This window comes from Aplidium turbinatum, chromosome 6 (assembly GCF_918807975.1).
Source record: "Aplidium turbinatum chromosome 6, kaAplTurb1.1, whole genome shotgun sequence".
In the NCBI taxonomy this organism is placed as follows: Eukaryota; Metazoa; Chordata; class Ascidiacea; order Aplousobranchia; family Polyclinidae; genus Aplidium; species Aplidium turbinatum.
This window is the reverse complement of record NC_137477.1, coordinates 8,741,296-8,813,384: the sequence shown is the minus strand read 5'-3', so window position 1 is coordinate 8,813,384 and position 72,089 is coordinate 8,741,296. Positions and strand designations below refer to the sequence as shown.

Here is a 72,089-nt window from a genome sequence, read left to right as displayed (position 1 = left end):
GCTTATTGCCAAGTTTTTGTGAGTGGCTACTTTTTTTTCTAACAAGTTCATTTTGCTAGCTAAAGATGTTACAAATAAGAAAAGATGTAACTACAAACCTCATCGCACTTGAGCTCATCAGCAGCTTTTGGAAGCATTGTGAGCATCTGTCAAAAGTGCCAATCTGCTTTCTTTTGCAATCATATTAGTTAGTTTAGTAATTGCTGTTGCTTGATCTAAAGATCAATTTCAATTATCATGTAATGCAGTTTGTCGTCACTGTTTGCATAAAAGATTATTGCATTTGGAATACTGTTATTGTATCATTGCATTGTTACGTGAATTGTCTAGTCTCCATACAAAGAGAGAGATTCTGGCTTATGTTCAGCTCTATGATAGAAATAAGCTGAAACAAGAAAAAGATGAACTACCGAATAACTTACTTTCCATCATCACGAAAGTTTCATTATTGGAGTTTAAATTTTTTTTTTGGTCAAAGTGGAAAACGCTTAGAACTGTTCACTTACTCTAAACCAGTGGTCACGAAATGCATGAGATTGAGAGCGAACCTGTTCTTGTGGTACTAAGCTCTAAAGTCCAAACGATGGACCATCTTCTCGTGTACACGTTTCTCACCATACACAACGCCTCCCAGTGTGATTTTGAAAAACGTGTCCAATTTGCAAACTATCAATACGGTAGTCGGTAACCCTAAAACGACTAAGACAGAAGCAGAAGACAAAGCTTCATGTAGTAAACCTAGCAATTGGTGGTTATTCATGTGATCAGAGCAGACTTTTGTAGTCGTCATTTTTCTCTGAAATCGTTTTGTATATTTGCGTATAAATGGCATGAGGAGTTAAATCATGCTATCATTACTTAGCGTATGTTTCAACTGGGAGTATAAAATATAAAGTTGTTTTAGCAGCTACGGTACATATATCAATATTCTTGTGTTAGATGTTTTGTTTTGCCGATTTTTAATTTTGTATTAACATGAGATTATAGTTTCTATAATTCCATTATTTAACTAACATTAACAGTCAGTTTTGTTTCGACTTTTAGTTTTAATATAATGACTTCATCATATATATAATGACTTCATTATAATGACAAAAAAATCATAACTTTTTTAAAAATCGGATTTTTTTGATTTAAATAAAATTTTGTTTAAGTTTTTTTTTTACATAAACAGAATTTTATTTCTATTTAAGATAGAGGGGGTGTCAGTTTAGTAACAAATTTACTTTTTAACCCATAAACTATGGGCTATCTTTTTCAACTGTGTTATTTAGAAAGTTTTCTGAATGGTTGATTGTGTTTTTGGTTGCTTGATCAGCTGCAGATTTTCGGAATGGCCCGTTTCGGTGAGTCTGATTCGGAGAGTCCAATTCGGAGAGTTCCCTATTCGGAGACAGCCTTTTTCGGAGAGTTCCCTATTCGGAGATTTTTTGAAATTTTTTTGGAAATTATTAGGTACCGTAGCCTAATTATTATTGCCGCTTTTACATCGTTTTAACGTCGCTAAACGTTCAAATCGTGCAGAAAAAAATAGAAATAAAATGTTTGAACAATTAAATGAAAATTTGTCGGTACCGTAGCCTAATTATCATTGCCGCTGTTACATCGTTTTAACGTCGCTAAACGTTGAAATCGTGCAGAAAAAAATAGAAATAAAATGTTTGAACAATTAAATGAAAATTCGTCGGTACCGTAGCCTAATTATCATTGCCGCTGTTACATCGTTTTAACGTCGCTAAACGTTGAAATCGTGCAGAAAAAAATAGAAATAAAATGTTTGAACAATTAAATGAAAATTCGTCGGTACCGTAGCCTAATTATCATTGCCGCTGTTACATCGTTTTAACGTCGCTAAACGTTCAAATCGTGCAGAAAAAAAATAGAAATAAAATGTTTGAACAATTAAATGAAAATTCGTCGGTACCGTAGCCTAATTATCATTGCCGCTGTTACATCGTTTTAACGTCGCTAAACGTTGAAATCGTGCAGAAAAAAATAGTCGAAGCTTTAGATGAGTGGGGTTTAGACCTAACCATTGAGATCTTAAGACTGAAAAGCGAATTAAATTTATTTTTGAACTATTAATGTTTGCTCAGATAAAATTGACATGTATCCTGCGTCGCCTTCTGCATGCAAACGTAGAATATATTAGAATCCTCACCTATTACAAAATTCTAAATTCAACGACGCCTTCTGTTTATTTACAGTAGAGAATTTTGTATTTTATTCCACAATATCGTTTCTTTTATAGTTGAAATTCTCGAAGCTTAAGATGAGTGGGGTTTAGACCTAACCACTGAGATCTTAAATCATATTTATGACACCGGAAAGACCCTAGTGATATGGTACGTTCCATATTCATAACTTTACCAAAGAAAACCGGAGCAACAGAATGCTCACTTCATATTTTAAATATCTTTGCTATGTTGACGTGTATTGTTTTTGATATAATGGTCACAAATAAAAACAATTCAACTGAACTGACATGACGAATTTTTATTTAATTTTTTTAACATTTTATTTCTATTTTTTTCTGCACGATTTGAACGTTTAGCGACGTTAAAGCGATGTAAAAGCGGCAATGATAATTAGGCTACGGTTCCCGATAATTTTCAAAAAAAATTTCAAAATATCGCCGAATGGGAAACTCTCCGAAAAAGGCTGTCTCCGAATAGGGAACTCTCCAAATCGGCTCTCCGAATCGGACTCACCGAATAGTAGCAGACCCGCAGATTTTACTGCCAAGACAACCAAATAGCATTTCAAGCATGCATATTAGGCAAAGAAACAGATTTGCAGAGGTAGAAGAACAGTAAAATATTGATTCATCTTTCATTTCAACAAATGCTTAAACTCTCAATGATTTTTGTTGTTTGATTTAAATCAAGCAACCCTGCTAGAAACATGTTAGATTGGAAAGACGTTTGTAGTTACATCTCTTCTTTTTTCTAAAGAATGATATGTTTTGTCTGGGAGACAGCAATAACGACAGTACGTAACTTATTATTGTCAACCGTAGCAGTGATCTTGAAACGAACTTCATAAATATCAATGGACAATTACCATTCTTTTTCTACCAGTGACAATTTATTTTGGTAAATTTTGCCGCTTTGATAAATTGGATACCCCACTGTAGCAATCGTTGGTGGTAAGGATGGACCAGTCCGGATTAACGAGGTGTGACTGTCGATATCTTTTAATTTTTTTCACCATGATGTTAGTGTGGGGGACAGTTTGTCATACATGAACTTTTCGCCACTGAGCACATTTATTATCTAGCCTTGAATTCAACGAGTTTGACTTTAGCAATTGTAGTTGTAGGGGTCTGCTACTATTCAGTGAGTCCGATTCGATGAGTTCCTAACCTTTAACCCTAAAACGGCAATGATAATTAGGCTACGGTACCCAATAATTTAAAAAAAAAATTGAAAAAATTCCCCATTAAGGGATCGGACTCACCGAAACGGGCCATTCCGGAGTTGTAGAACAGCTGAAGCCACATTTTTTGGAAATTAAGTTATCAAAATTTGTTGTATGATTGTCAATGCCAGTCCCTGCGCAAAATTTGGCTTGAAAAAACGGCTTAATTTCGCTGTTACACACGCTGGTGTTGGCATAGAAATAAAAGATTAAACCAACGTTGAAAGAATGTATTTTCGAACCAGTCTTATTTTGAACTAAAGTAGTTCTTCAACTCAGCTCTTCAATTAGCTCTGGTAAGAAATTCCTTCACTAATGCCTTTCAAGGGCGAACTGTTTTGTGTGAAACCTTCAATTGCGAAAAAGTTCGAATTACAGCATTGTTTTTTGTAATAAACACACATTTTAGAAATATTTGGTTGTTGTTTCTGCTTTTAGCATGGTGCCAACTGCCACGAAATTGTAATATTTGGTCATAAATTCCATTTTACCTATTTTTCGTAGCCTAACCTTGTGTAGCATCATTGTTTTGTACCTTGCCAAGCAGATCAAAGTGTGTTTAGTTACGTTGTTTCTGATTATGTTGCAAAGGTTTAAATAAAGAACATTATTTTATTCTGACGTATTTGTCGGTGTGTACAGTATGATATTGTTTTTGTTCATAAAAACGTATTTGTTAGTTTTCATTTAATTCATAGCATACGTAAATTTAACAAACGTAAAATTAACAAACTTATACGTAAATTTAATTATTTACTAACATTTTGAGCAAAGAATGCTGTTTCATTTCAGTTGATATATATTGTTTTGTTTAAATTTATACGAAGTTTTTTGAGTGCTACCTACAATCTTGCTTAATTGCGTATCACTAACCTTAATATTCCATATAGACATTTGGTTAGCGTAGACATGGGTGACACTTCTACATTATTGCCTGTAAATCAGCATGAGTATGAAATTGAAAATCCAGACGTGGAAGGCAATGTCACTGTGACTACAAAAAAGGATTCCAACCCTCCTAGTAGTACTGGGACATTTGGTGCTGTCTTTATTGTTGTAAACGCAGCCATGGGTGCTGGTCTTCTAAATATGGCTGACGGATTTAAGATGGCTGGCGGAATCCTTCCAGGAAGTGTGGTTGAAATGGTATGAATAAATTTATTGTTCATTGCTACAAGTATTTTGTATTTTAAAATATGACCTTTTTTCATCAAATTCGACGTAAAATCAAACAAGTGTTTTGTTTCAAAGCTTTTGCAATTCGCTACACCATTACTTAAAAGTGAACTGATATGACTTTTGATTCATGTTTTCATTTGTATAAGTTCTTTTTTCAGTCTTCATATTTATTCTATTGATTAAGATTTTTCATGTTTACTCTGGCAATATCACAAAGTTTCCTTGCTAATGCTTACAATACATTCTCAACGTCAGCATGTGGTTATGACGGTAGTGAACGCTGAAACACTTCTTGTTGTTGCTGTTCATGCATCTAACATGTCATTGCTTCCAGTTCTTCTTAGTTTTCATAATTGGAAGTTTAATGATGCTCGGATACTGCGCTCAAGTGTATGGCAGCACCACATACCAAGAAGTGATTGAGACCGTGTGTGGGAAACCGGTGGGCGTGGTAACTGAATGTTGCATTATACTATACATGTTCGGAACCAGCATAGCCATGATTATTATTGTTGGGGATCAGTTCGACAAAGGTAAGATAATTTATTTCGTTTATTTGTTATCAATATTTATACCATTATCAGAGGAATGGAAGCAGCAGCATAGCACTTATCGTGATGCACAAAAGCAAAATTCTCAAGCATTTTCGGGTCTACATCTACAGCTTGTCAAGCATCTAAAAACGTTTGTTACTTCTCTCGTATTTCAGTAGAAAAGTCAGTTTTTGATGCTGCACGAAGACTTGATAGGATATTCTTAACCTATTCACTCACTCCCATGTACTTGTTACTCAGTTTATCCATATCAGCCTGTTTAGATTAGTTTTGGGTGTAATATTTATCATGTCATTTGTTTAATCGTTTTAAGTAAATTTCGTCCTTGATCATTTAATCCCGGCTGAGAAGCCTGGGACTTACAATTAACCGAAGACGTTTGTTAATATTTTATTTATTTAATGGCAGCGTTATGCTTTCTGAATCTTTTTGCTCCTGTAAGAAGTAGACTGGTGTACCGGTGCTATGTAACTACATTGTTTGCGCATCCGTAAAGTACAGTATCATATATAATGTTAGGCTTGATATTCTTGATGTGGCTTAGCAATAAGCACCCTTGCAGCGACAGTTTTTACATATTGATCAAAATCTATGAATTTAGATGCATTATCGGAATACGGATTATTACTAACTACGGGATGTCTATTGTCCTGAACTGTTTGCGACTGAACAAGATTCTGTTTGGCATTGGCATACTGACTTGGACAGGACTGCGATCAGATTGTGTTTTTAATTTGCTAATGTGTTTGTTTGTTACAGTTATCGAAGCCATCGCCGGACCGGATTTTTCCACTCATTGGTATTTCAATCGCAAATTCACCATGTGCTTGTTTTCCATTGCTGTTATTTTTCCACTTTGCATACCTAAGCATATCGGCTTTCTACGTCACGCCAGGTGAGAATTGCTTCAGTGGATCTTGTGCATTTTGCAACAACATTTATTTTGCACTTAAAACGATAATTGCATGGATCGTCTGTTTCTGTTTATTTTTTGTTTAAAAAGCAACTGGAGCTTTCTAAGATACTCGACAACACTTCAAACTTTCTTTGCTGGATTACTTGTGTTAACTGTTCCATTTGGCGCATGATCTTTGGACCGAAGTAACATGCTGGGCACATTGTGTAATCAATGGAACTGAATATCTAATATCCATGCATGTAAAACATTACAGAGTGAATAAGTTTAAAAATAAATCATAATTCTGTTTGATTAAGTTTGCACCTGATAACTGAGTCGGCAGAAAAGATAGTGCCTCACTTATTCTATCAGCTTTTTTATTAATATATTTTGTTATTAATAGCTTGGACTTTGCTGCACGGCATTGAACAGTTTTGTGCAACTGCCTCATCTTAAGCTAAAAGTTTCGCTTTTAGCAGCATGATTGTTGCTTACTTCACAATGTGGATATTTACGACCTGTTTTAGCCTGGTGCTGCGAGTTCGCTGTGGTGATAGCACAGTTCCCTAGTCATGTGCTATGACGAATGGTGTTGAAGTCAGTGAGTCGTTCTTCAATGCGGCTCTTTTGTTTGGCTTCAGGGCTCTCACAAATGAAAATCAGAAAATCCCTAAAGCTATGTCAAAAAATCCCTAGATTGCATGAAAAATCCCTAAACAAAAATAGCGCGTTATATTGGATTTCAAATGAAATGTAGCCCACTGCATTTCCTTTTGTTCAATCGTTTCAACACTATTTTCAATTTGGCATGCATATGATGCACACAAATGACAAATGTATCATATGATAGCTACATTTCACTGTCACAACACCAGGATAGTCTTTCTTTAACAAAGCAACTACATTGTATGTTACTGACGAGCCCAGCCTCATGGGCGAAACACGGTGTCTATCGCTGTCAATTCTTGCTACAAATCGGCTGCCGAGAAACAAAGCAACTACACTGTTGCTGCCAAACATTACTTAGTCGGCTGCATACCGAGTGGTGAGAGCCGTGGAACGACATTCGAAAGAGCGCCGGTTCGACACGCTCAAGACCATGCGGCTGTGTCTTTGGCAAGACATTTGAAGGCATGCCTGAAGATGGACACGAATATTGGCTTCCTTGCCTTCCCGTCCACTTAATCTACGGTATATCGTCAACCACCAGGTGTAAGCCTGGATACGACAAACAAATTACTTAGTAGTGTCAGATGAGTATCCGACAATGTTGCACATTGGTATGCCTTTGTCATTCAGTGACTGCTTGATTGCACATTGGTATGCCTTTTGCTGTGCTGTTATTAACTTCAACAAGGTCAAGGAACTGGGTTTAACACATATATAACACACATTGTCCGCCCCGTTAGCTCAGTGGTTATGCGCAAGGCTCAAGATCACCTGGTGCCTGTTCGACTTTCAGGGTGTGCGCTTGAGCAACGCATTTCGGGACTGCTTTCCATTCAGCGGCACCTAGTGAATGGAATAATTCCCCGGCAACAACACTTCAACAATCGGAAAACTTCACTCTGCCAATCTCTGTAACCGACCCTGCGTCAAGAGCCTCTACAAGTAGGTCTTCCAGTATGCGAAACTACCAGGAATAGCCAACCATGGCTTTGTCAGTCCGAGGATAAAGATTCAAAACCAACATACCTTCGACATCACAAAAGACTACAACGATGCCCAGTTGTTTTGTGGATGAAACATCCGTAGTTTCATCCGGCAGGATGCTGAATTTTGTCTTTATTAATGTACATATCAGTTTCTTAGCGAAAAATAAACCAGTTCCTTGCCTCACAATATTGGTGCACTTTGTGGCATTAAGGTTCACTGGCGATAAGGCAACTTAATGAACGCCTGGTATAGTGGTGCTGCTGGTCAACCCTGGGCCACTGCCCACTGGTCTAAAAGCAAACCTTACCGTATCTGGTGTAGTGGCGAAAAAGGAAACAAACAGGCCACTGACCACAAGGAAACAAGTGACGATGACGTGATTTCAAAAATCAACTTCATATCACATGAAATGAAACAAACCAGAATTTACTGATTAGCAAATTATACAATACAATTTGCAAGAAATTGCAAAAAATCCCCAAAAAATCCCTAGATCATCAAAATCCCTAGATGTGTCCCTGAAAGAGGCTAAAAGTTCCAAGTTGGAACTAAATCCCTAAAAGTGAGAACACTGTTTGGTTTGAGGCTGCTGTCTGTCGCGTTTCTGCGTTATTGCTGTGAAATTTCGTTGAATCAGTTGATCAATAGATTAGGTGACGTAGTTTTTGCCTTTCGGCACGGCTGTTGACTTTGGATTCTGTATCTTAATATGCTGCATCTTATTTCTGGAGTGAAAATCAATGACACTACGCGCTTCAGCAAGTTTAAAGTAGATCTTTTTTACAGTGTGGTTGGCGTGGTGGCGACTATAATTGTGATGATTACAGTCGTTGTGAAGTTTGCTACGAGCACTTATACGCCTGGTCCAATCCGTAACTCTCCCAGAAATGCTTCAGAGCTCTTAGGAGCCATTCCAACAATATTTTTTGCTTATCAGGTTAGTGTTGATAGTTGTCCCGAACAAGTTAACCGTTTAAAATTGTATTTTTGTCAAAGAAGTGTACACGTGAAAGACGCTGAAAGTGCATAATATTGCATATATATCTTGCTTTCGCAGCTGGATTCACTTTTTCCATGTACTGATAGTATACTCTTTAGGAAATGCCATCTTATTATATTCGATGGCCATTGAAAGACATCAATGTGTTTATGGATATGTAATTTCAAGGTTTCCGATTTGTCATGCTTAGCAAAATGATATTTTACATGTACAGTGGTTATGACGAGGAAAAGAGTTTTTAAAAAGAATATATGCGTCATAAATACTAATTAATTATTGAAACAGTAAAGTTTCGATTTCTAAGATGCCGAAATTGTGGTTTACCGACAAGTCCGACATGTATTCTTTTTTAGTTGTAATATACTTTTTAAGTAGATGGATCATGTATGTAGTAGCTGCTTGTCGTTTCCCTTCGGGCTGTTGAAATGTTGTTTGAGCATAAAAATTAGCTACCAAATTAAACCAACATCATGACATGCATTTTTTGAAGTGCTGCTGTGAAGACATGTCTGACATTGAATTATGTTTTTGCAGTCGATAATGTTTGTTTTCACAAAGTTTTTACCAAATGTGTATCCTTTATATAGGCTCTACTTACGCGCGTTTTTATGCCGAGCCAGTGCAGTGCATTTTCACAATTTACGTTTTGAAGGTCAACAGTTCTTTGTATCTTTGTCTACATTGTTGATCTATGTTTGAATGAAGTTACATTTGTAGCCTCTGCATTTTCTCAAGCATACTGTGGGTGGCCTCCAACAATCAACTCTTTTTAACACATGTTTTGATAGATTTGCAGAAGCGACATGTACCTAACCTCGATGGATGAACTATGAGATTTTAGTTAATCCTATAATATAACATGTCCGGTACAACTGTTATTGTCAATTGAAAACAAACTTTAAACCAGTGTTATCTTATTCACATAGTACTGATACATTTTTAAGCTCAAAAATGTATCAGTATATTTTCGGCAGTTTTGGTGAAATACAAATTGTATTAATTTACCAAATTTAAAATTTTATTAAAGCCGGAATCAAGTGACCTTAATTTTGTCTTCCACTCTTTCAGTGCCACGTCAGTTCTGTCCCCGTTTACGCATCATTGCGCAAGAAAACTGCTACAAGTTGGGTCATTGTCGTTTGCGCTTCTGTATTCATATGCGCACTTTCTTACACGCTTACAGGTATGAAATTTGTATATATATATGGTCAATTTGCAAAAAGTTTCAACCTATTTTACGCATTGCATTAAATTAGCCTTGATTTAGGTAGTATTTTTCTTTTCTCAAGCTTTTGCAGTTTGAAGGTTTATTGCGTCGAATTTGTGATAAATTATAAGATTTACTGAAAGAAATGAACGTCAGGTAGTGAAAAGTTGAACGAATAAAACACTAGTGAGCAGGGAATTGTCATTTTACCTCCAGTGTTTATAGGGTTAAACTTTTAGTGAGAAAACCCCATGTCATTGCTGTATGTTTAAACTTCCATGAGCTTATGATATCTCACAAAAAATAGTTTTAATAATTTGCAACGAATTCCTCTTCAGTCTCCACTGATTCTGATGATATTCATTTATTTTTTCAATTTACACATTTTATAGCTTTTTGGCTGAGGTTTTTAAAGCTATCAACATTTGCCATTCATGCCCTTTTAAAAATGTAAAGCTAGCATTTATGAGATGCACATTAAAGATAAGTTGTTAATTCACCATCCGCATTATGTTTACAAACCACATTGAGACTATTTTGTTGATATTTTAAAGGTATCTGTGGATATTTAACCTTTGGAGACGACGTGAAAAGCGATATATTGCAGTCATACGATGCGAAGGACATGTGGGTCATAGTGGCCCGAATTGCCATTGTCATAGCCATGCTCACGTCTTATCCTATTGTTCATTTTTGTGGCAGGTATCATTATATTTTTTCGTTTGCATGGCGTGGAAGTTTTGTTTCGATTAAGTAGTCATGTAATCTTTTGAGTACACATCAATCATTTTGTCTTGTACGTTTCGTGCAACAGGCTGGCTTGCATCTTCAGAAAAAAATCTTTAGCGCAAAATTTGCGTTCTTTAAATTCAGATTTGTTTTTACACTGTTCAATTTATTGAAACCGTGCAAAAAACTCAGTGATTTTGTATGAACAAAGGGTAATCCTAATTCTTCTCTGAAATTCATCATCAAATTTTTGATGGACAGGTCGAGAACGTTTGTGTGTCTCAATGGAATTTTTGTTTTTTTGTCCTTTTCTAAGCTGTATTTAACTGCCCACTGCTTAAATCGCTACTTTTTCAGTACGGTTTGATTGAACCACCACGGCATGCAAACAATGTTTGCGGCTTGGTTGACTAGTTTTATGTTTATGCAAACCGGTGCTACTGGTACTGGTATGGTGAACGTATTGTTCCACTGTGTACAAAGCCTGATCTACAAAACACCATTGTTTTAATACACGGCTCACTTTTGAGAACTTACGTTGTGTAGAAACAATATTTTCATCTTTTCGCAGGGCTGCACTTTTTACGCTGTTAATCAAAGTCAAACTATTTTCTCCGTCGCCAACAACTAAAAAGGAAAAGATCCGCCGGTACCTAGCAACCGGAATATGGTTTTTCACGTCGCTTGTTTTAGCTTTGTTCATACCAAACATAGGAGAGGCAATTGCAGTGGTTGGAGGTTTTGCTGGATGCTTTATTGTTCTTTTCCCTGGTAAGTGACGTGAAAAACCTGAATGTTTTTCTGGCAAATTTTCCCAGACAGCAACGTCTGCAATGTTGAATCAATGTAAAAAAACGACTGATTTACTGATGATTTGACAACCGTAAAAGTGAATGTAATGCTTGAGCATAATGCGCAGCCAGAGCGTAGTAGATGGAACATCAACAAACCGGTGTACACAATTGACGAGGAACGTAGAAGCAACTTAACCCTTTTGAAATGGTTTCAACTTGAAAAAAACGCTATAAGGTGTCGAAATTAAAAGTTGGTTTTAAAATCATTATTGAATTCTCTTCAACCTACGACCATAGGTTGTTTAACTTTTGTATTTTTTTGAATGTAATGATCTCAAAGTTTCGCACCTTTCTGCCACTGCATATTTTAACGACTTAATACCCAGTCATTGCTTTTGGTGTTTTCCAGGTCTCTGTTTGCTCTTGATGGTTTATAACATGCAACTAGACAACCGCTTTTTGGCTTACTTGCTCATGGCGATCGGCTTTCTTTACACTGTGCTGGGAAGTTTTTTGTTCGGAGAAATAACAACTGAAGCCATCATGAACGACATCAACAGTGCACAAGACTGAGATGTTATTCGTACTGCACTACAGTACGTAACATGTACGTAACTTGACGAAGTTGCCAAGGTTTCTCTTCCAATGTCTTCAGTATTCAATCGTTTTTTTGCAGTCGCAGTGTTTCCACGTTGTATTCTGTTTGTGTCGTGTACCGCCCAGACAGAAAAATCTGTCATTTTTACATTGATTTCAACGTCTGCAGACGTTGAATCAATGTAAAAATGACAGATTTTGCTCTCTGGGGCGATTTGATTTCTGAACAAGACTGGCAGAGTCGACGATTTCAGGCAGATGCACGCTTCTATGCCAAAGGTCAATATCTTGAAATCATCACAGCCGGCATTACTTCCCCAGGCGTTGAATTAATGTAGAAAAGGACTGATTTGCGGTCTGTGTCTCGTTTGAGATTGTGGTTGCATTATTTCACTGACATGAAGGAATACCTCGTGTCTCATCGTTATTTTTTAGCTCGTTGTTTTTTGCGGTGACTTACAATTCTGAATGCTAATCAATTCTTCATATCAAGATATTTACATGGAAGAGTTTCTTGTAGGTCCTAAGATTTTCAAGCACCTGATCCTCTTCGTGCATTTTGCTTTTTTCGAAGAAAGGATGCCAGTTCTTCGAAAGATGTGTTGCTTTGATTATCCAATTCCCAAACATTTTCATTTATTCATTATTTCAAAGTCGCAAGACGTTGAACGAACAAATCGTTTACAGATGTTAAATCAAAGTAAAAAAAATTTTTTGCCAGGGCTGTGAAGTGCAAATAGACATGTAATTTTATAGTTTTATTGTACCATATGGATATAATCTTCCCAGACAGCAAAATCCGTCATTTTTACATTAATTCAACTTCTGGAGACGTTGAATCAATTTAAATATGAGGGGTATTGCGGTCTAGATTGATAGGTAAAGGATTGCATCACGCGATATGTGAAAACACGTACGTATGGGTCTATGCAATGTACATAAAACAAAATACTGTAATTTGCAACCTTGTCTACAGTACTTATGTAAACTATACCAGTATAAAATCTATTTTTAGCCAATATACAGCAGTTTGTCATTTGTTGGTCATTTTTCCATCCATGCTATGCGTATATTATATATGAATAAACGTAAAGAGTGTAGTCGTTGTCTACACTGTGAACACGACCCAGCTAGCAAAATTGATGCTTTTTACATTGATTCAAGGTAAAAAAAAATGCAAAAAAACAAAACAATTTTGGTAGCTGAGTAAAGCTGTATGTAACCTAGCCTGCATGTATCGCTTTGGTTTGTTGATGTTTTTTATATATGAATTCAGTGTTATAGGAAATTGTTTACATCTGAAAATGCGATTAATCAATCAAACTAACATCAATAATCTTCTTCAAAATACTCTTCTAAGCCTTCCAGTTACATAAACATTGGACTGCAACATGATCTGATCTGGGAAATGTGGATAGATGCTGCGTTTGCAATATTTTATTTTGAACTTGAAGTCGATCTCTTGACGAACTTGCAACGTAGTTTCCCAGACCACAAAATCCATCATTTCTACATTGATTTAACGTCGGCAGACATTGAATCATTGTAAAAATGACGGATTTTGTTGTCTTGGTCGATGCTAATTCATCGTTACTGAATGATGAATCAGCAATGAAACAAGAGCATTATGTGAACGTTAAGAGGCGCATTAGAATGGGATGTAATTTACCTTTTTATTTCTTGTGTGATGACAACTTCTATTATATAACTTCATATCGTATCGGATGGCATGGAGAAACGCCATCAGACAGATGTAGACATTCGTTGGCGTTTAACCCTCGCAATACGGGTAACAAGAGACGTTAAATCGTATGGATAGATAGACCGTTTGCATTCCTCCTTAATTTTTCCATTGCTTTTGCATATTTTTCAGGACCTTAATGTCTTTTCAGGTATTACCGATTTATTGCTTTTGCATATTTTTCAGGCCTTCTGATGATCCTCCTTTTAGGGTGAAACAGGCTGCCAAGGGTTTAGAGAGTGATAACTATATTTGATAATTTCAACAAACTACAGAACCCGTAGTGTACCTAGTGCAATTCCTTTTGCGAGTTTCTTTGCTTTGTACTTTTTGTTCAAAATAATCAAACATGTTTGCTATTCTACTATTAAACTATGAAGCAATTTGTCAGTTTTGTGGCTTTTGCTTTACAGCCATATAAATTGGCTAATGCAGTAGGCTAGTTTAAAAAGCGTATTTTAATGTTGAGGCAACATTGTAGCCTACTACGCCTAACCGACGATAGGATAATGACAACGATACGAAATCGACGATACGGTATTCTGCTTTGATTGCACAATAGTGTAACCTCGTTAATTTATCGTCGCTTTGTATCAAATTGCTCCCGGTTGCAACAGTCGCTTTGACATTGTTTCAGACGTTGAAACAATGTAAAAAGAGGTCCTTTGTGAACTGGGCTGATTGTCCCCCGTTGCCATTGCAATGTTCGCAAATTATAAGCTGGAAAGCCATGATTCCTCAAACTTGATCTTATTGTATTGGCTGGGATTTACTGCTTCACTGACTTTTACAATCACGTGATGGTCAATCGCGTGATGCTACGATCACATGACGTTGTGAGTACTCTTTTGTGTGTCGCATTTTTTACAACAAATTAACCATCTTTAAACTAGTTATTATATTGTTATTAAAGAAGAAATAAAACAGCGGATCATTGGCACATCGCCTTTCACATTTGTGTTTCAATTCGGTTCAGTTAAATAGTTTGTTCCCGAATCCTAAGATTTTCTTTTTGTGATGATGGGAAGTTGATAGATCAATGCAACTTCATTTCGCTTTGAGGAGCTTGGCCTGGTAGTAACACTGTTCCATTAATTATGTTTGTTGAGCTTCTGCGTTATTTTAAGATGAATATAGCGCTGGATGCTGGGTACGAAATGCGTTTTTTTTCTAGCATAAGAGTCAAAATACCGGTGTAACGGTCCAGGAGTTACTGTGGTCCAAAAGTTACCGTGCTGCTGCAGCCGTGCAGCGTAGCAGTCTAGAAGTGACGTCAGACCACAAATGACCAAAGCTGCCAGGCGCTTCTGAAAGCGATATAAAAACAAAAATTTTACAACTAAGTTTAATAGAGTAGTTGCTCTCAAGCTAATGTATACCTTTTCATTTAAGATTACTCAATGCTTAAAATTGTCAATGTAACTTTTTGACCAGTAGGAATTTCTATTATTTTCATAAAAAAAAAATTATATTTGGCAACCCTGGTAACTCTTGGACTGCGGTCACTCCTGGATCGTTACACCGGTATCTAAAAGTTTATTAGTGCGGCCTGCCATAGCTCCAGGGCCGTTGACAGGATTTCTCGGGCCCGGTACCAATTTATTTTTGGGCTTCTTTCATCGACAATGTTATGAATATAAAGGTTGCTGTTAAAATGAGGACACACGCCGTTCAAAGTAGAAAATTAAGAGGAATAGATCAAACCCGGTATGCCAAAAGTTTTGTTTTTGTTTTTCATATCTTTATCCTGCATTGCGGGAAAGCGGACTTGATCGCTATGCATCGGTGTACGCTTTCCGACCTACACCTGACCCACGCTGCAGCCGACTGCAATGTCTGTTTCCGGTTGTCTACTCTACTTATAACTTAAATTTGGTACGGTACTACCCATTACTCGAAATCGATCACTGGGTAGAGGCAATTATCGTAAATTTTCTAAGGCATGGTTGTTTAACAAATCTTGCCCAATCTTAAAATTTCCCGAACCGCAAAACTTGCTATCTCTATCTAGCAGTTGCTTTTTTGAACTTTTATTTGTCACATGGCGCTAGAGTATTACTTCCCGATTCCATTGATGTTTCACTGGTCAATCTAGGCTCACCAGAAGAGAATTTACAGCAAAGTTTGTGCAGATGGTCAGAAAGTTTTCTATTTGATTTGAGAAAGGTTTTTGGGCCTGGGTCAAACATTTGATCATTGCTGCAATCTGAAAAGCTGGTTCGTCTAATTTTTAGTCCAGAAATAGGGATAGCAATCTTCTTACCTGTGCCATTGCAGTTGTTGAGTTTAAACAAACATTAGCTTGTTTATTTTGAAATTCGTGTTTCGGGTTAAATTTCACTAAATATTCGTGGTTAGGGAAACCACTATACTAGACTAAACTAAATTTTTGGCTGAAGTGGGCCTGGGGCCCGGTACTTCACCATCTGACGGCTAAAGTGGCTGTTTTAACCTTTGATGGCAATTTCTTTAGATCTGATTATATTAAGATCTTGATAATGTTTGAAGTCGCGGGGAATATTTTAAATCAGGGCCCTTTAAATATTCTGGGTCTAGAAGTAAGTTACCACCTAAACCTCCCTGTCAACGCCCCTGCATAGCTCTCGTTAGTGTCAAAGTGGTCCGCAGTCAAAATACTTTGACGATCTCTGGTCTTGTGGCATTGTCATGAACAAACAACGATACAAACCTTTAATGGTTTGTGTACTGGTAGGCCTCCAGCGAAATGCACGTCTAATTGCCAACAAACGTCTAATATGAGTCCAACTTGCAGAAAGGTCAACGCATTTGATAGCAACAACGAATATGCGAAATCATTTTTGGCTTTATAAATGTCAATGATTTATATGGTCAATGGATCCCGTGTCCTCACAGTGCAGTAACGACGATAGTACAGCACAAGAGAAATTTGATTTTGTTTTAATTCAGTGTCAAAAATGCAATGGTTTCTTTCGCCTTTTCTGCGGATAAATTCAATTCAATTTATTTTTCTTTGTCGGAAAATAACAGCAATGATAAAGTTACAAATAGTGAACGGGAACAAAACCAACAAAAGGAAAAGGTGGCAAAACTACAAAAGTTTAAAACGTGCATGCGATGCAAATTTAAAGGTTACGTACACGAAAGTAAATTAAGCACGGCCACCAAACCTAACAGTTTAAAGTAGATGAATTAGTTGGAAGAACCAGTTGGCTCCACATACCTAAAGCAACTGGAGGTGTGCCAGTTGATGAAACCATGCGGGGACGACTGAACCTTACAACCAATATAAAAAAGAAAAATCAACAACACGAGCATTCAAGAATAAACAATGAACATACGGCATATTATTACATATTAAACATATTACATATTATTTACATATTAAACATATTACATATACAAAATACTATGTACAGTGCATCGTTTTAAGTAAAATGGAGTGTTCGCAGCAACGACAGTGGTGTGATATTGAATATAGGAATTGATAACTGATGGGTACAGGAATTCAGATTAATTAACTTATTATTTGAGCATGATATTACACTGATGATCATGAATGATGAAAAATGTAGTGAAGATGATAATTATGAAAATGGTCTAGATAAAATTAAAAACATTTAAGCAAATAGTTGAACGAGGAGAATATAAACAACTTCCTTCACTTTAATGCAGCAATCTGTCTGTCTAACAAAATTTGGTGTAAAACAGACACAAGCAATAGCAGGGGCCGTCATAAAGTGCTTTTTTGTGGAAACTATACTTTGTATCAAGCTAAACGGTAGGCCTACGTGTATTGTAATCTGCAGGCCGCTGTACAAATGAGCTTTATTAAACCAATCAGAAGGCAAGATTTAAATCAGCTGATTGCGGTCATTTAAGCGAACGTTTCGTCGTCGGCAGCGTGGCCTAGCCGTTTAAAGGTTTGGAAAGCAGTCATTTCGACGACGTTGGTTCGATTCCATATCCAACATGTTCCAATGGGGCCTCGCCGACACCATCTTGTGCATGTCGCTCAAATTTTCAGACTGCATACCACATTCTCTACCAATGTTCTGTATGCCTACCCAAGAATGGGCATTGGGCATGCAGACCTAACAACGCTCGATGAACACACAATCCATTGGCTGCTGCGCCTGGATATAACAATGTGACCTGCAGCGACCTCAAACGCAAGAAGAACCGTTGAAAGACATTTCCAAGAAAAACCGAGAAGGTAGCCTACTATTACTTTGTTATAAACTCTAACAGAATAGCATAGATTTACAGGTTTTGCTGATTCAAAAACGTTATTCCAAACGATGATCATCAAGGCAGATGCAGCTTAAGCTATGAAATGTCGAGCTTTTGTAGCAGTATTGTCACATTTTTTATTTCAAATAGCTCATAAATGCTTTAGGCTACAAACTAAATATAGATATGGGTGACTAGGGTGAGCCCATAACAGAGGTGGGCCAAACTGGGGTTTTGTAAGCGATAAATTTACCTTACCTGATTTAAGCCATTGAATATCGAGCTTTTGTAGCAGTAGCCTACTTATATCATTTTTTTCATTTCAAAAAGCCAAAAGATTTAAATAAATTGAAATGAGTGGAATCCTAACAATCATACCCCGATAGGGGGGGGGGGGGGGCACAAAGGCGGAATACGGCCCTGCTACCCTAGACCAGGGCCTCTGAGAGAAATTTTCACTAGGGGTACGAAGAGTCATTCTGGGCCCCCCTCTCACTCCGGGCCCCCTTTGTCTTGTGCAAAACGTATGATGTTTGCTTAGGCGTATTGCACACCATACAACATTTTACTGCAGACATTTGTGCGCAATAGTAGTATCAAGCTGCAATAAAACTATTCTTTAATTTTAATAGGCTATGCACAATAATACTGAATATGAAAGAGAATAAATATGTCATTTCTCTCATATGATATAGGCCTACCCCGTAGCCGGTCGTTTGGTCGACAGGACATTTGGTCGACAAGACATTTGGTCGACAGGACATTTGGGTTAGGGTTAGGCTAGGGTTAAGGTTAGTTAACTAACCCTAAAATGAATCGTTCTGTCGACCTAACGTCATGTCGACAAATCGTCTTGTCGACCAAATATCTGTCGACCAAATGACGGGTACCGGCCTGCCCTGCTGTCAGATAAGATAAGACTGAGCATCATAAAATACAAGTTTATAACAACAGAGAATGGCATTGGCCTTAATTAAATTTTATCCCATGCATCGGAATAATGACATAATGTAAGGTTTAAGTCGCCCCGATAGCTCAGTTGGTTAGCGCGTGACGTCGTGAACAAAGAAGCTTCAAGATCAAGCGGTGCTGGTTCGACTCTCGGGGTGTGCGCTTGAGCAACGCGTTCTAAGGACTGCTCTCCATTCAGTGGCACCTAATGGATGGAATAATTCCCAGGTAACAAGACTTCAACAATCGGAAGTTTCACTCTGCCAATCTCCGTAACCGGCCCTGCTTCAAGAGCCTCTACAAGTATGCAAAACAACCAGGAATAGCCTATCAAGGCTTTGTCAGTCCGAGGATAAAGATTCAAAACCAAGTTTGCCCCCTTTTTCAAATAGTTTTTAAAAAACACAAAAAAGCCCAAAAACACCCGGGCATTAAAAAAACTAGTGGTTTAGGATTTAAAAAAAAAATCCCAGACCCTGCTTGTGCTACACTATGCCCGTCTCCCCCAGGACAGGAGAATAACCAACTTTTGTGATTTAATTTAGGGTGCTTTTAACAGAACATGTTTGCACGTAAGGCATTAAGTCACCACTTTAGACACCTAATTTCTTTCCGGGCCCTTTTGCTACATTGCGGGCCCCCCAAGGACTAACGAATAACAACATTTATGCTTGAATTTAGTCGTTTAGGATGGTTTTACCCAAACATTTTTGCGCGTAAACTATAAAATCACAATTTTGGGCCCCCCAACAACCACAGGCCTGGGCCCTCAAGGGTACGCTGTACCCTCTGTACCCCCCTCTCGTAGGCCCTGCCCTAGCCCTTTGAGGACCATTAATTTTCCCCAAAAAAATATTTATGTAGAATTTGTTTGTTTACTCTTCAAATGTCATATAAACAACACCTACACAAAAAAAAATTAAAAAAGGATGTCTGTCCTAAAATTAAGCATAGATATCCAATGCTACGTTAGGGTATCAGCAATGGCAAATTTTTATAGTTAACTGGGGGGTAATCGGCCTAATTTCATGGGACATATATGTCCCAGCGGTCCTCAAAGGGCTAGACCACTGTTTGCACCACACAATCAAAACAGCGCTACAAAAACAACATTTGGCACTTAACAAAATGCTTCTCTAGATCCGCTACTACTATTTGAGCGTTTGTACAACCGGTTTGAACAAAATCACTTCCAGAAATATAATGGAAATAAGCATAACCTTACAGAAGAAAATTAAAAATGGCATAAAATTATGCCTACACAAGGAAAATGCCAAAACAACGAAGAGAAAAGTAATTCATTGAGCAAATTGAACACATGAAGTCAACTTTTTGGCGACCCTGCACAAAAGTTACCGCGGACCGGCGCTGAACAAGTCAAACAATAAATTACCCTGTTGCTTACTAAATGCGTAAAAGGATAAAGTAAACGATGACGTTTTTTTAACACCCACTAATTTCGCTCCAGCCTGCACTACACAATACACATAGAGAAAAAAAGCAGAGAAATTTCAACTGCGTTGAATATTTAAAAAGAAATGCAAATGAAGAGTGGAATTTTAAAAGTGCCCAAGTCCAAAATTCCCTAACGAAGTTTCCAAATTTGAGCCAGGACTTAATTACTTTTAAAATGAAAAGTTTTGTTGACATAAAATCTATGATATTCAAAAGTGGACTTTGGCACTTTTTCGTGCGGAAATTTCGCACAACGTAGCCACTGTAGAATTTTGACGCGAATTCTACGTTAAAGAGTATCTTTCTCACTGGCGCCAAACAGTGGATTGGATTATTATATGCGTCGCTCAGTTAATACGGTTATGCTCCTACAACAGACAGAAAAACAAGCCAAGTAGATTGAATCTGAACGCGGTCTTGAGTTCTGTTAGTTTATTGTGGCAGATAGGTTGCAAGATTACAAGTCAGAAGATCACAAGGTCACAAGATCACAAGTTGCAAGTCGAAGGTTCAGTCACATAAGTTGCAGGTCGCAAGGTCGGCCACAAGGTTGCAGGTCGCAAGGTCGGCCACAAGGTTGCAGGTCGCAAGGTCGTTTAACAAACTTAGTGGGCAGATATAGGCTACTTCAATTCTAGATAGAGCTGGTGATTATAGTTCAGACTCACCGAGACAGCAATCAGGGCTTGAAGTGATAATCCGTACAAACAATAATCCAATAATAATAGTCGTAACAGTCATACAGCAATTGATTCTACTAGTGCATCTTATTCAAATAGAATACAAAATTTACAATTAGTAAATGGTCAAGAAATATTAACATAAAGTTTCTCAATTTATGCTTAAGAGTTAAGATTTAAACATCTCGTTTTACCAAATGCAGCTAATACAAAACTCAGAGAGCATTGCTCGTCTATGCTTTCACAAGTAAACAGACTTCGCTTTGCTAAGCTTTTATGCTGATTGCAGCAAAACGCAGAGGATGTGCGTTATATAAAGACAACGATAAGAAAAAATAGCTTCAGTAATATGCCTTGGTTGAAGCAAGCAAGCGGATAACAATTGTTTGCTAACGTTCATACAACATCTTTCAAGATGCGGCGAAAGCTTCGAAGAAATGTTGTGCTACATCAAGTATTTACATTCACATACAGACACACAATATTTAGACGTTGAATTACCGTTGGCCGTGCTATGCCAACGTTTAAATGGATGATGAAAAACAACGATTAATTTTCAGCCCACAAGATGACATAAGTTGTTTTTTAGGGCAATGGAAGTTAAAAATAGCATTTTAAAACAACACACTACAGATACTCTGGTGCCGTTTCATGAGTCAATCGTTGCAAGCCCAGTCTCTTGTCTAGAAACTGACAGCAATTATTTAACTTGTTTTTCGGGAAGAATAAGGAATTGCTAAAAATGTAACTTGTTTTTGTACAATTCGATAGATCACCAACTCCGTGGAAAGAGATATATGGATTTAAGTAAACACAGGCTTTATGTCTGTAAAAGTAACGTAATAATTCTATCAATACGAAGACGCGATTGACGTTTCAGAGGTTATCTTAAAACAACAAGACTTGCGTGTTTAGTTGATATACATAGACTGCTTCATACAGTGGCTGCTATTTGACATGTTATTCAAGTCGATTATAAAATTAACACACTCCCGGCCCGAAGAAGGGCATATATAGGCCTTCTTCTCATGAAAAGTAAATTTTATCAATCCATTAGTAAAAATGCTGAACTTCGGATTGCTTGGCATTAGGCTACAGTATACAATATACATATTACAATAAGCACATACAGTTAGTTACAATAATAGTTAAAATACATCAGGAAAAAGTTCTGAAACTCCGCAGTTCATCTATCGTCCTTTGCATCTCATCATCTTGATCTAGACGGCGTTCTCGTCCTCACCTTCAAACGGAACAATGACGCAAAGTTTGGTGATTGGACGTTTGAGTGTTCCTGTCGAAGTTTTGACCATGACCACTCTCACATTTCCGAATTTATCGGGAAATGTCTCTGTAATCCTACCGAGCGGCCATTTTTGTCGCGGTGTTAAATTGTCACTGAGCAATACAATGTCTCCCGTTTTAATGTTGGCATTCCTGGAACGCCATTTTGGTCGAGAAATTATCGATCGGGGGTATTCCTGTACCCATCTTCTCCAGAAACAGTCGGCGAGATACTGCACAGCCCGATATCGGTCACTGCGCAAGCAGTCCTTTTCGGTTGAATATAGCGGAGGCAAACTGGGGTTGGTATTTAATTTTAACAAGTGATTAGGTGTCAGGGGTAGATCTTCATCTGCGCCGAGTTTAACTTCAGTTAGTGGCCTGGAGTTTACAATGTCCTCAACTTCAAGCAAGAGAGTGTGAAGAGTGTCATCATCTAATGGGCGCTTTGGTAAAATATTTAGAAGTACTTGTCGGACGGTCCTTATCATTCTTTCCCATCCACCCCCCATATGGCTTGCTAGGGGTGGGTTAAATTCCCATTCGACTCCTTCCTGTCGAAGATAATCGTGAATTTGTTTTTTGTTCCAATTTTGAAGTTCTCTTTTCAGCGTTCTGTGGCAACCGACGAAGTTACTTCCGTTGTCGGAAAAGATCTTGGTAATTGGTCCACGGCGAGCAATGAATCGTCGCAAAGCGTTCATGAATGAGTTGGTAGTTAAATCTGGCGCCAACTCTAGATGTATGGCTCTAGTAGTTAAGCAAGTAAACAGGCAGCCATATCTTTTCACGTCACTTCTCCTTTGGCGGACGATTATTGGTCCAAAGTAGTCAACGCCAGTACTGTTGCGAAATGGAGGCTCTGAAATTTGAAGTCGTGCTTCTGGAAGTTCAGCCATAAATTGCACTCCTGGCTTTGCGGTTCTACGTCGACAGCGTAAACACCTGTTCAGTATTTTTCGAACAGCAACTTTTCCATTCAGAATCCAATATTTATGAGCCAGCAGGTTGATTGTGTGAGATGCACCAAAGTGCTTCGCCTTTTCAGCGTGGAAATAGTCGATGATCAAATCCGTTAGGTGTCGACCCGGAGCAAGAATGGCTGGATGTTTCGATTCGTAAGGTAAGTTTGCCTTGTCAAGTCTACCTCCGACTCGAAGAGTGTTACCGTCCAGGATTGGGTTTAACTTCTCCATCGGCGCGAGTTGAGTCTTTGTTTGTTTTGGTCGTTGTCCTTTTGGCAGTGACAAGAACCATGCCGGAAAGGCTTGGCGTTGTTCGTAACGCACTAACTCATTTTCAGCAAACTGGAGTTCAGACACTTGGATCGGATTTTGGGTGAGGTTTGAAGTGATTTCGTCGCCACGTATTCGAGCAAGCAGGTAAGCCTTGACTCGTAGTAACCATGCTGTAGCAAGCTTTAGGTGATGCAGTGACGAAAAGTGGGAGATGAGTACATCAGTTCCTGTTGAAGATTTGTTATTTGTACCAATAGTGAACGAAGTTACCTTCTGGCGCCGTTCAGGTTGAAACTTGGTGTAGATATCGTCGTGTTGTGGTGGCTTAACGGATTGTTGAGGCCATTCGGTTGGCGGCTTCTTTAAAAAGTCTGGCCCATTTAGCCAATGACCAGATTGTAGTAGAGCTTCAGCCGTCATACCTCGAGATGCCTGATCTGCTGGGTTGAGGGCCGTTGGTACATGATGCCAGTCGTACACTTTGGTATGACCTAGAATTTTCTGTAGGCGATTGCGAGTGAAGGTTGGAAAACGTTTCGTATCAGCGTACAAGCTTTGCAGGACAATCATGGAATCTGTCCAAAAAATGCATGGACAATCATTTAGCTCGAGCTCTTGTTTAACGGTCCGAGCCAGGTTGACGGTGTCCAAAGCAGCTTCTAATTCTAGGCGTGGGATCGTGTGTCTTCCAGCGCCGGGTAGAAGGGATTTTCCTGTAACAAGACTGCAAAGAACGGTTGAATCAGGTAATATTGAACGTAGATAACACACGGAACCCCTAGCTAATGTTGAAGCGTCGGAGAAGAAGTGGAGTTGAACTTCCGGGGTCGCAGTGGTGGACTTCAGCTTGTAGCAGCGAGGTACACGAATCTCCTTTAGACGTTCTAAAGTGTTTTCTTATGATCTCCACCTTTTTAGAGTATTTGGTTCAGCAGGGTCGTCCCACCCTACCTTTGCTAGACAAAGTTCACTGTATATGAGTCTAGCTTCAAGAACTACTGGGGCTACTAATCCCAATGGATCAAACAATGCATTTGTAACTGATAGCACTTGCCTTTTAGTCAACGGTTTTGTAGACGGCTCTACGTTGAATCGAAATTCGTCGGTTTGTACGTCCCATTCCATGCCCAGGACGCGTTGCTTTGGCCCTTCTCCAGGCAGCTGGTTCTTTATCGATTTGGACTTTTCTTCATCAGGGATAGAATTCATTACCTTATCGCTGGTGGATAGCCATTTTGTTAGCTTGAACCCAGACATGCCAAGGATTGCTCGTAAGTCTTTTACTAGCTTACATGCACTTTCATCGTTTTCAGCTGTTAGCAGTGCATCGTCGACGTAGAATGACGTCAATAAGGTTTGAGCAACGTGAGGATCAAACAACTTTCCATGCTCTCGAGCGGTTTCACGCAAGCAGAATGTTGCTACAGAAGGAGAGCATTTTGCTCCAAACAAGTGTACCTTTGTTCTGTACACGGTGGGTTCACGCGATAGATCGCCACCCTTCCACCAATAAAAACGCAATGCATCGCGATCACATGGTGAAACGTTTACTTGATGAAACATTGCTTCAATGTCAGAGACTATTGCAATTCGGCCCTTGCGAAATCGCATTAATACACCGACCAGAGAATTGTTTAGGTCGGGACCAGACATGAGGTAATCGTTTAAGCATCGGTTGTGAGAGATAGCAGCGCAGTCAAACACGACACGTACCTTGTCTGGCTTTTTGGGGTTGATAACTGGGTGATGCGGTATATACCATATTCGGTTAGTGCTGTTGATGTCGTCTTCTGGTACTTCTTCGGTGTAGCCCTTCTCCAGATTTGTCTCCATTTGATCAATGTATTTTTCTAAAAGAGAATTGTCTGCAAGCAGACGTTTCTTTAAGCTTTTCAGGCGCTTTTGCGCCATCTCGCGGCTGTCAGGAAGCTTAGCACAGTCATTGCGCCATAAAAGTGGCAGCTGATAGTGACCATCAGAGCGGGTTAACCGTCTGCACATCATGTCGTAGGCAATTGGGTCCTCACGAGAAAATTTAAAACCAAATTCTTGTAGTTCTCTATGAGATTGCAAGAATTTCATAAGGCTTTCCATGTCGAATAAGTCTGTGTCGACTGAAGGTGAAATTGTTTCTCCTTCGTCGGTTATGATTAAGTCCTGGATGTTTTCGGTGTCTACGGGCCACTTAGCGCCTCTAACAAGAAGGCTTGTGCTATTTTCCTTTGGACAAGGGGCATCTTTGAAGTGTGAGCCACGGAGAAGCCAACCTAGTGGAGTGCGGATGGCATCTGGACTTTCGTTCGGACGTGGCGAAAATCTGCTTTCCAGACATCGATGGGTAACTGCATAGTTATTGCCAATCAATAACATTACTGAGCAATTTTCGACTGCAGGCAAATCAATACCTTGCAGATATTGATATGCTTGCAGCGTTTTCGGCTTTGGGCTCAGTTGCGGATCAACAGGGATTTTGTTGACTACTACGACTTCTTGTAGCTCGAAGTCTTGTTCTTCATCTAAAGATGACACTATAAAGGAGACGATGGGGGCTTCCAGACGTTGAGGACTTTCAGACGATAGCGTCTGGAGAGCAAAACTACGCTCACACTCTGGTTTGGTATCCAGAAGTTTTATTAATTCTTCTTCGCAGAACGTACGGTCAGAACCAGAGTCTAGCAGCGCATAGGTTTCGACAGTTTTTTCACCACAAGTTACCTTGACGGGAACGATGTCCAGGTATGAGTTTTGGCTAGCTAGCTCTTCCGGTTCTGAGCGCACGGCGAAGTTAGGCGCTTTTACAAATGTGTTGTCATGGCGACTGCGAGGAGTACGGTGCCATTGGTCGTTCATAACTTTAGAATTCCAATGGTGGTCATTGCGACGGAAGGTATCGTCTTTTGTCCGTATTGCAGGTCCTGACGTACCTTGTTCTGAAAGATTAGGTGAATGTAGGAGAGTGTTGTGTTGTCTGCTCCCGCAACGGTCTATTTGGCACGAAAATCTTGAAGTACACGCTGAACTTACATGGTTTGGGCTTAGGCATTGTTTACATAAGCCTTTTTCTTCGACAAGGCGTACTCGTTGTCGATAAGATAGAGCACGGAATTTTTTACATCGAAACACACTATGAAAGGCATCTAAGCAGCATGCACATTTCCAATCCTCCTGCCGTTTGTTAGGCTTAGTTAAAGGAGGTTTTGGGTTTTGTACGAAGTTAGTGCTAAATGAAGATACCTTATTTTTTCCAGATTGTGGTACACTGGACTTGTGTGGATTACTCGATAGTAGCTTTCGACCGTAGACGGAGTTTGCATTCATAGTATTCTCTTCTATAAATGCTACGAAGTCAAGAAATCCAGCTGGTTTCTTGCCTTCATTGTTTTCTATTATCACACATGATTTCTTTATCCAATCTAATTGCATGGTGTGTGGCAATTTTTCCACCAACATCGTGATAAAATTGACGCTGTCTAAGCTGACGGCAGACACCTTGCCATCAGGCGTGCGAAATAAGGAAGCACTGCAGCGATTTAAAAGCACAGACAATTTTGTGAGACGTTCTGGGTCGTACCGCGTGAATTTCGGTACGTTAGTAAGAAGTTCTTCACAGGCCTGGGCTATAATATGTGGCTCACCATACCTGTGACGAAGTTCTTCTATTGCTAACTGGTAGTTATTTCTGCGGTCAGGACAGTCTGCAAAGTGCTGGATTTGTTCCTGAACACCCCTGCCGCAATGTTGCAAAAGAAATGACAGCTTCTTTTCTGAGGGAAGCCAACTGCCAACATGAGTTTCAAACCGGTGTTGAAAGGCACGAAAGTCCATGGGGTCTCCTTCGAACTTTCTTATGTCAGGCTTGGGAAGTAGTCGCTCACTGACTTCGGCCTGAAATTCATATGGGTTAATACGTCGAGATTGAAAAACATCGATGTCGGGGTTTGAGTACCTCATATCCCGGCTACTGTAGCTTGGATGTCCGAAGTGGGGTTCGTCATTAATTTCGAAGTTATTTGGGCGTGACGGGCTTGTGGAAAAGGCAACTTTGGCTCTTTCATGAGTTACATTATCATTATAGCTTCGTTCATTTTGTTGAGGTAAAATTAAAGTTTGATCATTCGATCGCAAATTATCATGATTTTGTGAAACATTAATTATTTGTTCAGGGTTTGAGTCGTGGGGCGGAATTGACAGGTGACGAACGCTTCTTACAGAACCTTCCTGAGAATTTGCTTCCCACACATCTGCTTCGACCCTAGCTGCTTCTAAAAGGCGAAGGTCTTCAGCTGCGGCTCGGTCGGCTTTCAATTTCGCCTCTTGTTCTGCTTTCTCCAGCTTTAGTTGCCTCTCACGTTGTTCTTGTTGCAGTTTTAATTGCCTTTCACGCTCTTCTTGTTCCCGTTTCAATTGCCTCTCGCGCTCTTCTTGTTCCCGTTTCAATTGCCTCTCGCGCTCTTCTTGTTCCCGTTTCAATTGCCTCTCGCGCTCTGCTTCGAGACGACGCTGCTCATTATGCTGCACCGCTAGTCGTGCAAGTTCTAATTTAGCTTGCAACGCCTTTTGCTTAGAGCTTCTATTGGAGCTTGTTGTCGTCGTTCTGCGGCTTCCAGTTCTGGAGCCCGATTTCGAATGGTGGGAAACATTGAAAAGATGCAAAGAGTGAGCCTGGCTACCCTCATGCTCGTCCTGTTCTTGTAGCCAGCTGTCGACTTGGGCCATGAACTCGCCTTTACCTCGAATGTAATCATCTTTTGTAAGAGTGGAAGATTCGAGCAAAGGCGTGTCATCGGGCATGTCAGTGCAGAGATCCATCAGGGCGCTAAATAACCTGTCTAGGTCACGAAGCCGGGCACGCACTGTTGTTGCACAATGAGGACTTTTCATTAAATTGTTGATTTCTAAATAGAAATCGCTTAATTGCTTGGCCGCATCAGAAAGATTTTCAGCGGCCATTTTGCTGTAGAGTTTTCCGCTTCTTAGCATACAACGCGTTTGAAGGCAGAAAAGATAAAAAACCAAGCGAGAATTTTGCTGGTTAAGTTTGTTAAACCGTGTAGAATTTTGACGCGAATTCTACGTTAAAGAGTATCTTTCTCACTGGCGCCAAACAGTGGATTGGATTATTATATGCGTCGCTCAGTTAATACGGTTATGCTCCTACAACAGACAGAAAAACAAGCCAAGTAGATTGAATCTGAACGCGGTCTTGAGTTCTGTTAGTTTATTGTGGCAGATAGGTTGCAAGATTACAAGTCAGAAGATCACAAGGTCACAAGATCACAAGTTGCAAGTCGAAGGTTCAGTCACATAAGTTGCAGGTCGCAAGGTCGGCCACAAGGTTGCAGGTCGCAAGGTCGGCCACAAGGTTGCAGGTCGCAAGGTCGTTTAACAAACTTAGTGGGCAGATATAGGCTACTTCAATTCTAGATAGAGCTGGTGATTATAGTTCAGACTCACCGAGACAGCAATCAGGGCTTGAAGTGATAATCCGTACAAACAATAATCCAATAATAATAGTCGTAACAGTCATACAGCAATTGATTCTACTAGTGCATCTTATTCAAATAGAATACAAAATTTACAATTAGTAAATGGTCAAGAAATATTAACATAAAGTTTCTCAATTTATGCTTAAGAGTTAAGATTTAAACATCTCGTTTTACCAAATGCAGCTAATACAAAACTCAGAGAGCATTGCTCGTCTATGCTTTCACAAGTAAACAGACTTCGCTTTGCTAAGCTTTTATGCTGATTGCAGCAAAACGCAGAGGATGTGCGTTATATAAAGACAACGATAAGAAAAAATAGCTTCAGTAATATGCCTTGGTTGAAGCAAGCAAGCGGATAACAATTGTTTGCTAACGTTCATACAACATCTTTCAAGATGCGGCGAAAGCTTCGAAGAAATGTTGTGCTACATCAAGTATTTACATTCACATACAGACACACAATATTTAGACGTTGAATTACCGTTGGCCGTGCTATGCCAACGTTTAAATGGATGATGAAAAACAACGATTAATTTTCAGCCCACAAGATGACATAAGTTGTTTTTTAGGGCAATGGAAGTTAAAAATAGCATTTTAAAACAACACACTACAGATACTCTGGTGCCGTTTCATGAGTCAATCGTTGCAAGCCCAGTCTCTTGTCTAGAAACTGACAGCAATTATTTAACTTGTTTTTCGGGAAGAATAAGGAATTGCTAAAAATGTAACTTGTTTTTGTACAATTCGATAGATCACCAACTCCGTGGAAAGAGATATATGGATTTAAGTAAACACAGGCTTTATGTCTGTAAAAGTAACGTAATAATTCTATCAATACGAAGACGCGATTGACGTTTCAGAGGTTATCTTAAAACAACAAGACTTGCGTGTTTAGTTGATATACATAGACTGCTTCATACAGTGGCTGCTATTTGACATGTTATTCAAGTCGATTATAAAATTAACAGCCACCATAAGCACTTTTTCCAATGCTACCTCCAATTGAGCAAAATATGGCATGAGCACTTTTCAAATAGACCAGCCACTTCCAATGGATACTCATAACTCATGCTATAGCCTAGGCCTACCTAGGCTACTATGAGAACAAAAGTGTTTGCATAGGCTACTAGGCTGCTATATAGCCTAGGTCTATAAATATCTTATTTGAATGTTAATATAAGCTTATTGTGTCAATGCAAATATCTGCGACAATAGGTTTTGAATTTAAATGGACTAAATTAACCATATTGATAAACAGAATTCTTAATCTTTGATGTTTGTTATAAAGAGCTTATCGTTAGCATTTGCTACATTTCCGTAATGCCCAATATTTCATTTTTCTATTATTTTAGAAAAACGTTTGGTCACCAACTAGTCCATAATCATGTAGCGGCTTGTTTTCAATTTCACTGGTGGAGCTAGTGTGCAAGACTCCGCCATGTTTAAAAATGCAATGATGTCATATATTGGAATCAACCAAAAATACAGGGTAAAGTAGCTGTTTTGTGTCTTCTTATACTTTGCCTTTGCTTTATTATTTTCTAGCCCCAACCGAAACCCTCACCTTACCCTGAAGGTTAGGGTTAAAAATAGTAAAGTAAAAAAGGGACACTAGTAGAGACATAAACAGCTTTCGCTTGGTTGAATGCTGTTCATACTCTTCACCATGTCCCTACCAGTGCCGGTCTTTGGGGTGTGCAAACCGTGCGATCGCACAGGGCCCGCAAATTAGGGGGCCCGCAATTTACTCAGAAAATGCAGTAATTTTGTCATTTCCAATGGAAAAATTCAACAAGTGAATTCAACAAAGGAATTAGCAACAAGAAAGACTCAATGGGTGCAACCTATTTCGTCCCCTGAAAAGATCGAGAAAAAAAAAACAACATGGCCGAAGTTGCTGATCGGAGTTGCCGCAAACATTTCAAATTTCTCTCGATCTTTTCAGGGGACGAAATTTGATTTTGTTAACTCCGATTTCAGGGTACGAAATCGGGGTACGAATTTTTCAGGGAACGAAATAGGTTGCATCTAGACTCAACATAGCTTTATTTCCAAAAAACGCCCAAGAATGCATGATCTTATTCTTTTGCTATGCCACTGGACAGCACCATTTTACAGTAAAATAATATTCATACCCAAATTTTGAACATGCTCTCAAAATGCCCCAAATTCAAAGTAATATTTCAAAATTTTCTGGGGGAGGCCCCCCAGACTAGGGTTGCCATACCGTCCGGAAAATTCCGGACATGTCCGGAATTTAGGGTTAAATTTTGCGTCCGGGAGGAATTTAAAAAAATGCTCAAATGTCCGGAATTTTATGATGGCACTCTTGCATTTTCTCGTGCTGTCATGGCATCTCGAGAAGGCACTCTTGCATTTTCTCGTGCTGTCATGGCATCTCGAGAAGGCACTCTTGCATTTCACGCTGTTAAGCATCATCATAGCTTTTTGTCCATGGACTGTACATCTGCTTTACTTAAAAAGATTTTTCCTGATTCTAATGTAGCGAAGAAGTTTAGTAGTGGCCGCACAAAGACAGAAAAAGTTGTTACCAGCGTGCTTGCGCAATATTCTATTGATGCTGTTCTGAAAAGTTTTGAAGAAAACGATATCGCGTATTTTGGCGTTGCAACAGATGGCAGCAATCACAATGAACTGAAAGTACAGTATTTCCTGTAATTATTCAATATTTTGACTGGAGGAAAGGTGGTTTGCAACCAAAATTGATTGAGTTTACAAACAAGGCAAACGAGACAGCCGACACAATAGCCACTTATGTAAAAGATCTTTGAAAAAAGGATGCTTTTGAAAAAATGTGTGGCATTTACAGGAGACAACTGCAATACTATGTTTGGAGGACTTCGGCGTAATGAGCAAGGAAACAATGTGTTTGCAAAGTTAAAGAAAATGTTAAACCCATCATTGATTGGGGTTGGCTGTTTAGCACACGTTTTGAACAATTGTATCCATCATGGGGCTGAAAGAATAAACATCGATATTGAAAATAATATCAATAAGATATATCAATATTTTTCTATTTACACAATTACAACTGAACAACTGAAAGAATAGGCCTACTGTAAATTTGCAATACTTCTCTCTCATAGCAAGACTCGCTGGCTCTCCTTGTTTCCTGGAATTTCAAGATTGTTAGAAATGTTTTCACCCCTGAAGTCCTACTTTTGGTCACAAGAACATCCACCAATAGTTATTAAACGGTTCTTTGAGAATGAAATGAGCGAGTTATACCTTTGGCATATGCACTCACAAATGTCCGTGTTTCATGGACGTATTCAAGTAGTTGAGAGAGAAAACAATTCCGTTGCAGAAGTGCTAGAAAATTTGGAGCTGGTTTATAAGATACTTGTGGAAAGGAAGAATGAAAACTTTATGTTCTTGAAAGTTAAAAGGCTTTTAGTTGAAAAAAGAGAAGAGGGATATGAACATGAATGCAACAATTTTCTTTACGAAGTTGCAAACCTCTATGAGAGATGCTTAGAGTAGCCTACGGTACCTGTGCAAATGGATGAAACCAATGGAAAAGTTTGCTTGTTTCAAATGGATGACCTTGAACGAGATACCAAGTTGGAAGGATGTAGAGCCTTGCCTTGGATATCTGATTGGTAAAGAGGTTGATGTGGACGATGCAAAGTGCTTTGACCAAATCTGTAACTTGAAGCAGTTTGTGGAAAGTTACCTACAGGACGAAGAATTTATTAAATTGCCAACGCATAAGAAATGGTGCAAATATTTCGATCAGTCTACGAACATCACATGCCACTCAGAATTTTTAAGGATTGTACAGTTTTTCTTTGCTGTTACATCCCACAATGCCAATGTAGAGAGAGTCTTTTCACTGATGCAAAGTCAGTGGACTAAAGAAAGAGACAAGTTGAGCGTTGCGACGATGAAAGGCATATTGACTCTTCAATATAATTTCAAAGATATGTGCTGTAGTGAATTTTTGTCATTTTTGAAATCACACAAGGCCCTATTGAAGAGAATTAGATCTTCAGAAAAATATGCATGGTCAGAAGAGTAAATTTGTAGTGACTTGACTTACAAGCGTGTCTTTAATATGTTTTAAGCATGTACTGTAATTGCTGTTCTTCCTTTTTCAGCACAACCTAATTCTCATTATTATTTTTCACTCTGAAGTTGAGATTTTTTTCAGTGACTGTCCGTAGCTATATTTAGAGAGTGCTTACCCTGCCTGGTGTGAGATTCTGCTCGTGACAGAAGACAATACTTTTCATTTCGGTAGCTGGCGCTTTAGCATGAGTATCGTACAACTTTTGTAGCTTTAGCATTTCGGTAGCGCATATATATGGTCTCATGAAAATAGTCATGCACTGTCCGGAATTTTGCTTTTTCAAATATGGTAACCCTACCCCAGACCCCCCGCTGCTGGGTGTCAGGCTTCGCCGCCGACCGTCAAACCACCCCCTCCCCTTTCAAAATAGGCCTCCCCAGCTACGCTACTGAGTTGAATCATTGTCATTGGGGCCTGCAAATCATATTCCGCACAGGGCCCGAAATACCCTAAGACCGGCACTGGTCCCTACATGTGTTGATTTAATTTTGCAGTAATGGTTCAGCAAAACTCATGGTTCAGCAAACGTTTAAAATCAGTGGTTTAAAGAAATATGCATAAAGAAACCTTAAAGATGAAACAACGCTGGTTTTGCTCTAGGGGTGTGTGCTTGAGCAACGCATTTCTTGACTGATCTCCATTCAGCGGCATCTAGTGGATGGATTAAATCACAGAAAACAATTATCTGAAACTTCACTCTGCCAATCTCGATAACAGGGTCTGCGTCAGTGATTCAAAGCTTCGACAAGTATGCGAAACTTTCAGGAATAGCCTACAGCAGGGGTGTCCAACCTTTTATTATAGTGGGCCGCATTGTCATTTGAAATAATTCAATGGGCCGCAGAAGCTATTAAATTTCAAGAAAAATGGGTGCATAAAGTAACAATTAAAAACCACTGATTTCATCTTTGAAAATAGGAACAAATAACACACACATAAAAAGCAACAAAAATTTATTTCTACAATATTTTTGGCATTGTTTTCCAGCTAAGATGTTATCAACATTTGCATTAAAGGACGTCGTCTTGATTCTTAGGATGTTTCCTACCCAGATAGCAAAATCTGTCATTTTGTTAAATGACGGATTTTGTTGTCTGGGATAAGTGTTTGTCGGTCAGTCTGTTTCTTTCTGCAGTTTTTCATGGATGAAAATAACTCGCAAAAATATGTGCTATCCCCACGTGCACAATAATTTTCTGGACAAACTAACTAACTTATTAAATTCATTACATGAGTGTAATTCTTTATAAAATATAGGAAAAGTATGTTCTCTGTGGAAAGTTTTCAAACTTTCTCGACTTTGCAGTTCAATCAATTCAAGTTGAAATTCGAGTGGCGCTTTGTCACACTGAAATGAAACTGGGTCACTGAATAATTTTAAGTCAATTTCAATCTGTTTGAAGTCAGAAAATCTGACTGTAAATTCTCCAAGCAAATCTTCAGTTCTACAAGCAAACCAGTAATTCACATAACTTAGCATAGCCTACTTTTCATAGTTTACAGAACAGTCTTGAGTTCTTTCAGATAGACTACGAAAATATACAATTGCGCCAGCTTTCAGTTGTGCTATGAAAAGTTTTAATTTTCTGGTAAAGCTACTTTTATTCGCTCGAACATTAAACTACACAACTGACCTTTTCCTTGTAAATGCAAATTGAGCTCAGCTAGCATTTCTGTGATGTCAACTAAGAAAGACAAATAATTCAACTATTCTTCATTTTCTTTCAAGTTCACATTTTATTTCTTTTTCTCCATGAACTGTTTTATTTCGGGTAACAGTAATTGAAATCTTTTTAAGGTGGCTGCTCTACTGAGCCATCGGACTTTAGATATAATCGGACTTTAGATATAATCGGACTTATAATCCTGTTGCTCCCATACTATATCCTACTATTGCTACGCCCCTTAAAACTGATAGGTACATTTTTATTAGGCTAAGATTCAAAGTTCAAAATACTATACTAGGAGTGAAAATGTTTAGCGGCCGCAGGTTGGACATCTCTGGCCTACAGCATCGGAGGCTTTGTCAGTCCGAAGATGAAGATTTAAACCAACTAACTATTTGTAACTGTAGCTTACTACTGTACTAAGATCTACTGTACGAAACATTCAGTTGTCCTGGATGCTCAATCGCTATACCAACTTTGTTTTGTTTATTTCAATTCAGATTGACCCAAAGTGCAACCATTATCTCCAATGTCATGACAATATTGTTACGGTTTTATTTATTGTCGCTCTACAACAGGTAAAATCTTTTAGCGACAGGGCTCATTTCTAATTTGATATCAGGTTTACGATATCATCACATTATTATTCTGTATTACACATACTTTTTCGTAAGTATTACACAATACACATACTTATTCTCACTGCGTTATGCCAGAAATAACACAATCAGTACCGTTTATATACAGTGGTCGTCGGTTGGACCCGACCTGGGATTGATCCCAGATCTACCGGCACCAGAGCTGAAGGCGAAACGACTCGGCCACTGAGCTGGTCATCTCTAATGTAGTAAGCCTAGACGTCATAGCAATGATTGCTAATTTCAGTGCAGCCTTTTTTACAATCATACACCGACATCTGCAAATTGATTGCCTTGAGATTGAACTCGATAATCAACTGGGGAAACTGCAGAGATGTTTGCTATTGACTGAGAAGTTTTGTTTTGTGAATAATTAAAAGGAAACAATATTTTCCTCCAATCACGCGATGACAAAATCACGCCAAACAAATTAATTAAAAGATTTGAGCAGAACACAACATGGTTGAGATACCTGGTCGGATTAGTGTAAAAAATACTAAACGCGGCCGTACACAAGTCTGATATTATACACACGCCACCTACAGATGCAGCTCGCTTTACAACTGGAAGAATTAAGTTGCCATTAAATCCCCGATTTCGCATTTGATTTTGATGAATGCATATTGGGTATAAAAATGTAAATAGTAAAGAAGCTTGAAAAAAAATTGTGCAAGCTGCTATTAAAATCCATTTAAAAAGACTGCTTGTCTCACTTTCAACCAGCATGCATCCATATTCAGTAGTTGCAAGGGCTGAAGACAAGTAAAAAAGTACTGCGTTCACAATGACACCCACAATAAGAAACAGCAAACAGGACACATTGATGAATCTTGAAATGCATGAAACTTTTAGTTTAAGAACTGGATTAGCATAAAAGGTGGTGTGTACGCGATACCACAAAATAAAATAATCCGTGAAAAAGGCCAAAGCATAAACTGTTATTTTTACTCTTCCATATATTTCGCAGAAAGGATGCGTTACCGGTCCAACCAACGGTAAAGCGGTAGATATGTACTATAAGCCAGTGAACATCGTTGAGAGCAAAGTCAAAAAGTTAAGGATTCGAGAAATACGATTGTTCGTCGATGAAGTTTCACCTGAAAAGAATACACAGACTTATTAAAATGGACTTCAATCGCTTCATATTTAGTAACCTAGTTAGTGAGTTTCAATATATCGTAGTAGGCTACTCGTAGTTGGTTTATACTTTGCACACCTCTACTGATGAATTGGTATCGCCAAATTGACGCTACTCAGCTTTCGAGCGCAAAGGCAGCCTACCACCATTTTGTTATTTAAAGTTATAGGTTAAGCAGCAATTTAACGTAAAGTTGTAATTTCATTTGAAATTGCTAGACAAGTTTGATCAACAACAGGCTATTTATGCCCTCCTGATGGTTTACTAAACGCTGCCAGGCTAGGCTACAAAACAATTATTTAAATCGTTTATCTTGGATAAATTATATCGTACTGGCTTTCTAAAAATTATCACAATATAATCATTCAACATGTTTGTTTAGGCCTGCAAGCTAAGCAACCTTCCTTCTCTAGCAAACCCGTCCACCCCGATAGCTCAGTGCAGTGCCGGTCTTTGGGGTGTGCAAACCGTGCGATCGCACACGGCCGGCAAATTAAGGGGTCCGCAATTTACTCAGAAAATGCAGTAATTTTTGTCATTTCCAATGGAAAAAATTCGATTCACAAGCAAGTAGCCTACCGGTATCCTTGAAGTCAGGGCCTGATTAAGGCTCACGGGGGCCCGAGGCACAGCTAAGTTTAGGGGCCCCTGCTGGCAATCGCTTTCAATGCAATACCATGTAGTCTCTGCGAATGATGAAATATGGGCTAACAAATAGTTCAAGCAAAACTATAACTTCATAAATATTAATTTAGCCAATTCATCTACAACTTTCTAACAGGATGAACACTCTTATACTTGTTACAAAAATTGTTGGATGAAAAATCTTTATAACAGATTGGAAATTGAGCTCATTTCAATTTCATACTGGAAACACTAGCAAAATATATGCTACATTTGAATTTGAACTAGCAGAGTTTATTAATTGATCCTTGAACCAGTGCTGTGTTAAACCCTTTGTTGGCCCCGGGGCCAGAATAATTTTGGGCCCTCTATCGTCAAGCAGACCTATAATATTGTGTACATTTTCACTGCACCGACATGGAAATGTGGTTCATTTCAATAGAATTTCTCACTTCAGTTTAGAAAACAACACAAGTGTAAGTAACCGCAAACACAGGTCTTTCATTTCTTAGCTACCATACACCTTTGCTTGGAATGAAAGCCAAAAGTGTTAACAATTTCTAACAAAAAAAATACTGGCAATGGAACATATCGGTCACGACGCGGTAATACCATCGTACAAAATTTTGACTGTTTAAACTTTGCCGCCCGGTACCGCGCAGATAAAACCAAAACTGTAGAAATTATCAATTTCCATTCAGATTTGGTCATCTGGTAACATTATTGTTTTTCCCAATTTTTATTTTTTATCTGGCAACATTACTTGTTCTGTCAACCAAGGTAAAAACATTGTAATAATTGTAAACAAAAGCAGTGTAAAGCGTTTTGATGATCAGGTGTTAAATTTATTTTATTCAACATTATTTCATTCCAAGGCAAAGCTTTCATAATTTTATGCAGGCATTCAAGTCTAATTAAAGTTTTTAGAGTACGGTAGCCTAGGTTAGTGGCAAAAATAAACAGGTCCCTCGTGTTAAGAATGATTTTTGTTTTGTACCGTACAACATGTGATATTCCAGGCTTATAAGGTATTTGAAGATAAGAGCAATTTCATGTGCATATATTCAGAAAAAGTAAATACAGAAGAACGTTTCTGCTAAAAGTACAGGACAGGTTTTTCCTGCTCACAACATCACTAGTCAAGGATATTTATAATTATGGTATTGTAAATGTTAAAAATGAAATGATAATTAAACTATCTGAAATACTATTTTGCTTACACCTAACAATTTTTTAAAACAAAACACTTTTATTGATGAAAATAAATTGAATCTGTGAATTCACAAAGGGCCTAACCCCATTTCTTTTATTTTACTTTTTGTGCTTTCCGATTTCTTTCAATGAAAAGAAATTGAATATGTGAATTCAAAAAGGGCCTTCCAGTTTTTTTTTTTTTTATTTCACTATTTGTGCTTTCCGATTTCTTTCATTGTCTACTAAACTAAATGATACTTAAAAAAACAGCCACATTTTTCAAACACATCGGTAAACACATAAAAAATGCCCTATCAATTTTTACATTGATTTTGAAATGGGCCCAACTACAGCAATTGCACTTCAACTTCTTTATAGTTTCTCCACAGAATCCTCACTGAGTGAACTTATTAGGTATGATGCTTCCTACCAGTATGTTTAAGCATATATTATAACCATTATCGAAGTTTTAGCACAAATGTAAATGACCAAAATAATCAAAACAGTTGTGCCAAAAACACTTTGTGGCAATTGGGCCCTTTTTGAATTCATATATTCAATTGCATCAAACCTGTTATATGTTAAATACATTTCTGCAGATCATGTTACTAACGTTACCGCATTTTAACTTTGTTTTTAGAGATGTTTCGTTGTAGTTAGGGCCCAAATTTGTATAATAGGGCCCAAATTTGAGATGTTTTAGTATAATAAGGGCCTAAGTCATCTTCTTAATGGACAAGTACATGCAGTGAACTTTAGTAACTCAAAAAAAACTTTACTGAAACACAAAAATCTATTATTTGTGGGCCCCTGAGATGGTGGGCCCGAGGTCCGGGCCCCTTTACATGGCACTGCTTGAAAACTATAAAAGTATTGACGCCTACAGTAGTAAGGTAAAAAAATTGGGGCCCCCAAAGCCAGGGGGCCTGAGGCCTGTGCCTCGTGTGCCTCATGGTTAATCGGGCCCTGCTTGAAGTCAGTTGCGGCTTTAGAGTGAGGCAAGTGCTGAAATTGTCGCGTCGGGCCACCTTTATTCATACCCAAATTTTTGTTGAACATGCTCTCAGAATGCACCAAATTTAAAGTAATTTTTTAAAAATTTCTGGGGGAGGCCCCTCATCATACCCCCAGCCGGCCCGCAAAGCATATTCCTCACAGGGACCGAAATACCCTAAGACCGGCACTGCTCAGTGGTTTCGCACCCGACTCAAAATCAAGCGGCACTGGTTGCTGGGCTCTTGAAGTGAGCGCTTATGCAACGCATTTCAAGGACTGCTCTCCATTCAGTGGCACCTAATGAATAGAATAATTCCCCGGCAACTAGACTCTAACAATCGGAAAATTCACTCTGCCAATCTCGGTAACCGGCCATGCGTTAGAAGCCTCTACAAGTGTGCGAAACTACCAGGAATAACCTATCAAAGGCTTTGTCACCCATAGACCTACCATACGTCCGGGTTTGGCCGGGACAGTCCCGGTTTAAACGTCTGTCCCGGTGTCCCGTCTCGGTTAGCAAAATGTCCCGGAATTTTACTTTAGTGAAATTTTCAAAATGAACTCCAACCTGATGCAAAATTATGAAATAATTCCGTCCCAAAAGGCATAACTTTGCTTTAACTCGAGGCTTATTTTAATATCTTATTTTTTTTAGCTTATTAGGGGTAGTTCGGGGCAAAACAAGTCGTCGGGTAAAACCGGTCAGTTTGATTTTAATCAAGCATAACTTTTTTTTTGGAAATAATACACTCAAAAAAATGCTTTAGAGCACTTAGTGGTTCTTTTGTGATGCGACAACAGCAACTGCTGTGCAGTTTTTGCTTGCTGTCTCGGTCTAGGCTGCGAAACGTAAGTTGGTGTAAAATTTTACCTTCATATTTTGGACTAACTTTTTTTTGTGGTTTCGACTAAACAGAGCATTACACTATGAAAATTGTTAATTAAACCAAGACTTTCTAGTTTAAACAAAATTACGATTATTGTAGGCCTACTTTGTCTCAAAACTACTCATTTTGTAGTTCTTCCTTGGAAATTAGTTTTATTGGGTATTTATTTTTGTTCAGTCATGGCTATTTTGGTTGGGGCAACACAAGTCAGTCACGAAGTGCTGTGCCAAATTTTTGCCTCAATTGGTGAAAATGCTAAATTCTTTAACCAAAGAATTTAGCATTTAGTTCATAGGGTATTATTTGATTATTTGCCTATTAAATCAAAAATCAGCTTATCCTAGTGTGAGCGAAGCATTTAGTTTTGGGGGGGGGGGGGGTATGCCAAGGGGACACGTTTTTTTTTGATTTTTGGCTATGTTTGAGGCCCTATCACTGCTAAACCAAATTAGGTAACAACCCAAATTTTTACAGATGATAGTACTTCTGCCAAATATTGTAAAAACAACATCGTTTACTTTGTCACTCTAAAAGGTCAAAGGTCATAGACATCCAAAGTTGGTCGTTTCCAGCTCTCGGCTAAGATTTTCCAAAATTTAAAACCTTGCCAAGACCTCATTTTTGATTGGTTTTAGCTGAAGTTTGGTAGAAATGTTGTTTATAAGATTCTCAATGAACTGAAAAAATATCAGTACAAAATATTAAAAGGTTTGGGAGTTTATTTAATGTGAAACGTGGGTCGAAATAAAAAAAAAAGCAAAAAGTGGGGTCCTTTTAATATCTTGGTTGCCCATGACTAGCCTGCCAGAATGAAATGCCAGAATGAAGTTCGCTAGCCTGCCAGAATGAAATGATACGAATAGAACAGAGTACTGCCTCGCGGAGTACACGTGACAAAAGGAGTGCAAAAGTAATCAAGGAAGCATGCTAACTGCAGGCATTTGTGCACCCAGTGAAAATTTGCACTGAAATTAATTTTGTCCACTTATTCACTAAGATATGGTAAGTCTACCATGCAAAATTTATCAATGGTTTTCAATGTTTTTTTATAGAAAGTGTGCGTCAAAGTTTGGACAAAAACGCAAAAAATCCCAAACGAAAGATTTAAAATAAATGTAACTATATTGAACTAGGGCTAGGCTATAGGCTACTAGAAAACATTTGAAGTGTATTTTTGATTGTGTTTCTAGCAATTGTTCACAAAAGCAATTGTTCTAACATTTGGCAACTGTAATGTACCATGTGGACCTCATTGTCAGTGAACAAAATGGCAAATTTTGTCATAATCTTCCTTGCTCAGTTTGTTTTGTCGCCAAGAAGAACCATGGTTACTCGGCACAGCAACTGAACAAATAATGTCATAAAATAGAATCCACCATGTTTGCTGATGTCTGTTCTGAACAAATGTGCTGCAGCAGTGCACTTTGTATGTGTAACTGCACTTTTTATGTGTAAATATACTCTTTCCTTCATCAAAAAAACACTGACCTGTTTTACCCTTACTTAGGGGCAAAACCAGTCATTTGACTCTGTCGTAAAAATGATGTTGTATTAACATAACTTAAAAATAAATCTCACTTTTTTTTGCTATCTTGTTTAAGGAAGCCTTAGTACAACTGTTTAACACTAAAAATTGAGACATTTTTAACTTTATGTGAAGATATACACAATAATACCAAAATGTGACTAGTCTTGCCCCGCACTACCCAGTTGAGTAAAATATCGTGCATAGCTTGAGAAATCCTTTAGTTAGGGAATAATGAGTGACGTTCATTGTGTCATTATTCTATTGACTTCAATGAAACGATGAAGCCAATGGTTTCTGAATGCATCCCCCTATAAATGTTTGATTTGTGAGTTATTAGTGTTATTTCTTTGTTCTCAAAGTTTTTTTTTTTTTTTCTTATAAATGTCTGATTTGTGACTTAGTGTTGCTTAAATTAACATGTATTTTCCTTTAAATAAAATAATAAAAAAATTTATTCAATCTAAGTAGAATACTTTATTATGCAATATTAAAGCTTATAAATATAAACATGGAATAAAAATTTGCCAAGCTCAGGCATTCGGCCTTTCGTCCAGTTATTTCATTCATAGTTTTGAGTTTGTCCCGGATTATGCCCAAGAAATTATTGTAAGTCTACCCATTGTAAAAAATTCAAAACTAACCAACCAAAACGAAAACTTCAAAAAGCCTTCTGTCTTACAAGTTTCCAGTAATCTAGTTAGACTACTGCACTGAACATTTTTGGCAAAACAGTTTATGACATGATTTGAAGATACACTCAGATATCGGCCGCTTCCTTGCCTTTGTGTCCACGGTTCACACAATTTAATTCCAAGGAAACAAAACAAATAAATTTACCTCCACATCCTAACAGTTTGGTTTTCCGTCCATAACAAATCAAGGCAACTGCGACGTAGAGACAACAAGATGCAGTTATAAAAGAGAACGACATGGACAACAACCAAGCGATTCTAACTTCGTCAAAAGAGTTTGGAGGAGCGACGGTCTCATTTTGAGTAGAATTCATTTTCTTTCTTGAAACAAATTGTTTACTTGCAATAAAAACTATGGTTGTTCTTGTGTTTTTAAAATTTTAACTTTGCTGTTAAGCCTAAAGTACCCATAACACTGTGATATTTGCTGTAGTAGTTGTCTGCCTATAGGTTTACTTGTATGCTATTTTTGTTAATAATGAGTCATTGTAGTGTAGGCTTACCACTTTTAATTCACTAGCTGATATGAATAACAGAGCTCAACGAAACAAAAATACTTCAACAAACTGTTTGGGGAAGTTTCGTTTTGACGTAAGATTCTTTGTCTTTTATTTATTTTAAGTTTCTTAGGTACAAATTTTATTTTGATTTGTTTCGAAGGAAAGCACATTATTTTCATTGGCAATTCCAAACGTAAACAAAACGTATGTGAACACAAAAACAAAACATATCGAAAGTTAAAGTAAGTTCGGTTATCTTGACCATTGTTCTTCGAAGAATCGCCAGATATAGGACGCATTGGAGCAAATATGTTCGGAACAAATGTTTAATTTATACAAGGTGGTTAGAAATAAAAAGACAAAGTTTCGAAATAGCCAGTGATGTACGCACATACAAAAAATATTGACGCCGTCAGTGTAAACGCAAACGTTCAAAAAACCATACGCCGTATGCGTCAACGTAACTTGTAAAAAAAGTTGGCGGCGTCAGCGCATACACCAGCGTAAACTCATTTTGTTTGCTAGGTGCCAAACATTCACACGGTATAAACCACTCGAAACAAACAAGTTTTATTTTGAATTTCTTCGAAGAAACACAAGCATCTGAAAGTGTTCATCTGACGTTTTGCTGCGTTTTGGTTTCAATATGTCTTTGCCCATTGAAAACATTCTTTCAACTGCAGCGCTGGAAGGTATTGGCGTGTTGTAGCGAAAAAAAGACATTAAAAAGTATGCGTTGACGCTATGTGCTCAAAACCGCGAAAACTTTACGGCGTAGCCTCAAGCGATAACTATATCCAAAAAAGTGTGGCCGTAAGCGTTAGCGTAAACAAAAAGTCTGCGCCGCAAGTCTACGGCGTAGAATTTGCGGCGTATACGTACATCTCTGGAAATAGCTTTGCATTAAACGCATTTAAACCTGAATAACTGAACTCTTTCAAGAACAATACGCAATGCCAAGAAATTTGTAGAAGGCTATTGATGGATCGAATGAAGCTGTATTTATAAATTCTATTGAGTTTTGCTTTCATTTTATTTCGAACCGTTTTTCATAGATCAAAATTTTCGTATATTCTGACAATTTTTTTTTATAAAATGTTTTAGTGTGCACTGTGCAAGCATTTTTTTACTTTGGGGTTATCATTCAATTTTCCGGAAACATTGTGGAAGAGTTTGAATTGCAAACATTTAATTGCAAACATTCTCCCGGCAGACCCAATCCTTCCGGAAGACGAACCCCCATTGCAGAAGGGCGGTTCGTACCCGTCTCTCTGGTCCGTCACGACTTTCTAAATTTTCGAGACGCGGCCTCATCAATTGGAATTTCGGCCGGGCCCTGGCCCCGCGTCCTTAGCTGGTGGACCAAACGCTTCCGGGCGCAAAGTCGCACGTCCCCTCACGCCGCGCCTCGGATATGCGGGGCACAGTAGGCCGGTTATTCAAGGTCTTCACGATCGGGCTCATTTTATGTTGTGTTGGTGGTTATTCACGTTTATCGCTACTGATGCAAATAAAGTTCAAACGAAGTGGTGCGATACTGATGAGCCCAGCCTCATGGGCAAAACACATGTCGATCCCTGTCAATTCTTGCTACACTCGACTGCCGAGATATATTCTTATGCTATTACAATTACTGTATAAAACAAATAATAATAATTTGACACGTATTATGAAACTACGTCTGCAGAAAGCCAGCCTACGTTTGCAGTTTCCTTTGCACAACCAGTTCCCTTTACACAAGCAATTGTTTTCCTTGGTAGTGGTTGGGTCAGTCATGGCCACCTAAAGATATGGCCTGATTTGTCACATTTTGCAGAAATTTCCAAGTTTTTCTAACTTTGGGCGAACGTTTAAATAAATTTTTCTAAAATTTTGATTTTTACGCTTTCTTTATTCTTTTCCCCAGATGACACAATAGGTTTTAACATCCTCACATGTTGAAAAACAAAGAAAATTTGATTTTGTAGATTTTAGTCAGACTGTTAATTTTCAATAACAGTCTGATTTTGCGTTTTTCAACTTACTTTTTCTCATTTGCTACTGCTTCCCCAAGGCAAAAAAAAAGTTTTTTGTCATTAGGAAACCGCAAAAATTAAAAACATCTCAAAAAATGTCAGTCAAGCACTAGCAGTAGCTGTAATCAAAATCTGCAAAATGTGACAAATCAGGCCGCATCTCCAGGTGGCCATGGGTCAGTCTATTGTTTTGTTGAACAATAAACATATTAACAGCAATTCAATAAAACAAGGTCACATCTTCAATGAACTCTTGGTAAATATGACACATTTTTTGAGAGAGAATTCCATATTTGTTTAGCCAGTCCATGCTTACCATGGTCGTCGGACCACCTGGCATGCGACAACTCAGCAAGTGCTTCAATTCAGCAAGTACATTTCAGCTATTGCCAAGTTTGCAAATGGGCTTTATGTGCTCACGTCGGACTTGGTTGGTCATCGCTTGTCAAACTCATTTTGCTGACTTGTGATTGTGACAATCCAAGTTTCGGCTTGCTCATTTGTTACTTGCTCAGTTTCATCATTTACCAACTACAGCCACTTGCTGAAATGTTGCTAGCTAAGTTGTCGCTTGCTCAGTTCACAACTGCTGACTCATAGGAAACTTGATTTAGGCCTACTGTACTCTTCCTAGATTCTGTATATGAATAATACCAATTTTTAAATGTGAAAGAGCTAAGCTACTTCAGATCGATTTTTCACTGAAAACAAATAATGGGGTAGCAAAACTTGGCAATTTTGTGGCTTAATATTTAACTATTGGTTTTGTGCCTCATTGGCATACTCCTGAAAGCATCAATCCTTATTTGTGCATGCTAAACGTTAGAGCAATTTTTGGTAGTAGGCTAATCAGTGATTGATCTCAAACGAACCGGGTAATGGTACTTCTGCAGATCGTATGCCATTATAGTGTCACTGACTATGAAGCTGCAAAATGTGCAGTCACAAAATTTAAGCAATTTGAGAGTTGCTCTTCGTTGAAGCCAATAAAGCCACAAAATGTTCTATCAATGGTAAATCATTGTTCGACATTATTGCATGTTTTAAATCGTTCGTTTATAGTACATCACCAGAACGAAGCCTGGTGGGTAAGTTGATTACTTGAATCTCAGCTGGCAAAAATGGGTGTCTTAGCATCAAATGCAGAAAGACTTAATTGGATGATTAAGGATATCAATTGGCCAAACTTGGCCAAATTTAAAATATCCATTTTTTATTGCCAACTCATTAGCAATGGCTCAATATCGTAACAAATCCGACAGTTCTTGTGCGAACTAATAAAATGCCGCAATCTCCGCATAGATGAGTTAAGGGTATTTGATTGAGCAAGGATGACAGGTTTTCACTGTTTCTAGTGAGATTTCAGAGTTTTTTCGATTGCTGCTACCAAAAAGCAGCCAAATCATTTGTTTAAAATTTAGCCGTCTAAACAAATTTTTAAAGAGGGGACCATGGCCCAATACGTACCCCACTGCCTGCAGTGTATTAACACAGTGGTTTCTAAACTAAGCTCTGCTGATCTTTAAATGCCGGTGAACAACTTTGTTTAACAATTTCACTCAACATCTTTTGACGTTTACAACTCGTTCTTTGTTGCGTATTCTACTGTTTATTGAGTGATAAGAAGGTAGCTGATCGAGACTATAAGCTGCTAGAAACGTCTGAAACAATATCCAAGTCGAGCTACTTTGCGCTTGAGTTTGTGCTTTATCTTAAAAACTTTAGTTTGAGCTCGCCAGAACGGGTCCTCTAGCTAAACAAGTTGAAAATGACTGCACTGATCTGAGCACATAACCTATAGGTTTCATTAAGAAGCTTTTTGCTGTTTAATATCGTTTTGTAGGTTACACTTGCTTGTCGTTGAGAGAATATTTTTGGCCCTGTTCCAATGAGACTGTTGGGCTCCTAATCAAGACATTTATAAGAAAAAAATCACTGTATCCAAAAAATAGGGTGTGATTTCTTTATGTTTCTGGGCCTCTTGAAAAAGTTTTAGGCCCCTAAAATTATCCCGGATCTAAAAGTACCCTTTCGACCCCTCTGTCTACGCTACTGTGAAGACGACTTGAGCGAGATTAGCTGCTGCTGCTGCTGACGAGCAATTTGACTGCAGTCAATTCTATCCTCAGGTTTAATAGCAGTAAAATAGAATCGAGTTTGGTCATTGTCTGCGACAGCTGTCAAGTCCAAAAATTCTAAGCGAGTGTGAAGCTACTTCCTTATAAGCCTACGTTGGTGCTAACTAAGCAAGCACCTCTGAGCCATTACTGCATTTCCTAAAAGCTTGGTGAAACATGTTTTCACAACTTCATCGTTTAACAATGCATTCAGATGTTGGATTTTGTCTTTGCTTGTTTGTGCTAGTGAAAATGCGTCTCATAGTAGCCTACCGGGAGTGGGGCATCAAAAACGCTTTGGAAAAAAGACTGATATTTCAGTACTTTTCAAACTGAAAAGAATTAAGCTTATATTTTGTTTTGCTTTGTGGGTCCTGACTAGCCTGCGATGTCTATTGCAAGAGTAAAACTCCACCAAAACAATGTCATTTAAAAACTACTTACTTATATTACCGAGTCTTTTTACAATTGTCTTTTTTTACCCAGTGATGAAAACAATGTTAACCTTTGTCCTTGGTAGGGCCGTGTTGATCGTATATCCCTATCATTCGACCAGGAAGGCCCATTGCCGTCTAGAGGCTCACTCATTTTTAGTCTGCCCAACTTTTTGTTTGTTGAAAATAAAGAAAAGAAATATTGCCACAAAGGCTTGATATTCCAACGCTTACATTTGGTCCGTGTTAACCGTCCCTCCATCAAAGCGCCCACTGCTGTCTCTGTGTCTATAGGGGTTCATCTATCGTCCAACATGTTTTGGCTATTTAAAATAAAAATGCTGCTAAAAACCTCGATAATTTGTTATTTATGTAAATTTTTTCTGAGAAAGCCTGTCATTCCATATTGATGAAAACTGGTCAAAAGTTGCAATCAAAATCACATAAATATTTCGCACACTCCTTTCAAAATAGTGGCTTGTAAAAATTCAAAATTGCTTTAAACGGATTGGATTGACTCAATTAATAAACGCCGGCTCTGCAAAGGAAGACATGGCAAAATCAATCAACCACGGTTTGTGCAGTTGTGCATCACACTTAAAGAGCAACGTTCCATCCAACGTAGCTATAGTGAATGAAATTGTATTCAGAGAAATCAGTTGAACAATAGGCGGAAACTTCATGAACTTTGGTAATCGGGTCTACGTCGAGGTAGCAAGCCTCAATAAGAATGCAATCATGCCAAGATTAAGCTTAAACTTAAAGCGTGGAAAAGTCTACATTGAGGGCAAATGTTAATACCGATTGAAAATGTGAAGGTCAATATTATTTAAAAACAAAATGATAAATAACTTGGTTTTCGCCGCCTTTGACAAGTCGTACTTTCCACAAACTGTGTGTTTATTTGGTCCTGCAAAATACATGCAAATGTTTTGACAGAAGTAAACTTAATACATGCGTTAGTTTGGCCTAAAAGTTTTCAAACCATTGATCAACAGAGATTAGAATTTTTACTTCGGTAACTTATACGGTGATCTCACATAGTCTTTAAAATAAAAACGTCAGCTTTGCAATAAATATAAGCAGGAACTGTATGCTGACAAGTTTGCATCTAGATAATAAAACTAGATAAGGACCCGAAATTAGAAACACAAACAAAAATTTAACATTGTAGCCGAGACTTTTTATTTGCATGAAGCGAAGCGTTATAATGATAAATATTTGAGAGAGGGACAACGATGATACAGTGTAGTCTCAAACGCTCGTGAGTCTTCCGAGGTGTCTAGGAAACAATTTACTGAAAGGAGAAATCTTCCAGTTCACATGACATTGTGATAAAGTTTACATGATTTGCTTTGAAATCAATCATGTAGGATTTATTTTTATAGAAATTTATAAAGCGTTTGAGCAAATCAAAAGCTCGTAGTTCAGTCAATACAGTCCGAATTTAGTAAAAGTTGGCTTTTAGTATGAAATTCAAACCAAACTTTTTAATTTATTTTGATCATTTTAAGACGTAGCCCTTATGAAGTTGATATACAGGGCCGTGGATAGCATCATTTGGGCCTGGAACAATTTAAAGACCCGAGCGCCCGAAGCAATAAGACACCTCTAAAAAATAACATGACATACTTCAAGAGAGGGAAAACTACTGGCAACTTCATCAAGGAAGAGGTAGTTCTTCAATTAAAAAGAAAAAATTGGTTAAAAAAATGGACTATGCATTAACTTAGGCATGTCACAATAAAAAATCAAAACATACGCCGTGTTTTTTAAGCTTCCTCCCTCGAAAAGATTCAAGGCGAAGACACGGACCCCTAAAGCCATCCTGGGGCCGGGAAAAAATACCCTCCACAATTGATATGCTATTGCTGATGCGACTACAACAGAATCCGCCACCTAGACACATTTTTGTACAATAGGCAACCTAACGCTGGTTAAAGGTAAATGACTTAGAAACAAATAAAGAAAATACACAAGTTTAACAATGAAAGTGATGAAAGTTGGCTATAACATAACAAAAAAAAATACACGTTGCAAAGGTTTGATAATAAAATATAAAAGTCTCTAAAACAGTTTTTCTTTCCCAATTGATTGAAACTAATCTAAGCTATTTTCAAATGGTAGAAAGATTGGGGCTTTTCATAAGGTTTTTTCACGCAAAACTCAGCCTACATTTCCCTGCAAACACACGTAAAGAGATAAAACAAATCATTCCGTATAATCTGTAAACTGCAACAACTTTCGGTTTAACGAGGACATTTATGCAGTCAAAAACGACTGTGACAGCGACACACTGTAGGTGAGTTAGTCGTCATGAGAAAGACGCACAGCCGTAGGGGAAGGTATGGACTGATGAGCCACTTTTTCACATTAAAAGCTATAGTTGGTTAACTAATCACTCTATGATGACGAAACTTCCACACAACATAGTGTGATCACTTCAGTATATTGTGTAAAAAATTCAACCACATATAATTATAGGATCAACAAAAATATTTGACAACATTGACGGTGATCAGAGTGGTTCAAGGGTGCAAACACGTTTGGACCCTTGAACCACCGGGTATGGACCCTTGAACCACTCTGATAAGTTTGACCTTAAAGATGTTTAGAGCAAACTTTTATGATACAATAAATACACTGTCAAATGCGCACACTGCTAACAGTTTGCAGAAATAGATTAAGCAATATTAAACTGCGAAAAGTCGGTTCAAAACTTTTTAATGTCAACTGTTTGTTTTGTCGTTCCTGCAAGTAGTGGGGGGAGGACAAAAACAATTGATGAGGCATCACCAGCTTCGCTAGTCATTTTATAATACTTTACACTCCACTTACAATACACAATAATTTCTAAAATAAAATAAAAATGAAACATGTTTGTTGTCCCTCAATTAGGCATTGTGCTAACCCATGAACTATGTGGTTCAAGGGACAACACTTTTGGTGGATCATCGGTCAAAACTGTTGGTGACAAAGTTCCATCTTAGCTTTACTTAATTAGAATGAAGTAAAGTCTAAATGAACTGTACTAAATCCTGCACTATATAGCCCATAACAATTTCTGAATTTTATATCTTGATGCTAGCTGTATTTAAGTTTCTGTAAAGCTCCAAACGCAAATAAGAAATTTTACTAAAACACCTCAAAATCACACCCCGCCCTCTAACTTGCAAAAGTTTAAAAGATTCAATCTAATACTTTCCAAGAAATACTATTGAACTAAATGCAACTTATTTAATTGATAAAAAATCTACTATAAGGTTTTATTCGAATTTGGAAGGGGGTGGTTCATGGGTCAGGTATGGTCATGGGTCCATACCTTCCCCTACCACGGCCATGTGAAACATCCATAGACAAATTAAAAAAAAGGAAATGAATGATAAAGAAGGAATGATGTTTCTCTATTGCAGAAGCTCTCAACCTCTTTTTCTTTTGTTTAATCTTTTTTTGACTGTAGACTATCGAAATAAATTTATTCCCACACGATGTTTTCAACTCATATATTGGACATTTATCATGCAGTTCGAATAGCCTATGCATTTCTTTACAAAACTGAGGCGGGTAAATTTAGTACGGTTAAATGTACTCCAAAGACTACATTTAACCAAGGTTAAGAATCCTTGGTCAGTTTCTCGGCAGCCGATTTGTAGCAAGAATTGACAGCGATAGACACCGTGGTTAGCGAATCGCAGCTGCTCGCTGTACTAGCGAGTGCTCAGCCTTGTGCTGATAGCCGGGAAGAACGCCCCTCTCTTCACAAATCCTTGGTCACTTACATTCTTGCTGAAGTTTATCTGATAAAATGTGAAATTAAAACGTTTCAGCTTTTGTGTTTTCTGAATTTCAATCAAGCTGCAAGTGTTTTGAATGATGAGACCAAAGATTTTCTGCTGTTCTTCATTGCCTCTCAGCAGGCCCGTTGAGAGGACGGGCAAAAGACAGCAGTTGAAAGGACAGCAGAACCGTTATTTTAGGCCTAGGCCCAATACCAATGAAATTTTCGGGCCCCAAATCACGACACCTAAAGAAAAAGGCATTATAGTCAAAGAATAAGCGGTGGTTTCTCAAGTTTCTTGGCCTCTTGGAAAGGTTCTGGGCCCCAAAAATCATCTCGGGGCCAGGTTCAAAAGTCCTCTCTCCACCCCTCTGTTGACGTTACTACCTCTCAGCGTAGTAGGCCATATATGGGCAAATATCGACACCATACAACAATAGGCTACAATCATAAATCTAGAAACTCAAGTAAAAAAAGCTGAAAACGCACGCTAGCCGTGAGACCTCTAGCCAATAACGTTTTTACACACTGATGGAAAACTGTTGTTATAACGCTCATAAATAATAATGTACATTGTTGGTTGAGGTCCTAATAACTAATTGATAAATAAGACAGCTCTTGTATGATTTTCTAATCCAATGCTATCGTTTTCTACTTATTGAAAAGTACTTGATCAAGTTGGTCTACTGTAATAGACTGAATCGTTGACAATAATTTCAAACTACACCTGATGTCAGATACTAAAAAGATTGCTTCTAAAGCTGAAAGCTGTACAGTACGTTCATGTAGCCTACTACATTAGAAATCATTTTGTTTTCATGGTGCATGCATGTAATGATTCAGCAATTGATGGCATGATTTCGCTGTGGCCAATAAGGCTGGAATATGTGACAATAGCCCGCCATACTTGGCTATTTCATCTTCGTTGAAGACCTGTTTGAGTTGTTCGTTAGCTTCTAGCTCAGTGAAGTTATATTTTGGGTCTTGCATCTGTCGCCATATTTCAATTGATTGAGTGACTCGATTTCTTAAAGGAGATCTTCTATGACTCCCTGTTGAATCTCTTGATTTGGCTGAGGCAGAGGAGTTTTCTGATACCTTGAGCCATATCTTTGAGGTGACATCTCTATGAATTTGATCCAAGGCCTCTGTTACCTTTACAAATTCTTCTACCAGTTGAGCTGTGTCTGCCACGTCGTGCTGTCTCAAGATGGTTGCATACTTTCGCAAATCACCCACATGGCTAATGGTGTCGATACCTAGCTCTGGAGTCTTTTTCAAGGCATCTACCAAACGGCGTAGCGTCGCTTCATCGAAATACCTGCAATTGCAAATTGAACAATGGTTACTTCATATAATCAATACTTCAGTAAACGTAAATGATTTGTTTTTTGTTTAATATCACAATCATTGATGAACGCTTCTGTGCATTGTGGATAACTTGACATTCGCTGTGTGTGAAGAGGATTTCGCGTAAACTGTCATTTGGCCTGAGCTATTCTGCAGGCTTACGGGTTGTTTCGAACAGGAGAAACTTGTCAAAGTATTTTTTTATAAGTTTAACACCCATAAAATTTAGTAAATATGGGAAATCATTGAATTTGTAAATTTAATATTTTTAGGAGCAGTTGTAGGCGAAAGGCATTGTGGAGATATTTTGAATTATTTAACTACATGTTTTTTGGTGCTTCCATAGCAGTAGTTTCAACATGGACTCTGACCTTTGGAAAGGCATCGGCTCTACTCGACACCTAGTCCTTTGGATATCACAAATTTGTATCCTTGGCAAGACATTTAGTGACATGCTCTATAACGTATCCACAAAGATTAGTGACATGCTCTAACGTTCCCACGAAGATAGCATTTTTTGCCTTTCTATCCACTGTATTTAAATGTTCAACAACATGATATTGCCTTGATCAAGACCAAAGAAGAGATTAAAGGCCTGTAGGTGCATGTATTATATAATGCACATTGCACAGGCTACTAAGCGTATAGCTACATTGAAATATATTAGTAAATTGTAGAAGACTACAGAGCTAGAGGCCTAACTTAGCGGTTGGCATGCATTATTGCATAATAGCTTTAAATTCTTGAAACATACTTGTAAGCCTCCTCCGCATCGTTTGTTCGCTTGTCTAAGTCATCTAAAGCAATCTTGATACTTTCTTCGTTGCTTTTTTTTTCATCTGTTTCTTCACCTAAAAATCAACAGCAGCTTTAAAAAGACGGTTAAGTTTTCTGCGCTTGCGCAAGCTGAGAATTGCTTCCCTTTTGCAAACTAAACTTTGCAACAGCTTAAAAAATGAAGATAATCTATTAGCTTGGTTTGTTTATTTTCTCATATGATCTATTCCTTTTATGGTTTATAATGAAAAGCTGTGCTGGTTGGGTTCTCGGGGTGCGCACTTGAGCAACGCATTTCAAAGACTGCTGCTTCAGTGGCATTCAGTGGCATCTAAAGGATCTAGACGAGTCAATATAAGGTTGAACCTCAAAAAAATTGATACAAAAGGTTTTTCAACGGATTCTTTTACCTATGGGCCTACTAAATAACATACTAAAAGTCTACCAAAATCGGACTTCCAAAAAAGGGTCATTTTCAAGATGGCGTCCACGATGGCCGCCGGGATGTTAGGCTATATTGCCTATATCTCAATTGCTATTCAAGCTAGAAAGGCGGTTTAGGTGTCTATCCCTGGGTTTTCGGGGTCAATGAATCGAATTAAATAGGTTAAATTACGATAGGCTGATTATCTACTGAGATACGTATGATTGTATATAATATACAACCCGGGGGAGCCCGGGGACATTTCGGACGCAGCGATAGGCGAACATCAGACAAATCAGAGCACGATATTAACGAATTCACTTGAGGCTTGAGATAAACCGCAAACAAAATCATCTTGACTTCCATTATGTAACACGAACTTGAGAAAAGTGGTTTTCCAACATTTCAGTTTCTATACTTTTGGCAGCTTGATAAGCCGAATAGTGGTAAAATTTTCAGAGACAACTCCTCACTTTTTATCTGAATAAATTCCATATATATTGGTGAAAAACGGTTTCCAGTACAATTTAAAATAAAACATTTTTTTGAAAACAAAATACTCGAAAATCCGTCCGTAGTATCCCCAATCTCCCCTAATAAGATGGAATTATCATAACAGCATATTACATGCGGCATAACAGGTACTATCAATACAGGCATCTAAGAAAAACTGCAACCAACAGGAGGCTCATACTTGGCCTCCTACAGTAGATGAATACAGGGGATTAATCTGTTGTAAAGAAAGGCGTACCATTAAAGTCTGGACACAGACACATTCAGAAAATCATCGGAATTACAACAGTAGGCTACAAAGGTACAGTAAATCGTAAACCAGGGTGATCAGCCCATTTGTTGTCTTATTGCCTACGGCTGTCTCTATTCATCATCTTCCGACTCGACTAGAAGAAACTTGTTATGTGGATTGTCACATTCTTGCAGTTGGCATGGTCCACATGCAGCGGTATATGGTAGTCCGTATCCTCTACAGGAGCAGCGGAGTGTCTTACAGGCAGTGGAGCAGTTGCAATGAATGACCTTCAAGAGACTGTCTGGAGCAGCCTTCATTTTTGACATAAGTGGGATGAGCCGATTCTTTTGCAGGTTCCACCCCCAATTCATGACATCCATACTCTCTGCTTTTCCCATCCAGACCATTATTTGGTAGTAAACTCGACGACAGTGAAATTGGGTAGCAGATTCAGTTGGTGGCAGACGCTCGGGCGTTACAAATGATGAAGCAGAGACAACTTTCTTGCTGAAGGTGTTGTATCGCATTGTCGCAAGGGAATCTGTGCTCTGGCCATCAAAGAAGACAGCCATTACTTGGCACCCAAGGTCATCGATTATCTCTGTGGTCTGGTTTGGGGCAGTGAATGCTTTAGCACAAGACCGAAGAACAGGATCTCCATGCACAAGTTTCCGAAAAGCAGTCTTCTTGCCAACACCGAATATCCGAGACGTAGTGTCGTCGTGTGAGCGTCTGGGGCCGAGGGTCTATCCTTTCACTACCCCAGATTCACGATGTTCCCGGACTACACTGGAAGGCTACTAGAGAGCAGCCAGTCTTTGGTTTCATCATTGGTCACAACCAGTCATGGCATGGATAAATATCAGCTCAGAACACAAGTCATGTCCAAAGATTTTTTCCAAACGGTTGATGTTGTATACTTTGGTACTGCCATCAGCTTTGGACTTGTCTGACCTGAAATAAAGGCCCTTACTATCTTCTTGTGCATAGTAAACAATTAACACAAGGAGATCGGTATCTTCTCCAATCAGCGTTGTTGTCTGGAGAAGAGATGTCTCCAGTGCGGCCTTTACAATTTCTACATCAGCATCCCCAGATGCATTTACCACGGTGCAATTTTATTTCCGAAGTTTATGCTGATTTCACCATCCATATTGCCGGATGGTGAAATCAGCATATGACCGTGCTATTTCACCATAGCTTTGTCCACGCTGCCATGGTATGCAGTGAAGGAGTGAACCCAGGGGCGCCCAGAAGCGGGGGGGCAGGGGGGGGGCGAATGCCCCCCCTGCCCTCAATTTTTCTGCAGATGGAGGGGCAGGGGGGGCAATGGTGCCCTTTTAAAGTCATGTAAGCTACTGCACATTTCGCAATATAACAATTTCTGCTATTCCCTTTTAGCCTAATAATGATATTTCATTTTTGCCTCAAAATAATATTTACGGCACAAAATTTTGCAACACAGTACAGGCCTTTAAACTCGTTTTTTTCGGCAGCCATCGTGGCTTACCGGGAACTCCTTCTCGGCGGCCAAATCTGCGTGCTTGGAGGCCAAAATACAAATAATAACGATAGCACAAGTAAATAGAATTAAACTTGCAACAATGCTAAAATGATCACTTAGCGTTGTTGAAGGCTGGGCCTGGGCGACGTCCTACAACAGAATCGTTACACCACGCAATAACTGCTTTATCGGGATTGTAATCTAGTACTGCGGGACCATCTAACGACACTCGCACGAGTGTCTCCAATGTGGCTGATTTTAAAGAAGTTGGCCACTCCCCTAGACTTCTTTTTAGCAACGAAAAACAACGTTCGACATGATTGAGTTGACGATGACCGCAAGGTAATAAAATAAGTATTTCAATGACGTGAAGGACATTACTAAAAAGAAGCATAATTTTTGCAAAATATGACCAAAAAATGTTTTCCCCTCGGATGTCAACTAACTTAGTTCTCCTTTTTAACAACGGTTCAATGTCCGACAACATCGAATCGACATAAAAACGACAATATTACCAGCCGATGTAAATTAGCACTTCGGATTAAGACTTTGTTAAAATAAACGTCGGGAATTACAAACAAGACTTACAGCGCTTGTGATCGCAGATGGATATCTTCCATCAATAACAAAAATCTTCCCGCACAATACAACAGTGGCGATTATGACGCGCTGACATAATTTTGCGTCACTCTTTGATACTACATATTTTCGACAGTTAATCCACGATCATTCTATTGCGAAATTAAATAATTGGCTAGAAGAGACCGGCGACCAAACTTGGCCGATTGAGGAGGTAGCACCGGCGGTCATTCAAGCACTACTTAGCGGCCATGGCCGCAGGTTGCTTTAAGGCTTGACAGTAAGTTACATCATTATAACATAGCATGATGCCCTTCTTTGTATACCGGACACTTGTAGGCTATCATTACTCAATACATAGTGAGCTGATAGATTAGCATTATCGCTATATCTTATCTTGAAACTTGAAAAAAAAATTGGCCTTTTAGTAAACAAAAGTGCCCTATTTTCGTAATCTTGCCCCCCAGTCAAAAATCGTTCCGGCGCCCCTGAGTGAACCGCCATCAAGTGCGTGGCACTCCGCTTTTGGTACAGAATGTAGGATTGCATTACTTGCGTGATCACAGATCGCGTTTGCTAAGTGTGGCTTATCAGCTTTTCGGAATACATGTCTCGATTCAAAGAGAGCATGAGGGAAAGGACTAAGCTCGTAACAAATAACTTCCTCCAGTGATAAATGTCCAGCTTGGGAGACCACCATGAAGCGTTGAAAAAGAAGTGGTATCAGTGGTTCGATCAGGAGCGACCTTGATAGCAGATTTTTTTCCAAGGGTCCTGGCATTATCCTTTCTACTGAATGAGTATGCGAATGCAGGTTGTCCTGTCATTTTTTGTAAGATTTTTTGTCCAACAGTCTCATATTCGTGCACGTTCACACTATCATCGGCTACAACACTAGTGACAACGTTCCTTAACAAAGCATCTTGCAAGAAAGGTAAACATACGACAAGTTTTGAACTGATCTTCTCCAGGTCAGCAGCGTCCCTTTTCATCCTTGCCTTTGTTGAATCCTTGTGCTGTTCAGATGTCGTAAATGACAAGTTTGTAAACTCTTGCATAGCGATGCCGATGTTGTATTCTGATGTTATGGACCAGGACAATGGACATGGTCCAAAGGGCTCTCTGCTTTTCATCCATTCCACTTCCGTGCGTCATACCCCCAGTGGTTTTCAACGACCTCATCAATGTCGTCTCGATGACGAGATCTGAGCTGAGGCCTGCCCAGAACTGGGTGCTGCGACGGATAACATGAAACAAGATCCAAACAAAAAGCTCCAGCTTTTAAAAACATCAAAAATACCGCTTGATTGTGTACAAAAAACGCCAAACTAGCCAAAGTCGGCGGGAAAATAGCACGCCTGGCAAAACTCTTGCAACTAGCATGTTGCTCCAGGATGGTCAAAATAAAACTATGCAGCAAATATCGCGTCGATGGCGCAAAAAAATGTTGCTTTTTTTCATAACTAACTTTCTTAACACTATTAGCGTTTTAGCACTTAAAATATCCTAAAAATAGCAAAATGAAAGCCTATAAATTATGGTCCAAAAACCCCAGACTCAAAAATAAAACCACAGAAGTGCATTAAAAAACAAGCTCTGGCAGTTCTGAGTGACTTTGCCTGAATAAATCTTTTTGACTTGAACAACGATAACTTTGCTTGCATTGTGATGCGACTATGCACGCATTCATGTAATTATGATGTCACAAGAACAAGAACAATCACAATTTGAATGCCACCATCTACCCAATAGGCAAAATTATTTAGAAATATGCCGTACATTTCCTTGAAAATGACCCCTTTCTGGAGGTCCGATTTTGGTAGACTTTTAGTATGTTATTTAGTATGCCCATTGGTAACAGAATCCGTTGAAAAACCTTTTGTATCAATTTTTTTGGGGTTAGGTGCCTTTTTTCCGTATATTGACTCGTCTAATCGAATAATTTAGAGACAACAACAATTCGACAATCGAAAACTTCACTCGGTCAATCTGTGCAACCAGACCTCTACAAGTATGTGAAATTGCCAGGAATCCTCTATCAGAGACTTTTCAGTCTGAGTCCGAGGATAAAGAATTAAAACCAAGCCTACAACTAATTTATGTTTATTGTTTATCGTCTGATTACGAAGACGCAGACAACGCACCTTGCAAAATGTCAGGGGTTGGAGGCGGTGCCGATTGATTTTCATCTTTCGTTGTGTTTTCCATTAATTCATTTGTTTGCTTTCGATGAAGCAATTCTTCTATACTTGAAATCTGCTGCTCGTCTGAGAAAACTATCCCTGGTTTTAAGTCATTTCTTGCCGTAGATCGACCCTTCTCGTTCTTCCAAAGCATGCTTCGAGGTTCGGGTTTAACTGTTCGAACACTTGGGGCTAGTTCGACCATGACAGATCGACTGTGTGGAACAGAAGTGACCCTGCTGTTAAACAAAGTTAAACATTTAGGGCACTTTTTTAAGTTTATTGCAAACGTAAGGTAAAGTTTTAGAAGCGGCCTTCGAAAGGTTTAAAACTTGCTCCACCACATCGAACAGTCGAATGTGTGGCCAAGTTGTCAGTTTGTTTAACCAATTCTAAATATGGTGGTTCTGGGACTATCCGGAGCACATGGTTGTGTTTTGGTAAAAATAAAGTGAAAATCAAAATGGGGCTTTTTGCCTGTCGACAGACACAGTCTAAGATGTAACCATAGTCTAAGATGTAACTAAATGTTAAACGTTGGTAAAAAGTGGACTTGTGTTGATGAAAATGTACGAAAAAGTAAACTACTGCAAATCCATAATTAGCTAGTCTAATCCTAACATGCCTAAAATTTGAACAATCTGTCTCATACGAAAAACGAAAAAGTATTGGTTAATAACAGTGTAGAAGCTTCTACAAAATTATTATCTTTACCTGGAGGGAGTGTTGGAGAGTAAACTGGGAAGAGGAAGATGAGGCACAGTTTTATATGGGCTCCTTCCTCTTGGTGGAGACAGGGTACGTGTGGCAAGGTTCAGCGAACGTCGAGCAAACTGGTTTGTACTCACAGAGCTGCGACTCTGCAATGCCACATTTTATGACTGTTAAATAACTTGGAGCTCTATCGAAAACTCGAGATTCCAGAATTCTTTTTTGCCAACTTTATACTTGAAGAAAATTTATTCAGTTAAAATTCACTGATCAAGTAACTTTGTTAAGACATTAACAGCGTTTGAAATTTACAACAAAATGGCTGCAAGCAGTCTAATGATGAGGGTGAAAAAAGACTGGACTTGAACACTAACGAAGCCTTTGATGTTTTTATGCTGGTAAATCTTTTAAACTTTATTTTGTGCTAAACACAATATTAATTTCTATCAAAAACAATCAAAACTAACTCAAAAACAAAAAGCGTTTTAATTTGGGCTTGTAGCATGAATAGCCTACTACACGTTTTAAACTAGATAGAAAAAAAAACAATGTAACTTGCAGTACCATACTAAATTAATTTTGCTTCCCTTATAAAATCAGAAGTTTTGGTAAAAAAATTTAAACTTTACGATTGCAAAAGCAAACGTTTCGGCTACAAAATCAAGAGTTTCAGATAAAAATCAAGTGTTCTGGAGACAAAATCAAATAATCTGGATCAAACTCAGATCTACTTATGTCTAGCCTACGCCTGCAAATGTTACATTTCGTCTTCAGCTCATCAAAAGAGACAACTAGTAATCTAACCTTACCTGGAACTGTTTCAGGCACAAATCTAGGTCGGATCGGTCGATGCTGGTTTCAAGTGAAATAGAAAAAGCACCCGCCATTTTCAGTGAGGTGTCAGATATCAGCTGCTCTTGAAACATGTCGTTCAGTTGGCCTAAACAATTTAATGACAATATCATGTTTAGATTCAACTACAGTCTTGTTGTCTGCAGACTATTATAATTTTCCTGATTGGTGAAAAGTCACTCAGAAGATAACAGTAGCCTACAACCAAACGTTATTAAACCCATAAACGATTTTTTTTTTGCATGCAAGTAAATTTGTTGAATTATTCCTTTCGCTTCATGTAGACCATAAGGTCTAAAATAAACCTTTAATAATGTAGTTACAAATCTAGGCTGTTTACCGCTTTCAAAGTTGTTCACTACAGTTTTCAATGCTGACAACTTGTGAAGATTAGTTTCAATTTTTAAAGATCCTCGCCGCAGTTTCTTCACAACTAATCCATCAATTGATTCCAGTGTGGACACCATCAAAGAAGTTTCTCGGGAACCATTGGCGCTAAAGTTATAACAGCCAAACAATAAAAACCTTATAGTTTTAAAGTGAAAAGTGCATTACAAACTAAACACTTTTCGCTCCGATTTAAAATAATAGTAGGCTGATTGATAAATTTGATAGTTTATATTTTTCATTTTTATTTTTGCAACACCCGTCTTCAGACAGGCTAAGTCATCAAAAACTCAAAGAAAAACGACGGCTGGCTGGATATTTTTAAGAATGGAGTCGACCAGTCTGATAACGTGATAACCTTTCCACAGTTTATAACAAATAAGCTATTTTACAGCAATCATAACAATTTAGTTAATAACCAGAATTAATCGAAGTTAACAACTATCTTTCAAATTTTAATTTCATTGTTTGCTTTAAAGTCAGCCCACAAAAAGAAAATTTTGCAAATAAAGCCTACTTTAGTATATAAAATAGCACTTTACTAAATAAGTTAGTTATGCAAGTAGCTTACTTTAGTAAGTAATCGAATAATTTTTCCGCTATCTTGTCTTGAATTTCTTCAGGGTGGCAATCGTGAAACATATTGTTGCTTAGAGGAATGGCAGTTTTGATTGTGGTAGAGATTTCCAGTTGACCTAGAACAAAATTAAAGTATGAAAATGATTATAGAAACCACAGCCCTTCCAAAATTTTAATTGAATATGATTTTGGCATTTTGCGTTGATCATAACAGCTTCAACGGTTTTTAAAAATTTGGTTAAATTTTAGTCATGTTTATATTATATAAACACTAAAAAGTGGAGTAAAATGGGATTCGAGTGATAAAGTGCTTTTGATGTCTGTTCTAGCTTCTCGATGTAAGGAGAATTGCAGATTTAAATTTTATTAGAAGGATGCAACCCAACGAATAAAATCAGTAAATAAAACAAGCAAGTTTGTCAACTACACTAAATAAAATTTATTTGTAAAACTTTCGCCGCCATTGAGACGGCTTCATCAGTGCTCTTATTCAGACAGAAACATGTGGGATTTGTTTGAAAGTTTCACCAACGGTTATTGAGCGATTTAAAAAGCTTCACATAAGAAAAGTTTTGATTAAACCTGATTTCTTGTGACCTCCCAAAGACCGCTTTCTGCTTGCTATGGTAGAAGTGGATATCGTTGTTGGCCTTTGCACTGGGGAAAAAAAAAGAGCGAAGTGTAACAGCAGTAGCCTAGTACTTTCCATTAACACTAACTTCATAATATAAGTTACCGCATGTCTAGATTCTAGAACATAAACTTCAAAATTATTATTAGTCAGTCTCCTAATGAGTTAGCGTCGCCTAGGTTATGGTACATGTTGCAAGGTTTCAGTTAGAGAAAAAGAAAATCAAAGACAAGAACAGAAAGCAATATTCATTGAAAGAAAGTACGTGGAATTAGAGGGAAATTTAATTTGGGAGATTTCGACATTAGAACGGTCGAGGAGATGTTGGGAATTAGATTTTTTGTGGATTGAAAAATTGGAATTTTTAGACACTGGACATCAGAGGGATTTGCATTTTGAGGGAATATGTTAAATCTTGCGATTTCCGAAACAGCGATCGCCAAATTTTCACAACACCCAAATCCACAAATGGCTTAAACCCACCAATCTGTAAATACGAGTTCTCCAAAGTCAGTGTTGTTTCATTATTTTACATTTGATGGACTGTCGTTCAACCAGCTTTTGATCTACCATGGTAGTAGCTTACGGTAGGCTAATATAGGCTAATCAAAGGCAAAAAATCTTGAAGTTTCATACGTAAACAAGAGTAATAAAAAATACCAAGCAAACTTAACATTTCTACATGCTGTAGTTCTTTTCATTCGTACTGAGCATGCAAACTTTTCACAGCAACGTTGTTTAACGTAACAAAATTTGAAGAAATCGTTGATACGTTTCTGTATAATTTACGTGTCTTCTGGTCGCAAACAAATATAAATAATAGAGTAGCCTACTGTATAACATGGGCATTTGCAGGAGTTGTGAATTCATGATGACAAACACCGAAAAACAATACTTTTGCAGAGACACCGTATTACAATCAAAATGAGAAAAATATATTTATTTTTGTAAAATATTAAGTTAATAGTTATTTAGCCAAAACTTGTGGCGTGAGAACACAGCACTTGTGTTTGATATTCGATAAGGAACGCATTCTACCTTTGTTTCACGTTTCAAACCAGTATGCAAAAAGATTCCAAAATGTTGCCTTCCACAACAAAGAAAATCTCTTTTGTGAACAGAACAAAGAAATAATATTTGTAACAGAAAATTAAATCTTTTTGTACAACAAGAACAATAAAAGTTCATAGCACAAAACTTCATGTTGTGCTGGTAGCTCAAAACAAACCAGATGGTTATTCCCGTACATATTCAATCGCCATCTCCGCTTGAAGCTGATTGCGCATCAACATGGATTAACCGTATCTGTTACTGGCGTAGACCCTATGGTCTCGCCCTCTGCTAATTCAGCAATTTCACATAGAAGCAGTGACGCTGGAAACCTGAAATTTCTTGACTTTTACTTTTTTTTCTTGCCCCAACTTTTAATCCCGATTATGTTGGTATCGGATAATTGTGAAGTTCACAATAAACCTTTTGTCACAGCCAGTTATGAAATGCAAGAAATTTGCTGATATTCAATTGCTTGATTGACACTTTACTATTAGCGTGCGGTTTCATTTTGTGTTTGTCGGCGGCGCTAAAATTCCATTCTTTACCCAGGCAGCAAAATCCGTCATTTTTACATTGATTCAATGTCGATTTTGCTGTCTGGGTAGGGAGTCGCGATCTGACGCGATATGAGTCATTCTTTGCTGGCAGACAATACTTAGGAAGGTAATTTGTTATTTGCACAAATTGCTTTGTAGTGCAAAAAGTGCATGGAATACTATTTGCACAGAAACGGAAAAACAAACTTGATGAAATTCTGTGTTCAACGCAAGAAGACTTTCAAAATAAAATGTGAACTGAATAATTTGACCAAGAAATGGCGAAAATAGGTCAAAAACCGAGTCTTTATCACCTTTTCTACCTAAAATACACAATCACGAATATATTTTGTGAAATAAATTGATTGAAGTGATAGATAAGGCTTTTGACCAATGGCATACTTTTTCCCGTTGTTATTTGATATAAGCCGACTGAGTAATTAGCAATAAGAAAGACGTAGACCTGATGGTCTCGGCCAGTAACTCTTGCCGCCAAAAGGAAGCAGTGACAGGTACGGTTAATTATCTGTTTCCATGAGTCACGGTTCTTAGCTTGCTCGCCCAGTGTCGTCACATTGAGTTCAGTTCATGTTCGATTGAATGTTGTCATGCCATCGCCTATGTGGTCTTCCTCTCTTTCTCTTTCCGTTAACTTTACCTTCCATGCAGATTTTGCTGACTTCGTATTTTGATCTTTTAGCATGGTTGAACACTTTTAGAATTTGTGATTTTATTTTTGCTGCAATTGAGTGTAGCTTCGGTATAGAGTATAGACAATACGTCTTTTATTTTCATGTGGTCAAGTATAGCCTTTTGTTGGTCATGCTTCTCATGATGTGATTTTGGAAAGTGGTGAGTTTTTTCATTGTTGTGGAGGTCCAATTTACGCATTCTACCTAATTTACACAGTTACGATTACGCATTTCGTTACGCATCCCATAGCGTGGCACGTGTGACTGAATAGGAAAGTAAATGAGTGACATGCAACTGAAATGCAATTATTCTTTCTGAAGGGAACAATTTCATTCTGTATTTTTCGCAGTTTTATATAAAAAATATGAGAAGTGCCAAACATGTTTCATTTACTAAAGTGTAGGCTACTATAATTTGGCTTCGTCAATGAACATGCAAGAAAGTTCAATCTAAGTCCAATGCCTATATTGGTTTGAAACGACTCAATAGGCTCAGTTTGTAAGTTACTGATGATAAAGGAATTTGATCTCAAACATATTCTTCTGGATCAACGGAGATGATATACGATACGGAAGAACATGTACTGAGTGTATTATGTCATAATATCATAGCATATTTTTTTAGAAACAGCGCATTGTTCCCCCCAGCAGACTTATAGTAAAGATTTCGCAACCCATTTATCAGATTTGCTTTTAGCTACAGCCTGCCAAAGTTAAAGAATGGAATTCGGCAAGCTCCACCTCATTTTGTCATCGTTTATCATACCACATGATAACATCACCTCAGTTCACACCTTTCTTAATGTCAGGCATCTAGATATCAATCATTTGTAGACACAACAAGCGGTGTTTTGTGTATGATGCGGTTCTTTCGTAGTTTAGTATCTTAAAATAGTTGTACACTTTGCTGTAAAGTTTACTTAGCCAGTGCCACAGCTACATAGTACCCAGTGGCATGTATCCTTACAGGTCAACATTACTTTTACTTAATGTAAAAAAAGAAGTAACAAATAAGATATCTTCCACTTTTATGGTGTTCTTTTCAAAAAATCAAACTATACAAGAAAAAATTAGATTAAAAGCAAAACAAATGTTAGTTAAACAAGAAATAGTAAACAATATCTCTGACAGTGATCAGTGATTTTTTAGCAGTATAGCGAGGAACCTTCAGCAGCAGAACTGCAGGTGATCTATAGAATTGCCTGATAACGAGATTAGCAGCTAAATGTGTTTTCAGCTGTAAAGCAATGGATTCTTTTGTGCTCTCACTTACCTTTCTTGACAGGCTTAGCAGTCCAGGCATCTCTTTGGATTAAGCTCAACCTGGCTCCCTGGATTGATACTGAAGACGTAAGATCAAAATTTGAATGGGATGGAACCGATTTTGATGGATAAAACGCCACTGCTGGAGAAGTGCACAGTAAGTGTGGATGTGGCTTTTCTGCAAACTTCCATTGACCGTGAGATAATGCTGACTTAGGCACTTGCGGATATTGTGTGAATTGCATCGAGTAATATTGCGTTTGCAAAGACTCCACTTTTCTAGAAGCATGACTTGCTTTTCGAAATCGTAATAAGCGGCAAAAATTTCTCAGGTCGCCTGCATGAAAACATGTGCAACAAGATTAAAGGAAAGTCATAATATAATACAACAAAAATTTTTGGACCCATTATGAAAACATGGAATGCAAATCGATACACATAAGACTACAACCCACAGACGCTCAACCGAGCAACAGACTTAACACATAGCAAGAAGCAGCAATAGAATGTAATTTAGTTAAGCTAGCTGCTTTGCATTTTGACTTGCCAAGAAGTGTCGACAAGATGTAGTGGCAGTGCTTTCGATAAGAATTAAGGCAATAGCTAATCACATTGTAGGTCAAGCAACATAACATTTAAAAATACGGTAGGCTAGAATGCGGCTATAGTGACATTTTTTCGAAGATCCCTTTAGGTGGCGCAGGCGAGTTCTACTCTACTGGTACTATTAAAAAACAAAAAGTGATACATTGTTTTGTGTTTACAAAAAATGAATCAACCTGCAATTGATTTTGCTTCAACGTGAACTAAAGCATTTATCAGCTTCTCAAAGGTCGCGTTTTTTTGTTCATCTTCAATCCAGCAAAGTAGTCCTAACGTTTTCTGTCTTTGCAAATCACATCCGTTAGCGGAGGTAACGAGATGGAGCTTGTCAGGATCAATGCGTAAGCAACTCGTCACCCCGAGCCATTCAACCTGCAATATATGTTGGGCTTAAACGTGAAGACAAATTTGCAACAAGACGTTTGTGTTGCGTTCTGAAACTTTTTCGAGCAATGAATTGACATAATCATGAAAGAGGCATAAAATCATCAATTGTCGTATTGAAAAAAATTACACGGTAGGTAGGTAATTTATTTCACTGGTCAGCTACCGTACTCAAAAACACATCATTTGCTGCCATTACAACTGTAGACTGTCTAATTTAACCATCGCTGAAAAGCGTTGAAATTTAACGCTTGCCAGCTAATTCATTATTTTCTCTAGCGCCATAAAATGGAGTAAAGAAAGCTCTCAAAACAAAATGTTAAGTAATAATAATAGTAGATTAAACCATTCATGACACAAATACAATCAGAATTTGAATTAAAGAGGCAATAAATAAGTCATTGTAATCATTATATCCACTTTAACTCTGCAGACGTTGCATGAAAAGAAGCACTAATTGGCTGCGTTGGGTATTCTTTTGCAATGGCATTCGAAAGAATCTGGTCAAGCAGACGTGAGAAATGAGACAAAGGTTAAAAACGCATGCTGTCAAACAAAGCAAAAGATGCCGTGACATACAGGCAGTATTCAAACACAGAAACAACAGCATTCCTTAAGAACCGGCGCTTGAGGTCCTAAAACTCATTGTTTATTGCTTTAAATATTTGTTTGATTTCTAAAACCAGAAGACCACATTAAAAAAAGCTCTCCAAAAACTCGCAATCCGCAACCATTATTTTTCCCCAAGCAAGTACCAAAACTAATCCAATTGGGTGAGAAAGCCGCAAACAAGGCTGCACTGCTTTGTTAAACAGGCCAATGTTTCACACAAAACAATAGTCGAAAAAGATATAAGTTTTTGCAATTTTAAACGTAAGAGTAGCGGGTAGCAAAATTACGATTGAAGAAAATGTAGCGTTTATCATACTGCTGCCACGAGAAAAAGTATCTCCACGAGTCCACAGCAGCAACTGCTAAACAAATTAAACCATTAAACAACTGTAAGGCCATTATTCCTACTAAAAAGTCGCAAAAGCAGCGAGCAACTGCACACCTCCAAAATTAAGATAAATGCAAATACCTGTGAAAGTTCCGAAGCAATTTCATTCAAAATGTCCTCTAAATTTTCGCATTGATTTAGAGGTTGTTCTTTTGCAGCCATATCTAAAAACGCATTGATGATAATCTTGCATATTCTACTAGGAAGATAGTTTTATATGCTAACTTATGCATTACCAAAGCATCGAATGCTACAATTTGTTTGCTAAATTACTTATTTGAGAGAAATCCTTTCAAAATTATTGTACTGTAGCTACTTCAATTCTATACATTATTTACGCAAAAAGTTTGAAATTGCGTAGCTAGACACATGGAGAGTTGCAGGATACAGTAGTTCGATGGACAGTTTGGACACGTTTCTATTTTGAATAGAAGTGTTGTTGTAATCTTAATTTAAACTAGCTATGTTTCGTGTTTGTCATGTAGTCTAAGCAATAAGTTTATAGAAAAAATGATCATAAAAGTATCGACTGATAAGAGTAAACTTGAGTTTTACCTTTATATGCGCTATGCATGGTGGAATAGTATTTCATGTCTTTGCTTTATAAACCAAAAATCATATATCCAAAAGAGGCCGAGACTGCCTGTCTTTTTCCAACATAATGTGTTTGTAACTTATTATTTTAGAATCTCAGATAAAACTTAAGTAACTCAGGCCCGTCGGTCTTTAACACAGAAAAAATCTGAATTATTGAATGATTTCGTTGGCCTAAAGCAGGGGTCACCAAATTTTTTTCTCTGGGGGCTGGATTGCTACGAGATTAACAGCTGCGGCCGGATACAAATTGCGAAAAGATATACAACTATTTAGAATCTCCATTGACTTGAATTGAGCACAATAAATAACAAAGTCAGCGGTGGAATAGCAAAGTTGTGATAAAAATCGAAAGGTTGCTGGAAAAGTTATCCCCTGCTGTGATACACTACAGGGCATCGTGCTCTTGAAAAAAACATTACATCTTTCCAAATTTGGCCTATGCTGTCCCCATTTGTGGTGGCCTAATAATAAACAGCAACGTCAATCCTTCACAAAAAGTTTGGTAACTTTTTTCCACAATTGTAGTGCAGAGCCTGTTATTTCCGTAGCACGTGGCGGGCCGGATGAAATCAGTTTGCGGGCCGTAGTTTGGTGACCCCTAGCCTAAAGCAATAAATCGAAAGAGCACGAGTTAAAAAAATCCTTTTGCAACTTAGCTTTCACTTGAAAATATAGTAAGCCTACTGCTTAACAGTTCTTGTAGTTCTCAAATGCACGAATTTTGGAAAGCTTGTCTAAAAGCAAAGGCAAATTTTATTTTTTTAGATAGAACTCGTCCCGAACACAAAATGTCCCCAAACTTTGAAATTTCTGTTTGAATCAGTTTGACAAGGACAAACTGCACGATGTTTTGTAGAAAAAGCTTAGCTCTCTGCATGAGGCCTTGAGCATGTGCGCACATACATTCGTAAAAAGAAACCGTGGCAAATTTGAAGTAAACTGATTCAGGCATAACACTGGCCTAATGTTTTTTTAAACAAAAGCGCAAGCCTGACTTAAAAATAGTTTTTTTTTATTTGACTAAGAACCGTCTGAAGATCTCAATAACAGTGAAACAGGCTGTCAAGTTTTTTAGATGATTTGTAATTTATAACTCCAGTCTAGCGTTTTTCAACCTTTTTTTAGCCACGAAACAGTAAAACAATTAAAACAATCTTGCTAAATACCAAACGAAAGCTTACGCTATAAGATGCTATAAAAGAAATGACTTTCTTTTTCATTTTTTTCGGTGCTATATCTGGACGTGTTTGGGTGAACACAAAGGTGATAAGCTTTGTGCAGGCATAGCGGAAAGACAAACGCAAAGCTCTTGGGATTTTGATTTTCGATCTTGTTTTAGTCTGAAGCCTGATGCTGCCCGTTGGCTGTGGAAGTAGCGGTTTGCACTAATTTTCGAAACACAGTTCCCTAGCCATGTACTATGACAAATCTATCAATAATTTTTTTGCAGAACACCTGACGATCTTTCATGGAACACTAGTGTTCCACCGGTTGAAAATAAATCACTGTATCTAGCCTACCCCGTCTTACAAAAAAATTGCTTTTACCAACCGCTACTTGGAACTACAGGTAGAAAATTCAATCAATTGTCTCAACAAAGGGACCTAGCTAGTAAGAAGCATTTTTCTTTTTTGTTCACGAGCGACAGGAGCAATGTGATGTATAAAATATCCGATTTCAGAGAAAACAACAGCAGCGACTGACGAAACAACGGACGGGGAAAAGTTGCTTTATTGTCTTGAAGTGAACATCACACAATCAAGCAATTTTTAATTGTATCTTTAACTTAGTACGAAAGGCATGTGGCCTCTTGTAGACGTTCAATAAAATAACTTGTTTTTTTATTGTTTAAGGTTTCCAGTCGAACTGTTAAATCAAAGCTAGGATGTTGTCAGTGGCATGGCCCGAGTCTGCGCCAGAGAAGATATACTAAAAAGAGACGCACTGGCTACAGTTTTCATATAAATGCTATATTTCTTACCCTATTCAGAGCATACTCAAAAGGGTGATATATTTAAGAGGGGAGTCCTTACTTTATTGACAAGTTTGTTTTTACACATTTGACTTAATTCTTGATACACGACTAAAAAGTTTGGCGAGGTAATTTAAGCCATTACCATAAAGAAGCCCATACTACCTCAAGCCCAATATGAAACATTGAATCCAAAATTTTAAGTGGTTCATGCCTTTAGGATCCAATTTATCTAAAAAATGATGCTTAAAAATGAAGTTTCAAGTTAATTTACCAATTGATTTGAAATTTATTTTGTCATTTCAATTATAATTTTAATTCGAGTTGTTTTCAGTTAATCTTGCTGCAAATCTATTTCAAAAACCACACACCCAAAAATTGTTTATGTTTATATTGTAGGCTACCTATTTTCTATTCAAGTTTGTAGCCTACCACTACCAGTGAAGAACTACTTAAGAGTCGTAAAACTACTTAAGTAACATTTTGTGGAAATTGAGTTACCACCAAAAATATGTTGTATGACAGTCAATGCCTCTACAAGGGCAAAAAAATTCATTTAAAAAACGGCTTGATTTCGTTATATCACACACTGGTGTTTGCATAGAAATAAAAAAATTAAACAAGGTTGAAAGAAGTTTAACTTGCTTTATTTCATAAGTCGTATTTTGGACTCAAGTATAGTTCTCCGACTCAGGTTTTCAATTTGTCCTTTTTTGGAGGAGAGCTTTGATGAAAAGCTTTTCTTTTGGTTTGCGCAATTGCAAACATATAAATTAAGAAAACGTCAAACCGCACACATTAACAATTAACATAGTTGAATTTGTCAAATATTTTAATTTACAAAATTTTGCTACTATCAGCGAACATGTATTTAAAGATCGCACATTCTTTTGACCGCAAGCTGCCAAATTAACATTTTAGTGGATCAATTCAGAGTTATATACTGAAGCAAAGTTGAGTTTTAAGTTTCGTCCGGATGTTGTTCTTCTTGAGATTTTGTTCACCAATAAAAAGTTGTTGAAGTTAAAACATTGAAATGCTTTATTGTGTTAGAAGTTTTATTGACAATGTTTATATTACAAATAATTGAGCCGTCCCAAACTTCGGCCCATGGGCTTAACCCAGTCCAGACCCAACCTCACACAGCTTGCCAAGTCATCCCACAACCTATCTCATCATCAAGATCATCATCATCATCATCATGGCGTCATGGATCAATTTCACTAGTTGGAAAAAGTCAGGTCGAAGCCGGAGGACGAACCTGGCTTGCGTTTGTGGCTTTGATCCTCCTAAAATAGAGATTCTTAACTAGTGTTGCCAACACCACTATGGGGTGAAAGACCTGTTCCATAAGGGTTCGTAGATGCTGAATCATTAGGGCTAGTGATGACTTAGAGTAAAAATCTATGCTTACTCACTGGGCTTTTAACCAACATTGTGAAGTGGAGATGATTATTACTTTTCAGCCATTCATTGCGAGCATTGATTGGTGTTTTCAAGGTGGTGTGAAGACGGAAAAAGATTGAGAACCACTTCCCTAAAAGATAGTTACTGTGAAAACATCTTAGAGTTCATCAATCAATGTAATTCTTAGAATATGACGTGTTTTTATGTTTTTCAACAATTTTCACTGACCACAAAACGTTATGACGCATTCCGCAAATTCAGAGCCGTCGATTATTATAAGTCACAGGCTACACAAAATTACTGCCATGCCATTTAATCCTTCATCTGGTGACAATCAATATAGGCACATTTAGGAAACCAAAGACCGGTTAGGTAGGTTGTCATTGATATCGTTCTTTTTTTGGTTGTAATGTGGTTGGATAGTTTGGTTGGCTTCTATCGAAAAAATTCCATGACTTTTGATTGTTTATCCTGG

At 38.1% G+C, this 72,089-nt stretch overlaps 3 protein-coding genes, 1 long non-coding RNA gene and 1 pseudogene across 5 annotated transcripts; 2 read left to right on the top strand and 3 right to left on the bottom strand.

Moving 5' to 3' along the window:
• The first annotated feature begins 4,329 nt into the window (after positions 1-4,329).
• On the top strand, positions 4,330-14,715 carry LOC145772380 (sodium-coupled neutral amino acid transporter 7-like). Its single transcript, XM_082584259.1, has 8 exons — positions 4,330-4,566; positions 4,934-5,132; positions 5,913-6,048; positions 8,494-8,644; positions 9,776-9,890; positions 10,469-10,616; positions 11,215-11,414; positions 11,847-14,715. The coding sequence occupies exons 1-8, from the start codon at positions 4,330-4,332 to the stop codon at positions 12,008-12,010; spliced, it is 1,350 nt and encodes a 449-aa protein (XP_082440385.1). The 3' UTR covers positions 12,011-14,715.
• Positions 14,716-22,293: 7,578 nt separating this feature from the next.
• On the bottom strand, positions 22,294-28,545 carry LOC145772379 (uncharacterized). Its single transcript, XM_082584258.1, has 2 exons — positions 24,650-28,545; positions 22,294-24,319 (listed from the first exon to the last, which is right to left on the bottom strand). Exons 1-2 carry the CDS (start codon positions 28,543-28,545, stop codon positions 22,294-22,296), a joined length of 5,922 nt encoding a protein of 1,973 aa, XP_082440384.1.
• Positions 28,546-31,535: 2,990 nt separating this feature from the next.
• On the top strand, positions 31,536-32,153 carry LOC145772378 (uncharacterized; annotated as a pseudogene).
• Positions 32,154-35,942: 3,789 nt separating this feature from the next.
• Positions 35,943-43,033, bottom strand: LOC145772328 (uncharacterized). The gene is made up of 2 exons (XR_014289292.1): positions 42,684-43,033; positions 35,943-36,576 (listed from the first exon to the last, which is right to left on the bottom strand). It is a non-coding gene; the product is annotated as an uncharacterized LOC145772328 (long non-coding RNA).
• Positions 43,034-48,378: 5,345 nt separating this feature from the next.
• Positions 48,379-68,322, bottom strand: LOC145772698 (uncharacterized). 2 transcript variants are annotated; one of them, XM_082584571.1, is made up of 12 exons: positions 68,194-68,322; positions 67,720-67,802; positions 66,431-66,626; positions 65,662-65,988; positions 62,059-62,133; positions 61,469-61,592; positions 60,851-61,005; positions 60,468-60,598; positions 59,662-59,807; positions 58,909-59,186; positions 53,487-53,583; positions 48,379-52,703 (listed from the first exon to the last, which is right to left on the bottom strand). In XM_082584571.1, exons 1-12 carry the CDS (start codon positions 68,228-68,230, stop codon positions 52,199-52,201), a joined length of 2,154 nt encoding a protein of 717 aa, XP_082440697.1. In that variant the 5' UTR covers positions 68,231-68,322; the 3' UTR covers positions 48,379-52,198. The 2 variants fall into 2 exon arrangements, with proteins under 2 accessions (XP_082440697.1, XP_082440698.1); XM_082584572.1 differs by having other exon boundaries at positions 58,909-59,183.
• Between the last annotated feature and the right edge of the window lie 3,767 nt (positions 68,323-72,089).

Coding starts and splice junctions, on each gene's coding strand:
- LOC145772380 (XM_082584259.1), top strand. CDS start 4,330: ATGGGTGACACTTCTACATTATTGCCTGTAAATCAGCATGAGTATGAA. Junction 5,133..5,912: donor TGGGGATCAGTTCGACAAAG/GTAAGATAATTT, acceptor TGTTTGTTACAG/TTATCGAAGCCATCGCCGGA. Junction 11,415..11,846: donor CTTTATTGTTCTTTTCCCTG/GTAAGTGACGTG, acceptor GGTGTTTTCCAG/GTCTCTGTTTGCTCTTGATG.
- LOC145772379 (XM_082584258.1), bottom strand. CDS start 28,545: ATGGCCGCTGAAAATCTTTCTGATGCGGCCAAGCAATTAAGCGATTTC. Junction 24,320..24,649: donor ACAAAACCGTTGACTAAAAG/GCAAGTGCTATC, acceptor CGTTCTTTGCAG/TCTTGTTACAGGAAAATCCC.
- LOC145772698 (XM_082584571.1), bottom strand. CDS start 68,230: ATGAAATACTATTCCACCATGCATAGCGCATATAAAG. Junction 67,803..68,193: donor CATGCATAGCGCATATAAAG/GTAAAACTCAAG, acceptor ATGCGTTTTTAG/ATATGGCTGCAAAAGAACAA. Junction 61,006..61,468: donor TTATTCGATTACTTACTAAA/GTAAGCTACTTG, acceptor TTATAACTTTAG/CGCCAATGGTTCCCGAGAAA.